The 72,089-nt window shown below is 45.2% G+C and overlaps 3 protein-coding genes across 3 annotated transcripts in view; 1 reads left to right on the top strand and 2 right to left on the bottom strand.

Annotated features, from left to right (window-relative positions):
- Nucleotides 1–30,976: 30,976 nt before the first annotated feature.
- LOC122924849 (acyl-coenzyme A amino acid N-acyltransferase 1-like) lies at nucleotides 30,977–52,157 on the bottom strand. The gene is made up of 4 exons (XM_044276335.1): nucleotides 52,003–52,157; nucleotides 50,244–50,724; nucleotides 32,398–32,600; nucleotides 30,977–31,870 (listed from the first exon to the last, which is right to left on the bottom strand). Exons 2-4 carry the CDS (start codon nucleotides 50,704–50,706, stop codon nucleotides 31,274–31,276), a joined length of 1,263 nt encoding a protein of 420 aa, XP_044132270.1. The 5' UTR covers nucleotides 50,707–50,724; nucleotides 52,003–52,157; the 3' UTR covers nucleotides 30,977–31,273.
- A 9,993-nt stretch (nucleotides 52,158–62,150) lies between these two features.
- Nucleotides 62,151–72,089, top strand: part of CFAP53 (cilia and flagella associated protein 53) — a 147,867-nt gene continuing 137,928 nt past the window's right edge. The window contains exons 1-2 of the mRNA XM_044276331.1: nucleotides 62,151–62,180; nucleotides 63,080–63,182. The gene's annotated coding sequence lies outside the window, so the exon portion shown is untranslated. The remainder of the gene's footprint in view (nucleotides 62,181–63,079; nucleotides 63,183–72,089) is intronic.
- Nucleotides 67,985–72,089, bottom strand: part of LOC122924848 (acyl-coenzyme A amino acid N-acyltransferase 1-like) — a 14,482-nt gene continuing 10,377 nt past the window's right edge. The window contains exons 3-4 of the mRNA XM_044276334.1: nucleotides 69,958–70,162; nucleotides 67,985–69,180 (exon numbers count right to left, since the gene is read on the bottom strand). Coding sequence (XP_044132269.1) covers nucleotides 68,584–69,180; nucleotides 69,958–70,162 — 802 coding nt within the window. The 3' untranslated portion in view covers nucleotides 67,985–68,583. The remainder of the gene's footprint in view (nucleotides 69,181–69,957; nucleotides 70,163–72,089) is intronic.

Below are 72,089 nucleotides of genomic sequence, written 5' to 3'. Positions count from 1 at the left end.
GGGAATGGTGGGGTTAAGAGGCAGATGAGAACCGGAGTATCAACCAATACATTAATCATGTCTTCTATAGCCATGACAGATCCGTCTTGAACACCATTGAAAGTCAATGGGGGACGGATCCGTTTTCTATTGTCTGACACAATCTGGCACAATAAAAAACGGATCCGTCCTCCATTGACTTTCAATGGTGTTCAAGATGGATCTGTCATGGCTATAGAAGACATAATACAACTGGATCCGTTCATGACGGATGAATGCGGTTGTATTATTGTAACGGAAGCGTTTTTGTAGATCCATGACGAATCCTCAAAGAACGCTAGTGTGAAAGTAGCCTTAGTCCCAGCACACATTCCCAGTGATTTATGCCTAGTGCGCTACATTTAGATCAAATATCTACACACATAGACCACGTAGGGCTATTCCATATAATGTATTCCACACATGTGCAGTGTGCTAATCCAATACATTCCAACTCCCCCCGGAATAGCTCTCTGAAAAAGGGCTCGTGCACACGAACATGTGCCGGCTGGTGCGTAACAGAGGTACGGAAGCACTATGGAGTGCTTCTGTGGGGTTTCTCTCCGTGCCTCCGAACATGTTTTATTTTTTTAAATGCGGACGGATCATGGATCCATTCACATTGAATGGGTCTGGATCCGTCTGCGGAATCCGCATGGATGTTGCCCGTACATTTGCGGTCCCCAATGAATGGAACGGCTGACCAACGGCCGTGTGCATGAGACCAAAGGAAGAGCTGGCAAATCTCACTGGTGCTGCATGGAGGGCTGCTTTCTTCCAAAAAACAATTCTCCATATATTCTAACTGTATGTGGCACTGGGATGCTGTGTCAGACTCAGCCCCGAATCTACAAAAGGGGGTGTGGCCTGCTAAATGGGGCGTGTCAATGAGGTAAAAAAAATGTCAGCGCATGACACTGCCCGCCAGAGCAGATGCAAGCACATCATGGCTGCAGGCACGCACCGTGTTAATAGTTTTGCTGTTCAGATACAGTACAGACCAAAAGTTTGGACACACCTTCTCATTCTGTAAAGGGGGGATAATTAATCACCAATATTATGCGAATATCGATAATTAATATTCCTAAATAGGTGGAGCCACCTGGTGATGACTCCACCTATTTATGCCTTTATATAATAAATAACACAATATCTTCGCTATGCCTTACACTAATCACTATACTAGCTGCATGCGCCTTACTCACTACCGCTAACAAGTACACACTACACAAAGGGTACAAATATAACGGTATTTAATACACCAAGCACGCAATACAGTAATTATACACAGCACTACACATATACAATAACTACACTACACGTTCCCAAATTCCACCCACAAACTAACTATACAATACACACATACAAGTATTACAACCCACCCGCCTAGCTCTATACTGTCCCTACGGGGTTACAAGACAATACACACATCAATGGCTCTACAGGGGTTAATACCTGCAGGCCATGAAATATTGTTTGCAGAGCAGCTGCATGCTCAACAGTTTTAGGTTTGTTTGCAGAGCAGAGGCATGCTCTACAGCACAGCAATGCAGGGGTTAACCAGGGGATACAGGGGAATCAGGGCCACCAGGGTGTACAGTAGGTTATACACAGGGTGGCGATAGGGGGACCACAAGGGTTTACCAGGGGATCAGGGGTGTAGGAGAAGGGTTAGGTGAGGGGGTGCAGCTGGGACCAGGGAACTGGCAGTGAGGGGGTTATCTGCCAGGGCCTCAGCAGGGGTTAATTCTGTGCTGCAGGGCAGCAGGACATAGGGGGGTATAGCGTTGGTGGGAGCAGGGGGTCAGGGGGAGCAGGGGTGTAGGAGAAAGGTTATGTGGTGGGGGGCCAGGGGTTATCAGAGGGTTAATCAGGGGATTGGGGGTATGGCAGGGGTTAACCAGATACTTATGGTTTGTTGAGGTGGTACAGATGGGGGACGGCACGGCTCTTCTCCTGAGCGCAGGGGGGGGGGGTCCGGTCCTCCTTCCAGAGCGCAGGACGCGCTCTCCTATCAGTTTGGGGTCCGGTCGGGCACTCTGACCTGAGCGCAGCACGCGTTCGGCTTCCAGGTATGGGGGGGTCCGGCCGGGCTCTTCAACCGGAGGGTGCGGGAGCCGCGCTGTACTGAGCGCCGATTGCGCTCTCAAGGCGGGGGCCCGATCTTCCTGAGCGCAGGACGCGCTCTCCTCTCCATGGGGGCCCTGACCCTAACTTCTGGAGTGCCGGGCCGCCCATTTAAACCCGGCCGCCCGCACTCCCGCGCAGCGCCGCCCACCAGGGGGCGCGCGCGCGCGCCCCCATCATCCACGTGGGCCGGCGCAGTGATATGACGTCACTGCGCCGGCCCGCACATCGGGGACGCGCTGCAGACAGGCGGGAGATGCCTTTCATCTCCCGCCTGCTGCACCTAGCATTCCGGACAGTGCGATAGTAATCGCACTGTCGGAATGCGCATAATAGGAGGAGGGGAGGCTTCTCCCCTTCTTCTATCATGCGTAATTATCTCCAGCGGCGCTGGAGATAATTACAACAAAGGGCTCAGATTCTGTTGAATCTGAGCTCTTTGTATCCATCAGGATGACCGGACCCTTGTCCAGTCATTCTGATGCAATTAGCCAGATTGCATCGGTTTGAATGCTTGGGGCACATTCAAACCGATGCACCTGGTTTCAGGTGTAGGAGGGGGGATTATATTATATACTATACATGCATATGGATGCTTGGGGCACATCCATACACATGTATACATAAATATCACATGTATCTAACGGGGGCACATAATTATATAAGGGGGCACAAGCCCTTACATTATAAGGGGACACAAGCACATATATCCCACAGGGGCCACCATGAGCCCCTGGGGATCCCCATGAGCAGACGTGCGCAGATGTTGGGCACATCTGCGCACATCATCCCATGATGCGGTGGATAATGCATGCACATATACCATACATGCCCGCACATGTTTGCAGGCATGCATGGATATATATGCATACGGCTCAACCGTTCCTCAACACATTCAAAGAGTTTTCTTTATTTTCATGACTATGAAAATTGTAGATTCACACTGAAGGCATCAAAACTATGAATTAACACATGTGGAATTATATACATAACAAAAAAGTGTGAAACAACTGAAAATATGTCATATTCTAGGTTCTTCAAAGTAGCCACCTTTTGCTTTGATTACTGCTTTGCACACTCTTGGCATTCTCTTGATGAGCTTCAAGAGGTAGTCACCTGAAATGGTTTTCACTTCACAGGTGTGCCCTGTCAGGTTTAATAAGTGGGATTTCTTGCCTTATAAATGGGGTTGGGACCATCAGTTGCGTTGTCGAGAAGTCAGGTGGATACACAGCTGATAGTCCTACTGAATAGACTGTTAGAATTTGTATTATGGCAAGAAAAAAGCAGCTAAGTAAAGAAAAACGAGTGGCCATCATTACTTTAAGAAATGAAGGTCAGTCAGTCCGAAAAATTGGGAAAACTTTGAAAGTGTCCCCAAGTGCAGTCACAAAAACCATCAAGCGCTACAAAGAAACTGGCTCACATGCGGACCGCCCCAGGAAAGGAAGACCAAGAGTCACCTCTGCTGCGGAGGATAAGTTCATCCGAGTCACCAGCCTCAGAAATCGCAGGTTAACAGCAGCTCAGATTAGAGACCAGGTCAATGCCACACAGAGTTCTAGCAGCAGACACCTCTCTAGAACAACTGTTAAGAGGAGACTGTGTGAATCAGGCCTTCATGGTAGAATATCTGCTAGGAAACCACTGCTAAGGACAGGCAACAAGCAGAAGAGACTTGTTTGGGCGAAAGAACACAAGGAATGGACATTAGACCAGTGGAAATCTGTGCTTTGGTCTGATGAGTCCAAATTTGAGATCTTTGGTTCCAACCACCGTGTCTTTGTGCGACGCAGAAAAGGTGAACGGATGGACTCTACATGCCTGGTTCCCACCGTGAAGCATGGAGGAGGAGGTGTGATGGTGTGGGGGTGCTTTGCTGGTGACACTGTTGGGGATTTATTCAAAATTGAAGGCATACTGAACCAGCATGGCTACCACAGCATCTTGCAGCGGCATGCTATTCCATCCGGTTTGCGTTTAGTTGGACCATCATTTATTTTTCAACAGGACAATGACCCCAAACACACCTCCAGGCTGTGTAAGGGCTATTTGACCATGAAGGAGAGTGATGGGGTGCTGCGCCAGATGACCTGGCCTCCACAGTCACCGGACCTGAACCCAACCGAGATGGTTTGGGGTGAGCTAGACCGTAGAGTGAAGGCAAAAGGGCCAACAAGTGCTAAGCATCTCTGGGAACTCCTTCAAGACTGTTGGAAGACCATTTCAGGTGACTACCTCTTGAAGCTCATCAAGAGAATGCCAAGAGTGTGCAAAGCAGTAATCAAAGCAAAAGGTGGCTACTTTGAAGAACCTAGAATATGACATATTTTCAGTTGTTTCACACTTTTTTGTTATGTATATAATTCCACATGCGTTAATTCATAGTTTTGATGCTTTCAGTGTGAATCTACAATTGTCATAGTTATGAAAATAAAGAAAACTCTTTGAATGAGAAGGTGTGTCCAAACTTTTGGTCTGTACTGTAGATCACACACCATATTCAATATGTCCAGGGCTGCCATCAGAAATTTTGGGGCCCTTACACAGCTCAAGGCCTGGGCCCCCCCTCTCTCCGTGGCCCGCTCCTACTCCACCCCTTTAAAATCCATCCTGACTCCGCCTCCCAGCCCCCCCTCCACCCCCAAGGACCCACCCCAGTCTGCGCTCCAGTCTGTGGACTCTGGTCTTTGATCTAAGGCTTCCACTTCCCGCCGCCGCGCCTGAAAACCAGAATTGACTGGCAGGCGGTGCGCGAACAGGACTGGTGCAAGGGTTTTTGCTACCCTAGGCGAAAGCTAATTTTGCCGCCCCCCTTGACTCAGCCCATTGACCACGTCCTTTGACCCGCCCCTTTTTTGTCGGCCACCTATTTAATGATTGTTTTATGAAATATTTTACTTGACCAGCTAATTTTAGATATTCTAGATATTCTTGTTGGTCATCTGTGCCATTTTGGCTTCAAAACATTACATGACCGCCTACACTACATTACATTATTGACAACTGTAAGTTTTTACCTTGACTGGTGGTGGCCTAGGTGTGTTTATCAGCAGGTCTGCTCCAGTCACTGTTATGGGGGGATCTGTGGATGACACTGTTATGGGGGTATCTATGGATGACACTGTTATGGTGGGGGATCTGTGGATGACACTGTTATGGGGGCATCTATGGATGACACTGTTATGGAGGGGGATCTGTGGATGACACTATTATGTGGGATCTGTGGATGGCACTGTTATGGGGGGGATCTGTGGATGACACTTATGGGGGGGATCTGTGGATGACACTGTTATAGAGGGGGATCTGTGGATGACACTTATGGGGGGGATCTGTGGATGACACATACCGTATATAGCATCTATTGCTATATGTGTCATCCACAGATCCCCCCCCATAAGTGTCATCCACAGACCCCCCTCATAACAGTGCTATCCACAGATCCCCCCCCCCATAACAGTGTCATCCACAGATCCCCCTCCCTATAACAGTGCCACCATCCATAGATCCCCCTCCCCGCCGCTTACAGGAGTATACATTTATAAACTGTAATCTGTATCCTGCAGTAACTTTAAATCAGCGCTCAACTCTTTACTACCTTACAATCATCTCCCTCCAGTAACAGGCAGTGCGGGCGGCAGAGCTCACTCACTGACGTCACGCGCCTGCGCCGCCTAGTGGGAGGAGCAGGCGTGTGACGTCAGTGAGTGAGCGCCACCCGCACTGCCTGTTACCGGAGCTGAGTGTAAGATAGTAAAGAGATGAGTGCTGATTTAAAGTTACTGCAGGATACTGATTACCTGCAGCGAGGCGGCCTATCACTCACTGACTGACACAAAAAAAAAATGCTCGGCACCAGCTATACCCACCTGATGGCGGCCCTACATATGTCCTAGACATCGTCATGTTTCGGATCCTGTAGCCCTACACAAGTACACATTTGATTTTCATACAGTCATCTTCCAAGAGCTATAACTTGTTTTTATTTTTCTGTCGATGCAGCTGTATGAGGGCTTGTTTTTTGTGGGACAAGTATTTTTTAACAGCACCATTTTGGGGTAAACATAACTTACTAATTAACTTTTAGGAATTCTTTCTTGGGGGGGGGGGGGGGGGGGGGGGGAGAACAGCAATACTACCAGTTTATTTATTTGTCATTTTGCTGTGTTCATTTTTTTAGGAAAAATAAGGCTACTTTCACACGTGCACTTTCCCTTTCCGCTAATGAGATCCGTCATAGGATCTCAATAGCGGAGGAAAACGCTTCCATTTTGTCCCTATTTATTGTCAATAGGGACAAAACTGAACCTGTTCTGTTTGGTTGCGTCCCCATCGTGGACAGAATAGCGCTGCAAGCAGCGTTTTCTGTCCGCGATGTGGTGCAGAGCAAGACGGATCCGTCCTGACACACAATGTAAGTGAATGACGGACACAATAGAAAACTGATTCGTCTCCCTATTGACTTTCAATGGTGTTCATGACGGATCCTGTCTTGGCTAATGTTAAAGATAATACAACCGGATCCGTTCATAACGGATGCAGACGGTTGTGTTATTATGACAGAAGCGTTTTTTTGCTGATCCATAACGGATCGAGCAAAAACGCTGGTGTGAAAGTAACAATTACAGCAATACCAAATACATATAGTTTTTTATATTTTACTACTTTTGCCCTGTCTGAGAGCTCGACTTTTGCGTGGTGACTTGTAGTTTTTTATTGGTTTGATTTCGGAGTACTCAACATTTTTTCTGTTCACTTTTTTTTTCTTGCAAATAAACTTTTTATTTAATAAACTTTTAAACTTTTTTTTTTAAAGTCATTTTCTAGTCCCAAACATGGACTGTAACAGGTGATCTTTTGATGTGATGCTTATGCTGTACAATGCATTATACTGACCCATCACTGGGGTGGGCCAGGATGGCACAGCCTGATGGGAAACACTGCAGGCAGGACTGGGGCCTTCAATTATTCCCAAGCTTCCATGTACAGTCATAGGCACCCAGCAATTATTTGTGGGTTGACGATGGGGGACAGAGGGAGTTTACTCCCTCTATAACTGGTTAGATGCTACAGACACTATTGGTTGCTGCATCTAAGGTGTTAAACAGCCGCATCAGTGCTTCTGACGATTGGAGCTATTAGAGCAGGAGTTCGACTCTTGTGTGAGAGCTGAGCCCCTGATCTCCACTGCACGGGAGGCCAGTGCACCCTGTAGACTGGGCCTCCGTAAACAGGCAGCAGCCAGCCTAAAAAGACGTATTGGTGGTCACTAGGGGGTGAATCTACATACAGTATACCATGAATGGAAATGACTTCTAATGCCCCTAAAGTTTGGTTAGATGATCGTTGCTGTAATACTTTAAGTTCATGTCTTTTTATAATCACTAGACTAAAACATAGTAAAATAGTAGTACAGTTGTGTTCAAAATAATAGCAGTGTGTTTAAAAAAGTGAATAAAAAGTTGAATAAAGCTCAAAATCCTTCTAATAGCTTCTATTTTGATACACACAAATGCATTGGGAACACTACACATTCTATTCCAAATCAAAACATGAAGAAAAATATTCAAATTGGTGTTGTTCCTCTAAATAAATTGAAGAAAAGTGAATATTAGACTGTTCAAAAAAATAGCAGTGTTTGTATTCTTCTTTACAAACTCAAACATTCACTATATAAACAAAAAAATGTCTGAAGATTTTGCTTTCCTTTGAATCACTTAACTAATATTTAGCTGTATAACCGCTGTTTCTGAGAACGGCTGTGCATCTGTGTTGCATGGAGTCAGCCAACTTCTGGCCCCTGTGAACAGGTATTCCAGCCCAGGATGATGGGACTACATTCCACAGTTCTTCTCTATTTCTTGGTTTTGCCTCAGAAACTGCATTTTTGATGTCACCCCACAAGTTTTCTATTGGATTAAGATCCGGGGATTGGGCTGGCCGCTCCATAACGTCAATCTTGTTGGTCTGGATCCAAGATGTTGCACGTTTACTGGTGTGTTTGGGGTCGTTGTCTTGTTGGAACACCCATTTCAAGGGCATTTCCTCTTCAGCATAAGGCAGCATGACCTCTTCAAGTATTCTGATGTATTCAAACGGATCCTGATCCCTGGTATGCGATAAATAGGCCCAACGCCGTAGTAAGAGAAACATGCCCATATCATGATGCTTGGCCACCATGCTTCACTGTCTTCACAGTGTACTGTGTCTTGAATTCAGTGTTTGGGGGTCGTCTGACAAACTGTCTCCGGCCACTAGACCCAAAAAGAACAATCTTACTTTCATTCAGTCCACAAAATGTCTCTTTAGGCCGTCAATGTGCTCTTTGGCAAATTGTAACCTCTTCAGCACATGTCTTTTCTTCACCAGTGGGACTTTGCGGGGGCTTCTTGCAGATAGCTTGGCTTCACATAGGCGTCTTCGCATTGTAACAGGACTCACAGGTAACTTTAGACCTTCTTTGATCTTCCTGGAGCTGAATGTTGGCTGAGTCCTTGCCATTTTGGCTATTCTTCTATCCATTCGAATGGTAGTTTTTCCGCTTTCTTCCACGTCTTTCAGGTTTTGGTTGCCATTTTAAAGCATTTGTGATCATTTTAGCTGAGCAGCCTATCATTTTATGCACTTCTTTATATGTTTTCCCCTCTCCAATCAACTTTTTAATCAAGGTACGCTGTTCTGAAAAATGTCTGGAACAACTTACTTTCCTCAGACTTTCAGAGAGAAATGCACTGTAACCAGCATGTACAACATTTGCTGCCTTCCTTAAATAAGGGCAATAATTGCCACCTGTTTTTCAAAGACTGAATGAGCTCACTCATTGAACTCCACACTGCTATTATTTTGAACATGCCCCTTTCAATTAGTGATTCAATTACACAAAATCAGCAGCATGGATGTCATGACTGTTGGGTCTGTTGGATTTCTATTACTCTACTACACCTGATATAAATATTGGGACATCGACACAATTCTACCATTGTTGGCTCTATACACCACCACAATGGATTGGAAATGAAATTAACAAGATGTGCTTTAACTGCAGACTGTCAGCTTTAGGCCGAATGCACACGGCCGTGTTCCGCGGCCGAGAGCGGTCCGTGGTATGCCGGGCTGGATCCCTGTTCAGACCAGGAGCGCACAGCGTCAGTGGTTGCTATGTCGCCGTGCGCTTCATGCCGCCGCTGCACTACAGTAATACACTCATATAGATCATACGAGTTTATTACTGTAGTGCAGCGGCGGCATGAAGCGCTCGGCGTCATAGCAACCAATGACGCTGTGCGCTCCTGCTCTGAACAGGAATCCAGCCCGGCATACCACGGACCGCTCTCGGCCGCGGAACACGGCCGTGTGCATTCAGTCGTAATTTGAGGGTATTTACATCCAAATCAGGTGAACGGTGTAGGAATTACAACAGTTTGCATATGTGCCTCCCACTTGTTAAGGGACCAAAAGTAATGGGACAATTGTCTTCTCAGCTGTTCCATGGCCAGGTGTGTGTTATTCCCTCATTATCCCAATTACAATGAGCAGATAAAAGGTCCAGAGTTTATTTCCTGTGTGCTATTTGTATTTGGAATCTGTTTCTGTCAACTCTCAAGATGAGATCCAAAGAGCTGTCACTATCAGTGAAGCAAGCCATCATTAGGCTGAAAAAACAAAACAAACCGATCAGGGAGATAGCAAAAACATTAGGCGTGGCCAAAATAACTGTTTGGAACATCCTTAAAAAGAAGGAACGCACCGGTGAGCTCAGCAACACCAAAAGACCAGGAAGACCACGGAAAACAACTGTGGTGGATGACCGAAGAATTATTTCCCTGGTGAAGAAAACACCCTTCACAACAGTTGGCCAGATCAAGAACACTCTCCAGGAGGTCGGTGTATGTGTGTCAAAGTCAACAATCAAGAGAAGACCTCACCAGAGTGAATACAGAGGGTTCACCACAAGATGTAAACCATTGGTGAGCCTCAAAAACAGGAAGGCCAGATTAGAGTTTGCCAAACGACATCTAAAAAAGCCTTCACAGTTCTGGAACAACATCCTATGGACAGATGAGACCAAGATCAACTTGTACCAGAGTGATGGGAAGAGAAGAGTATGGAGAAGAAAAGGAACTGCTCATGATCCTAAGCATACCACCTCATCAGTGAAGCATGGTGGTGGTAGTGTCATGGTGTGGGCATGTATGGCTGCCAATGGAACTGGTTCTCTTGTATTTATTGATGATGTGACTGCTGACAAAAGCAGCAGGATGAATGCTGAAGTGTTTCGGGCAATATTATCTGCTCATATTCAGCCAAATGCTTCAGAACTCATTGGATGGCCCTTCACAGTGCAGATGGACAATGACCCAAAGCATACTGCAAAAGCAACCAAAAAGTTTTTAAGGGAAAGAAGTGGAATGTTATGCAATGGCCAAGTCAATCACCTGACCTGAATCCGATTGAGCATGTATTTCACTTGCTGAAGACAAAGCTGAAGGGAAAATGCCCCAAGAATAGAGTTGAGCGAACACCTGGATGTTCGGGTTCGATAAGTTCGGCCGAACTTCCCGGAAATGTTCAGGTTCAGGGATCCGGACCCGACCCGAACTTCGTCCCGAACCCGAACCCCATTGAAGTCAATGGGGACCCGAACTTTTCGGCACTAAAAAGGCTGTAAAACAGCCCAGGAAAGGGCTAGAGGGCTGCAAAAGGCAGCAAAATATAGTTAAATCCCCTGCAAACAAATGTGGATAGGGAAATGAATAAAAATTAAAATAAAATAAATAAAAATTAACCAATATCAATTGGAGAGAGGTCCCATAGCAGAGAATCATGCTTCATGTCATAGCAGAGAATCATGCTTCATGTCACCCAACACTGGAACAGGCCACTGTCAGATATTTTTAGGCCCCGGCACCCAGACAGAGGAGAGAGGTCCCATAGCAGAGATTCAGGCTTCATGTCATAGAAGAGAATCAGGCTTCACGTCACCCAAAACTGGAACAGTCCATTGTCAGATATTTAGGCCCTGGCACCCAGACAGAGGAGAGAGGTCCCATAGCAGAGATTCAGGCTTGGGTGTGTCTGGTGTCTGCAGCTGAGGTGGAAGGGTGTGTCTGCTGCAGCTCCTGAACCTCCACCTCGTTAAGGCCCCAGGGAGATTTTTCAATACCTTAATCCCCTGGGAGGGACCAGGCTTGTGGGGAGGTTTTCCACCTTTCTCCCCAGCCCAGGCCCTGCCTCTCCCTAGGGAGCTGGTAGGGACCTGGGCCATGCGCTCAGGCAAGGCCCAGGATCCTGCTTCCCGGGGTAGGCCGGCGGGGAGTAGGGGAGGTGAGTTACCGGCCTCTGCTACATCTCCAGCCCCGGGGGTCAGAAGATCCAGCAGGGGTCATGTGGAAGTGTCCCCTGTGGCCCCCAGGGGTGAAGCTGTGAAGACCACCAGCCAGTCCGGGAGGGTGGACAGTAACCCTCCAAGAGGCGAGTGGAAAGGCGAGTGGAGTGCTCCTGGAGGTGGGCTAGGAGCGGTGGAAGCTGACTGGGGCAACATGAGGCCTCAGGAGGCAGTCACCACATACAGCTCCCGTATCACGGCCTACCTCCGGGAGTATGAAGAAACTGGTAAGCTGCTAAAAAGACTCAGAAATGAGTTAAAGCAAGAAAGAGTCAAGGCAAATAAAGCCTCCAAGATTAAGAGGCCAGAAATTTCGGCCAGGATTAAAAACCTAAAAGAAGAGGTACAACTACAAGAGGCAAGAAGGATGGTTATCCTGAACGGTAGTGGCCCCTTTCAAGAGAAGCTAAAAAATGAGGAAAGGTTCTCTGAGATGACCCATGCAAAGCAGTCCTGGGAGGAAGAGCCAGAGGAAGACCTGGGGGAGCAGACTTTAGTAGCAAGCCTGCCAGCGGGGCAGAGATGCCAGCAAACGAGTCTGCCCCCCGCGAGTTCGGAGGAGGACTACAGCGAGAGCAACCCAGGCGGTCAGCTGATGGAGGAGATCCGTCACCTGGAATCCCCAAGAATCCGCGAGGAAGGGCTCGTTTTTGGCGACGATTTATTGGAGGAGGATCCAATAGGCAAAAATCACAACAAAGCAAAGAAGACTTCACTAGATGTGAGATATGTGTATGTGCCTCACCAGCTGTGTTCCGGGTCGACTGCAGGGTCAACTCGGGACGCAGCACCCACTAACCCCCCTTGCCCGGTCTCTGTAGTGGTACCGGAGCGCGGGAGTGGGGAGAGGAAAGGAGCTAAGATGGCGTCGAACGCCGTCCTCGCTTGCGGTAGCGAGGGCGGCGAAGAGAGGGAGGAGCTAGACAGGAAGGTTTCAGCAGAGAAGGGGGGGCGTGGCCGAGCGTCAGGTGTCCCCGCCTGCCGCCGCGTCCACGATAGCGCTGGGTAAGTGCACAGTGGAAGTGCGGCGGTATGGGGGGGATGCCATCGCCCCCCCTGTTGCAGTTGTTATCGGGTCCCCTGCTTTGCCTGCCCTTAGTTGCTCCGCTGCGCCTGTTTTGGGGGCAGCGGGGGCACCTGTGGACACGCCCATAGGAATGTCTGTGGGCGAGGGTGGGCGGAGCGGGATCCCGGTGGCTGGAGTGTGTGTGGCTTGGTGCAGTGGTGCCACAAGCCGGCTGCAGGCAGCAGGAGGGAAAAGTCCAGCAAGACACAACAGACAGGACAATAAAGGAAAAGGGAAAACAATGAAACCTACCAAAAAGTCTGGGAAAAAACTGGCCACAGCATATAAGGTTTTTAGGGCGGTGGACTCTGCTGCATCCCCATGAGGAGGATTGTAACAGAGGCGCAAATACACCTACCAGCCAATGAGGCCGAGGATACAGCCGCAAAAGCTGTGGAGGCTGAGGCTGTGCTGCCAATCGCACCAGAGGTTCCTATTATCCCCACTGGTCCAGCATGTATGTGTGGGGGGGACAATAAAATAGTGATGGCCACCGCAGAGGTGGGTCCCCTGGGTGAAAGTGATAAAAGTATTGAGATGTTTAATGTTGGGGCTATTGTCCCAGATCCCGTGGGGGGGGGGGGGGGAGGTCGTCCGCTGTAAAAGTGGCGGGGTCCCCCCGTGTGCCCCCCTCAGGGGGTCCGGCGTGACAGTTGTAACAGGTGGGGGGGAGCCGGTTCTGCTGCCCCTCCTGCGTCCGTGGCGCAAGTTATGCCAGTGTGGCTGCGGCCGTGGGGGGGGGGGGAGGGGCTGGCCTCTTTGGCTTCCTCACTCTCAGGGTCTGATAATGGTGACTTGCAGAGGCGACTGCTGGAGGCCCTCAAAAAGGGGGAGAGCTCCTTTTCCGTAGAGGGGAAGAAGGTGGAATGTTCATTCTGGTTCAACAGACATGGCGTTCGGGCCTTCCAAGAACAGAACGGGGGCGAGACCACCTGGTCTTCACCCACAACCGGCCCTGGAGCCAGACGGAATGTGGTCTGTCTCAAGTGGAGTAGCGCTGAAGCTTGCCCTACTAGGAAGAGGGTAGTGGAGCTCCTGCTTGGGATGGGTTTCAAGGCAACCGACATCTTTGCCTTGATCCATCCTTTTGGCTCCAAGGAGTTTGACATCAGCTTTGTCCGGGCGGAGGGGCTTGAGCTCTTCTGGTCCGGATATGAGCTGGTGAAGAACATGCCGGACTGGCGTGGTTTCGTTGCAAAAGCGATAACCCGCCAGAGTGAGGTCAAGAGAGTGACCGTACTGACCCGTAACGAGTCGCTCTCTTGTATTGACATCATGACCTGGCTGGGTAGGTACGGAGAGGTCCAGGGAATACCAGCTAAAAACCTGGATGAGTTTGGCATTTGGTCGGGTGCCTGGACGTTTAATATCAAGCTTAAGCGTCTGGGCAGTACAGTTTCCCACATTCCATCATCTGCCTTTATTGGCCGAGACTGGATCTTGGTTTTCTACAGGGGGCAGCCTAAGCTCTTTCACAAGTGCGGCAGCCCCACACACTTCAGCGCCAGCTGCCAAGTGCAGAAGTGCGCGTTGTGTTGGGGGACAGGTCATCTAGCTGCATCTTGTGAGGAGATTAAATGCAACCTGTGTGGGGAGCTCGGGCACCCCTTCAGTCGCTGTCCTCTCTCTGAGGCCAATGCGGCCCGAGCTCATGCAGGAGCGGGCCGGGAGGTCCCTTCGGCTGAGGCGGGTGCTGGCAAAGGCAGTGGAGTTAAGGGGTCAGTGAGGAACCAGAACAACCCGTCCCGGCAGAGGCGGAGAGAGAGGCGTCAGGCGGAGAGGGAGGGGGAAGAACCCCGTCCTGGGGTGATGCCTGCTCTTTCCCAAACGACTGCCCCTCTTGAATCCGAGACCCTACGGGGCAGCGAGCTGGAGGAGGAGATTGAGAGACTGGATCGGGCCAAAGAGACTCTGTCCTCGCACTACGAAAGTTCTGCAGAGGGTAGTGGGGCAGAGTCCCAAAATAGACAGAAACGGCGTACTAAAAAAAGATCTAGCCCGACCAAAATTGCCAGGGAAGGTGTAACCGGCTCCCCTCTGGAGCTCTCCAACCGGTACCTCATCTTGGATGAGACCTCTGCCTCCTCTGCTGAGGAGGGGGTTGAAGGTGAGGGGCCGGGGGCGAAGGAGGGAGAGCCTTCAGGGGGCCCCGCGCCCCCCTCTGGTGGGGATGCAAGGTCCTCTGGAGGGGTGGCAAAACCGGGCCCTGAGTCTGAGAAAGCCAAGAGTGGTGCGCAGAGGGAGGTGGTGGTGGCAGAGATGGATACCACTATCTCCCTCAAGAGGGACAGGAACTGCACCTTATCAATATCTACGGGCCCCAGTCCAGGTGGGACAGGAAATGTCTCTTTATGAGGATTAAGCCTTTCCTTTTTACAAGCCGGCAGGTGGTTTTTGGTGGGGACTTTAATACTGTCACAAGGCCCCAAGACAGGGGAGGCACCAGAAACCAGCTGACTTATGATAGTATTTTTCTGAATAGAGTAGCTAGTGAGGCTTGTCGGGAGGATGTCCACATTAGGCATACCCCAGGCAATGGGGGTTTCACTTTCTATAGAGGTAGTCAGATCAGGTCTAGAATAGATAGGTTTTATTTGAAGGAGGAGGCTACCTTTTCGCCCTTAAGGGTTGTGGAGGCGGAATTCTCCGATCACTGTTTGATTATGTTTTCTCAGAATATTTCAGAATCCCCCTAAATGGGAAGAGGTTATTGGAAGCTGAATTCTGGTGTCTTGGAGGAAGCAGAGGTGAGACAATCCTTTGAGGACTTCCTTCAGAGTCAGGTACCTTTACTGGATCTCTGATACTAAGTCAGAGTGGTGGGAGATATTCAAAGATCGAGCTGCAAAGTTCTTCTGCCGGCTCTCGAGCCTCAGGTCCCTGGACAGGTACCGCCTGTATCAGGGTCTGAGGAGGAAACTCGAGCATCTGGTCTCGACTGGAAGTAGCCGCGAGGATATCTCCAGGGTGAAATCTTTGCTCAAGAGGTGCCAGTATGATAGGCACACATCTTTAGTTTTTGAGAGGGACTTCGGGAGGTACCGCTCGCCCGACCCCTACAGAAATTGTAAGATGTCAGTGAAGAGTAAGTTAATAACAGGACTAGTCGATAGTACGGGATCTCTGAGCAGGTCCAGATCAGGGATCCTGGAAGTCGTTAGATCCTTTTACTCGTGCCTCTTGGGGAGGAGGGATTTGGATCGGGACAGGATGTCGGCTTTCCTGGCTGGGGTCACCCCTGAGTCAGGAGCTCACCTCTTTTGACGGTTTGGTAGAAGAGATCAGGAAGGAGGACGTTATCCTGGCGGTGGAAGGGTTAGCTCTGAAGAAGTCGCCAGGCCCGGATGGCTTAACATACGAGTTTTATAAGACCTTTAAGGACTCTTTATGTCCCCTCTTGACTGAGGTATTCAATGAGTGTATATCCTCGGGCACTCTGCCTCGGTCAATGAGGAGGTCAGCTCTGATCCTTCTATCAAAGGGTAGAGATCCGAGCCGTATTGAGAACTGGCGTCCCATAGCACTTCTTAATACGGACAGAAAGATTCTGGCCAAGATACTTTTTAATAGGCTGGTAAAATTTGCACCCCAACTCCTTTCTGTGGCTCAGCATTGCTCGGTTCCAGGCCGCAGCACTTTTAGTGCTGTACTCGGTGTCCGAGAGGCAGTGGAACAGAGTAGAGCAGGCTACTTGAAGGGGTACATGCTGTCCTTAGATCAAGCAAAGGCGTTTGATTGGGTGAACCATGAGTACCTCTGGTCGGTCCTTCTGAAGTATGGCCTACCGGGGGGGTTTGTCGATTGGTTAAAGATCTTGTATGCAGGGGCAGAGAGTTTCCCGCTTGTGAACGGTTGGTCTGGCTGCTCTTTCGAGGTTGGGTCTGGCGTTCGCCAGGGTTGTCCTTTGAGCCCGCTTTTATACATGTTCGCGATTGATCCCTTTCTTAAGCGGATCGATCGTGGACCGTTGGCGGGAGTCGGGATGGATCGGGCGGCGCCAGAAGCCACTCTGAGGGTAGTGGCGTACGCTGACGATGTCACCATTTTCCTATCCTCGAGAGGGGAGGCGGAGTACGTGATGTCTGAAGTGGATCGCTACTCGGAGGCATCCGGGTCCATGATCAATCGGGATAAGTGTGAGAGTCTCTGGCTGGGAGGGGGTGATCCAGTTTTTGATCTCCCGGACACCCTCCCAGGGCCCAAGTCGTCAGCCAAAGTCCTAGGCATCCATTTTGGCCATGGGGATTATCCCACTCAAAATTGGGACGACAGGCTTAAGATCGCCGCTCAGAAGGTCGACCAGTGGAAGGGTTGGTCTTTGACCCTCAGGGAAAGGGTAAACCTGATCAAGGCCTACTTACTCCCTTTGCTTATCTATTTGGGTAGCGTGTGTATCTTGCCAGAGCCTCTCTGGACTCGGGTTTATAGTCTGTTCTTCCAGCTCTTATGGGGGAATAGACTGAACCTGATCAAGAGAGAAGTGACTTACCGCACGAGGAGACTAGGGGGGTTATCTATGGTCAACCCCGTGGTGTTTCTTGTAAACACCTTTGTTAAAGCGAATCTGGCGAACCTCTGGATGGAGAGGGCTTCTCTGTGGGTAGTCTCCTGCCAGGGGTGGTTTCGGCCTTTCTTCCAGGAATGGGAGACAGGAGGGCAAGTGAAGGACTTACGTACGCCTCACGGATATCTTCCGACTTACGTCACCCCGATTCTGAAGGTGATCCGCCGGTGGGGTTTGGAGGTGAGGGAGATCAGGACTCTGTCAAGGAGGTCCCTTGACGAGAGGGTCTTGTTGTCCCACTTCCAGAAGCCCCTGGCCCTCAGGGATTGCCCAAGCCGGGATCTAGACAAGGGGTTACAGTTGCTAAATTCTGCAAGGATCCCCTTAAAGTTTTGGGACTTGGCTTGGCGCTGCTTTCACGGGAGGCTGTATGTGAGGGACAACTTGAAGTACAGGAACTCTGATGAAAGGGGTTTTCCCCGGGAGGAGTGTGGCTCCATACTGGAAAGTATGGATCACTTCCTGCTTCAGTGTCCCTTTAATACAGAGGTATACCAACGGGTGGGAGCTTCCATTGGCTGGCCTAGGCTAGCCAGCCTCTCCTACGCGGAGTGGGCTTATGGAGTGCTCAGAGACATTGGTAGAAGGGACCTGTGCACATGTTTTTTAGTCAGTATAGTGGTTAGGTTCTACACGTGGAATGCACGGTCCTTAGTTTCAACGCAGCAGAAAGTCCTCCCAGTGGACGAGGTATGTAGGAACATTCTGGTTGACCTGGTGAAGGTGAGTTCTTTGGAGTATGAGAGACTGGGTACCAGTAGGGCCTCTCTCCTCTGGAGAGGCTTTGCTTTTAGCTAGTCTAGATTTTTGTTTTGTGGGATGTTGAGCTTTGAAGAAAGGCTTACAGAGACCGAGCTTGGGCCTTCGGGTAGTTCTGTATATTAGAATATTTTGTAGTGTGTGTTAAATAGTTATGTTGTTTATGTTGTTTATTAGGATAGAATGAGTTGGGGCTAGTTAGGTTGGGTGGGTGAGGGAAGGGGTCTTTTATTTGTGCTTTTAAGTGTTCTATGTGTGTATTGAAGTGGGAGGCCTGCATCTAGCCCTGGACTATGCGGACATGGGTGGACATGGGGCGAGGGGCTAGATGTGGGTGGTGGAGGTAGGGCTGGCCTCGGACTATGCGGAGGTCAGCCTTGGGTGATGGGTGATGGAGTAGGTAGTGGGGGTTAGGGCTAGATTAGGGAGGTGAGTTTGTTTTGCTTTGTGTGTTATATTAATAAGAAGGTAATATAAATAAATCATTATAAAAAGTAAAATAAAAAATTTTTGGTGATGGGGAAAAAAAAAAAAATAATAATTTGGTTTGTTTTGTATTATTATTATTATTATTATTATTTTTATTGTTTTATTAGTCTTATTTGCGCTTTTGTTTTATTGACGAGTAGTCAAGTTTTTCTTTTTGGGTTTTACAGCTGAACCGGCTAAGTAAGTTTAATTTCTTTTTTAGCATTTGTATATAGTTTGTATATAGTTTTTATAGGGTATTGGTATGAATGTGAGTATGAGTGAGGCTGGGCCAGCTGAGAGGCTGTTCTGTTTTGTTTTTTCTTGTCTGTTAAGTTTTGTATTTTTCTAATAAAAAAGAGTTCCCATAGCAGAGATTCAGGCTTCATGTCAGCAGAGAATCAGGCTTCATGTCATAGCAGAGAATCAGACTTCACGTCACCCAAAACTGGAACAGTTCATTGTCAGATATTTAGGCCCCGGCACCCAGACAGAGGAGAGAGGTCCCATAGCAGAGATTCAGGCTTCATGTCATAGCAGAGAATCATGCTTCATGTCACCCAACACTGGAACAGGCCACTGTCAGATATTTTTAGGCCCCGGCACCCAGACAGAGGAGAGAGGTCCCATAGCAGAGATTCAGGCTTCATGTCAGCAGAGAATCAGGCTTCATGTCATAGCAGAGAATCAGGCTTCACGTCACCCAAAACTGGAACAGTCCATTGTCAGATATTTAGGCCCCGGCACCCAGACAGAGGAGAGAGGTCCCATAGCAGAGATTCAGGCTTCATGTCATAGCAGAGAATCAGTCTGCATGTCATAGCAGAGAATCAGGCTTCACATCACCCAAAACTGGAACAGTCCATTGCCAGATATTTAGGCCCCGGCACCCAGACAGAGGAGAGGTTCATTCAACTTTGGGTTGCCCCGCAATATAATGGTAAAATGAAAATAAAAATAGGATTGAATGAGGAAGTGCCCTGGAGTACAATAATATATGGTTAAGGGGAGGTAGTTATAAATGTCTAATCTGCACAAGGGATGGACAGGTCCTGTGGGATCCATGCCTGGTTCATTATTATGAACGTCAGCTTGTCCACATTGGCTGTAGACAGGCGGCTGCGTTTGTCTGTAATGACGCCCCCTGCCGTGCTGAATACACGTTCAGACAAAACGCTGGCCGCCCGGCAGGCCAGCACCTCCAAGGCATAAAAGGCTAGCTCTGGCCACGTGGACAATTTAGAGACCCAGAAGTTGAATGGGGCCGAACCATCAGTCAGTACATGGAGGGGTGTGCACACGTACTGTTCCACCATGTTAGTGAAATGTTGCCTCCTGCTAACACGTTTCATATCAGGTGGTGGTGCAGTTAGCTGTGGCGTGTTGACAAAACTTTTCCAAATCTCTGCCATGCTAACCCTGCCCTCAGAGGAGCTGGCCGTGACACAGCTGCGTTGGCGACCTCTTGCTCCTCCTCTGCCTTCGCCTTGGGCTTCCACTTGTTCCCCTGTGACATTTGGGAATGCTCTCAGTAGCGCGTCTACCAATGTGCGCTTGTACTCGCGCATCTTCCTATCACGCTCCAGTGCAGGAAGTAAGGTGGGCACATTGTCTTTGTACCGTGGATCCAGCAGGGTGGCAACCCAGTAGTCCGCACACGTTAAAATGTGGGCAACTCTGCTGTCGTTGCGCAGGCACTGCAGCATGTAGTCGCTCATGTGTGCCAGGCTGCCCAGAGGTAAGGACAAGCTGTCCTCTGTGGGAGGCGTATCGTCATCGTCCTGCGTTTCCCCCCAGCCACGCACCAGTGATGGGCCCGAGCTGCGTTGGGTGCCACCCCGCTGTGAACATGCTTCATCCTCATCCTCCTCCACCTCCTCCTCATCCTCGTCCTCCAGTAGTGGGCCCTGGCTGGCCACATTTGTACCTGGCCTCTGCTGTTGCAAAAAACCTCCCTCTGAGTCACTTCGAAGAGACTGGCCTGAAAGTGCTAAAAATGACCCCTCTTCCTCCTCCTCCTCCTCCTGGGCCACCTCCTCTTCCATCATCGCCCTAAGTGTTTTCTCAAGGAGACATAGAAGTGGTATTGTAACGCTGATAACGGCGTCATCGCCACTGGCCATGTTGGTGGAGTACTCGAAACAGCGCAACAGGGCACACAGGTCTCGCATGGAGGCCCAGTCATTGGTGGTGAAGTGGTGCTGTTCCGCAGTGCGACTGACCCGTGCGTGCTGCAGCTGAAACTCCACTATGGCCTGCTGCTGCTCGCACAGTCTGTCCAGCATGTGCAAGGTGGAGTTCCACCTGGTGGGCACGTCGCATATGAGGCGGTGAGCGGGAAGGCCGAAGTTACGCTGTAGCGCAGACAGGCGAGCAGCGGCAGGATGTGAACGCCGGAAGCGCGAACAGACGGCCCGCACTTTATGCAGCAGCTCTGACATGTCGGGGTAGTTGTGAATGAACTTCTGCACCACCAAATTCAGCACATGCGCCAGGCAAGGGATGTGCGTCAAACCGGCTAGTCCCAGAGCTGCAACGAGATTTCGCCCATTATCGCACACCACCAGGCCGGGCTTGAGGCTCACCGGCAGCAACCACTCGTCGGTCTGTTGTTCTATACCCCGCCACAACTCCTGTGCGGTGTGGGGCCTGTCCCCCAAACATATGAGTTTCAGAATGGCCTGCTGACGTTTACCCCGGGCTGTGCTGAAGTTGGTGGTGAAGGTGTGTGGCTGACTGGATGAGCAGGTGGAAGAAGAGGAGGAGGAAGCCGAGTAGGAGGAGGAGGCAACAGGAGGCAAAGAATGTTGCCCTGCGATCCTTGGCGGCGGAAGGACGTGCGCCAAACAGCTCTCCGCCTGGGGCCCAGCCGCCACTACATTTACCCAGTGTGCAGTTAGGGAGATATAGCGTCCCTGGCCGTGCTTACTGGTCCACGTATCTGTGGTTAGGTGGACCTTGCCACAGATGGCAGTTGCGCAGTGCACACTTGATTTTATCGGATACTTGGTTGTGCAGGGAAGGCACGGCTCTCTTGGAGAAGTAGTGGCGGCTGGGAACAACATACTGTGGGACAGCAAGCGACATGAGCTGTTTGAAGCTGTCTGTGTCCACCAGCCTAAATGACAGCATTTCATAGGCCAGTAGTTTAGAAATGCTGGCATTCAGGGCCAGGGATCGAGGGTGGCTAGGTGGGAATTTACGCTTTCTCTCAAATGTTTGTGAGATGGAGAGCTGAACGCTGCCGTGTGACATGGTTGAGATGCTTGGTGACGGAGGTGGTGGTGTTGGTGGTACATCCTCTGTTTGCTGGGCGGCAGGTGCCAACGTTCCTCCAGAGGCGGAGGAAGAGGCCGAGGCGGCAGCAGCAGAAGAGGTAGCAGGGGGAGCCTGAGTGAGTTCCTTGTTTTTAAGGTGTTTACTCCACTGCAGTTCATGCTTTGCATGCAGGTGCCTGGTCATGCAGGTTGTGCTAAGGTTCAGAACGTTAATGCCTCGCTTCAGGCTCTGATGGCACAGCGTGCAAACCACTCGGGTCTTGTCAGTCAGCACATTGTTTGAAGTAGTGCCATGCCAGGGAACTCCTTGCAGCTGCCTTTGGGGTGCTCGGTCCCAGATGGCGATCAGTAGCAGGCGGAGTCTCTTGGCGGCGGGTGTTCTGCTTTTGCCCACTGCTCCCTCTTTTGCTACGCTGTTGGCTCGGTCTCACCACTGCCTCTTCCTCCGAACTGTGAAAGTCAGTGGCACGACCTTCATTCCATGTGGGGTCTAGGACCTCATCGTCCCCTGCATCGTCTTCCACCCAGTCTTCCTCCCTGACCTCCTGTTCAGTCTGCACACAGAAAGACGCAGCAGTTGGCACCTGTGTTTCGTCATCATCAGAGACATGCTGAGGTGGTATTCCCATGTCCTCATAATCAGGAAACATAAGTGGTTGTGCGTCAGTGCATTCTATGTCTTCCACCGCTGGGGAAGGGCTAGGTGGATGCCCTTGGGAAACCCTGCCAGCGGAGTCTTCAAACAGCATAAGAGACTGCTGCATAACTTGAGGCTCAGACAGTTTCCCTGATATGCATGGGGGTGATGTGACAGACTGATGGGCTTGGTTTTCAGGCGCCATCTGTGCGCTTTCTGCAGAAGACTGGGTGGGAGATAATGTGAATGTGCTGGATCCACTGTCGGCCACCCAATTGACTAATGCCTGTACCTGCTCAGGCCTTACCATCCTTAGAACGGCATTGGGCCCCACCAAATATCGCTGTAAATTCTGGCGGCTACTGGGACCTGAGGTAGTTGGTTCACTAGGACGTGTGGCTGTAGCAGAACGGCCACGTCCTCTCCCAGCACCAGAGGGTCCACTAACACCACCACGACCATGTCCGCGTCCCTTACTAGATGTTTTCCTCATTGTTATCGTTCACCACAACAACAAAAATATTATTTGGCCCAATGTATTGAATTCAAATTCAGGCCTTTTTTTTACAGACACCTAACACTATCTGGCTATCTATTTAGGTACCGTATTACACTAATACAGGCACAGCAGTAACCACAGATTTAGCTGAATATAAATTGTAGGCCTATTATTTAGGCGCTGGGTGACAGGTATACGTTTACGGACAGAATTAAACTTGGAAATTAACGGTAGCGTGTGAAGTTATTGGGGATGACCCTATCAGCACCTTCAATCTAATATACCCTTTTATGGATAGATTTAAAGTAGGCCTGATACAGCAGAAACCACTAATTTAGGGAATTGCTAAGTTGGGAATTGTATTTCAACCCAGAACAAAAACTGTGCTTTGGCGGACACTAAATGAATTGACCAGCCACAGCAATAACCACAGATTTAGCTGAATATAAATTTTAGGCCTATTATTTAGGCGCTGGGTGACAGGTATACGTTTACGGACAGAATTAAACTTGGAAATGCACGGTAGCGTGTGAAGTTATTGTGGATGACCCTATCAGCACCTTCAGTCTAATATACCCTTTTATGGATAGATTTAAAGTAGGCCTGATACAGCAGAAACCACTAATTTAGGGAATTGCTAAGTTGGGAATTGTATTTCAACCCAGAACAAAAACTGTGCTTTGACGGACACCAAATAACTTGACCAGCCACAGCAATAACCACAGATTTAGCTGAATATAAATTGTAGGCCTAGTATTTAGGCGCTGGGTGACAGGTATACGTTTACGGACAGAATTAGACTTGGAAATGCACGGTAGCGTGTGAAGTTATTGTGGATGACCCTATCAGCAGCTTCAATCTAATATACCCTTTTATGGATCGATTTAAAGTAGGCCTGATACAGCAGAAACCACTGATTTAGGGAATTGCTAAGTTGGGAATTGTATTTCAACCCAGAACAAAAACTGTGCTTTGGCGGACACTAAATGAATTAACCAGCCACAGCAATAACCACAGATTTAGCTGAATATAAATTTTAGGCCTATTATTAAGGCGCTGGGTGACAGGTATACGTTTACGGACAGAATTAAACTTGGAAATGCACGGTAGCGTGTGAAGTTATTGAGGATGACACTATCCGCACCTTCAATCTAATATACCCTTTTTTGGATAGATTTAAAGTAGGCCTGATACAGCAGAAACCACTGATTTAGGGAATTGCTAAGTTGGGAATTGTATTTCAACCCAGAACAAAAACTGTGCTTTGGCGGACACTAAATGAATTGACCAGCCACAGCAATAACCACAGATTTAGCTGAATATCAATTTTAGGCCTATTATTTAGGCGCTGGCTGACAGGTATACGTTTACGGACAGAATTAAACTTGGAAATGCACGGTAGCGTGTGAAGTTCTTGAGGATGACACTATCCGCACCTTCAATCTAATATACCCTTTTATGGATAGATTTAAAGTAGGCCTGATACAGCAGAAACCACTGATTTAGGGAATTGCTAAGGTGGGAATTGTATTTCAACCCAGAACAAAAATATATCCTTTGCCAGACAGCAGACAGTATTACTAGTGGCTAGCCACAGCTGAAACACCAGATTTAGGGTACTGCTATTTTGGCAATTGTATTTCACCCCTCAATAAAATAGCAAGCACAGCCAAGCCCTTGATGTAGGATATAGCAAAAAAAAAAACACACTATTGATGGTTAAATGGACTTGGTGGCAGCTTGTGCTGGCGCACCACAAGACACAAAATGGCCGCCGATCACCCCAGAAAAAAGTGACTGAAAAACGCTCTGGGCAGCCTAAAAACAGTGAGCAATTGAATAGCAGAAGATGAATGATTCACAGCTGTAGATCGATCACTTCATTAAGTGTTTTTGCTGAGTAAATCCCAGTCTAGTGCCTAATCTCGCCCTAACAGCAGCAGCTGCATCCTCTCCCTACACTGATCAGAGCAGAGTGACGTGCGGCGCTACGTGACTCAAGCTTAAATAGAGGCTGGGTCACATGCTGCACTGGCCAATCACAGCCATGCCAATAGTAGGCATGGCTGTGATGGCCTCTTGGGGCAAGTAGTATGACGCTTGTTGATTGGCTGCTTTGCAGCCTTTCAAAAAGCGCCAAGAAAGCGCCGAACACCGAACCCGGACTTTTACGAAAATGTTCGGGTTCGGGTCCGTGCCACGGACACCCCAAAATTCGGTACGAACCCAAACTATACAGTTCGGGTTCGCTCATCCCTACCCAAGCAGGAACTGAAGACAGTTGCAGTAGAGGCCTGGCAGAGCATCACCAGGGATGAAACCCAGCGTCTGGTGATGTCTATGCGTTCCAGACTTCAGGCTGTAATTGACTGCAAAGGATTTGCAACCAAGTATTAAAAAGTGAAAGTTTGATTTATGATTATTATTCTGTCCCATTACTTTAACAAGTGGGGGGCACATATGCAAACTGCTGTAATTCCTGCACCGTTCACCTGATTTGGATGTAAATACCCTCAAATTAAAGCTGGCAGTCTGCAGTTAAAGCTCATCTTGATCGTTTCATTTCAAATCAATTGTGGTGGTGTATAGAGCCAAAAATGTTAGAATTGTGTCGATGTCCCAAAATTTATGGACCTGAATGTAAGGCTGAAAAAAGACATCTGTCCATCCAGTTCGGCCTGTTATCCTGCAAGTAGATCCAGAGGAAGGAAAAAAAACTGTGAGGTAGAAGCCAATATTCCCCATGTAAGGGGAAGAAAATTCCTTCCCGACTCCAATCAGGCAATCAGAATAACTCCCTGGATCAGCGACCCCTCTCTAGTAGCTATAGCCTGTAATATTATTACACTCCAGAAATACATCCAGGCCCCTCTTGAATTCCTTTATTGTACTCACCATCACCACCTCCTCATGCAGAGAGCTCCATAGTCTCACTGCTCTTACCGTAAAGAATCCTCTTCTATGTTTGTGTACAAACCTTTTTTCCTCCAGATGCAGAGGATGTCCCCTCGTCACAGTCCTGGGGATAAATAGATGATGGGAGAGATCTCTGTACTGACCCCTGATATATTTATACATAGTAATTAGATCTCCCCTCAGTCGTCTTTTTTCTAAAGTGAATAACCCTAATGCTGATAATCTTTCAGGGTACTGTAGTCCCCCCCATTCCAGTTATTACTTTAGTTGCCCTCCTCTGAACCCTCTCCAGCTCTGCTATGTCTGCCTTGTTCACAGGAGCCCAGAACTGTACACAGTCCTCCATGTGTGGTCTGACCAGTGATTTGTAAAGTGGTAGGACTATGTTCTCATCACGGGCATTTATGCCCCTTTTGATGCAACCCATTATCTTATTGGCCTTGGCAGCAGCTGCCTGACACTGGTTTTTACAGCTTAGTTTGCTGTTCACAAAAATTCCTAGGTTCTTTTCCATGTCAGTGTTACCCAGTGTTTTACCATTTAGTATGTACGGGTTGTGACCACATGGTCATCAGTTTGAGTTAAATGTGTATTGGTGTTGGATTATGTGTAATTATGTTATACTGTGTAAACTTGTTTAGCAAAAGACTGTCAGCACCCCCCCCCCCCCTTTGTTATCTCCCATTGTAATTTGAAAGAGCTCAGGACAATGACATTTTGGCCAGGCTCCTGCTAGGGCTGTCTGGAGCTATTGTAGCAGGTGGACCACTGTGGTGTGGTGCAGACAGAATGTCTGGGGAGGGGAAGGGGGATGTGATGGGATTACAGTTTCATCTGATCACGTTCTGTATATAAGTTTGTACAGTTGCTCAATAAAGCAGACTTTATTTCACCTACACTGAGTCTCTTCCAGTGACTGGGGAAACTGGGAGCTACAGATCAGCGGTTTGCAATTTCTCCTGAGTAAGGAAGAATACAGAGGCAGACATACTCTTCCTGAGTACTGGGGCTCAGTCACACAGTTGACTTGCATTATTCCTTCCAACGTGCATAACCTTACATTTGTCAGTGTTAAACCTCATCTGCCACTTATCTGCCCAAGCCTCCAATCTATCCAGATCCCTCTGTAGTAGTATACTGTCCTCTGTAGTATATATATAGTATACTGTCCTCTTCCGTGTCAATTACTTTACACAGTTTAGTCATCTGAAAAAATGTATCTTTTACTGTGCAAGCCTTCTACAAGATCATTAATAAATATATTGAAGAGAATAGGGCCCAATACTGACCCCTGAGGTACTCCGCTAGTGACAGTGACCCAATCTGAGTGTGTACCGTTAATAACCACCCTCTGTTTTCTGTCACTCAGCCAGTTACTTACCCTCATACGGACATTTTCTCCCAGTCCGAGCATTCTCATTTTAAATACTAACCTTTTATGAGGTACAGTGTCAAATGCTTTGGAGAAGTCCAGATATACGACATTCATTGATTCGCCGCTGTCAAGTCTAGAACTTACCTCCTCATCGAAACTGATTAAATTAGTTTGACATGACCGATCCCTCATGAAGCTATGCTGATATGGCTTTATTTGCTTATTTTCATTGAGGTACTCCAAGATAGCATCTCTTAGAAAACCTTCAAACAGTTTACCCATGACAGATGTTAAACTTACCGGCCTATAGTATCCGGGCTCTATTTTTGGACCCTTTTTGAATACTGGCACTACATTTGCTATGCGTTAATCCTGTGGAACACTCCCTTATTTGAAATAAGGGTCTGGCTATGACATTACTTAATTCTCTTAGGATACGGAGGTATATGCCATCTGGTCCTGGCGATTTGTCTATTTTAATCTTTTTAAGATGCCGCTGTACTTCTTCCTGGGTCAGACAGGCCACTTTTAATGGGGAATTAACTTTTACATTCTGCCTTTCATCTAACAGTTTATTTTCTTCAGTGAATACAGTGGAGAAAAAAATATTTAATAGCTTTGCTTTCTCCTCATCACTCTGCAACTCCTCCCTCATTACTCTGTAGAGGGCCGACACCTTCAGATTTATACCATTTGCCATTTATATAATTGAAAAACATTTTAGGGTTAGTTTTGCTTTCTTTGGCATGTCATTTCTCGGTCTCTAGTTTGGCTGCTTTTATTTGTTTTTCACATATTCAATTTTTTTCCTTTATAGTTTTTCAGTGCTTCCTCGCTACCCTCCTGTTTTAGTGATTTAAATGCTTTCTTTTTGTCATTTATTGCTTTCTTTACAGTGCTATTTATCCACATTGGTTTCTTCTTATTCCTTAACCTTTTTTGTAATATATATATACAGTACAGACCAAAAGTTTGGACACACCTTCTCATTCAAAGAGTTTTCTTTATTTTTATGATTATGAAAATTGTAGATTCACACTGAAGGCATCAAAACTATGAATTAACACATGTGGAATTATATACATAACAAAAAAGTGTGAAACAACTGAAAATATGTCATATTCTAGGTTCTTCAAAGTAGCCACCTTTTGCTTTGATTACTGCTTTGCACACTCTTGGCATTCTCTTGATGAGCTTCAAGAGGTAGTCACCTGAAATGGTTTTCACTACACAGGTGTGCCCTGTCAGGTTTAATAAGTGGGATTTGTTGTCTTATAATTGGGGTTGGGACCATCAGTTGCGTTGTGGAGAAGTCAGGTGGATACACAGCTGATAGTCCTACTAAATAGACTGTTAGAATTTGTATTATGGCAAGAAAAAAGCAGCTAAGTAAAGAAAAACGAGTGGCCATCATTACTTTAAGAAATTAAGGTCAGTCAGTCCGAAAAATTGGGAAAACTTTGGAAGTGTCCCCAAGTGCAGTCACAAAAACCATCAAACGCTACAAAGAAACTGGCTCACATGCGGACCGCCCCAGGAAAGGAAGACCAAGAGTCACCTCTGCTGCGGAGGATAAGTTCTTCCGAGTCACCAGCCTCAGAAATCGCAGGTTAACAGCAGCTCAGATTAGAGACCAGGTCAATGCCACACAGAGTTCTAGCAGCAGACACATCTCTAGAACAACTGTTAAGAGGAGACTGTGTGAATCAGGTCTTCATGGTAGAATATCTGCTAGGAAACCACTGCTAAGGACAGGCAACAAGCAGAAGAGACTTGTTTGGGCTAAAGAACACAAGGAATGGACATTAGACCAGTGGAAATCTGTGCTTTGGTCTGATGAGTCCAAATTTGAGATCTTTGGTTCCAACCACCGTGTCTTTGTGCGACGCAGAAAAGGTGAACGGATGGACTCTACATGCCTGGTTCCCACCGTGAAGCATGGAGGAGGAGGTGTGATGGTGTGGGGGTGCTTTGCTGGTGACACTGTTGGGGATTTATTCAAAATTTAAGGCATACTGAACCAGCATGGCTACCACAGCATCTTGCAGCGGCATGCTATTCCATCCGGTTTGCGTTTAGTTGGACCATCATTTATTTTTCAACAGGACAATGACCCCAAACACACCTCCAGGCTGTGTAAGGGCTATCTGACCATGAAGGAGAGTGATGGGGTGCTGCGCCAGATGACCTGGCCTCCACAGTCACCGGACCTGAACCCAATCGAGATGGTTTGGGGTGAGCTGGACCGCAGAGTGAAGGCAAAAGGGCCAACAAGTGCTAAGCATCTCTGGGAACTCCTTCAAGACTGTTGGAAGACCATTTCAGGTGACTACCTCTTGAAGCTCATCAAGAGAATGCCAAGAGTGTGCAAAGCAGTAATCAAAGCAAAAGGTGGCTACTTTGAAGAACCTAGAATAAGACATATTTTCAGTTGTTTCACACTTTTTTGTTATGTATAGAATTCCACATGTGTTAATTCATAGTTTTGATGCCTTCAGTGTGAATCTACAATTTTCATAGTCATGAAAATAAAGAAAACTCTTTGAATGAGAAGGTGTGTCCAAACTTTTGGTCTGTACTGTATATATACCCTTCACTCTGCGGTCCAGCTCACCCCAAACCATCTCGATTGGGTTCAGGTCCGGTGACTGTGAAGGCCAGGTCATCTGGCGCAGCACCCCATCACTCTCCTTCATGGTCAAATAGCCCTTACACAGCCTGGAGGTGTGTTTGGGGTCATTGTCCTGTTGAAAAATAAATGATGGTCCAACTAAACGCAAACCGGATGGAATAGCATGCCGCTGCAAGATGCTGTGGTAGCCATGCTGGTTCAGTATGCCTTCAATTTTGAATAAATCCCCAACAGTGTCACCAGCAAAGCACCCCCAAACATCACACCTCCTCCTCCATGCTTCACAGTGGGAACCAGGCATGTAGAGTCCATCCGTTCACCTTTTCTGCGTCGCACAAAGACACGGTGGTTGGAACCAAAGATCTCAAATTTGGACTCATCAGACCAAAGCACAGATTTCCACTGGTCTAATGTCCATTCCTTGTGTTCTTTAGCCCAAACAAGTCTCTTCTGCTTGTTGCCTGTCCTTAGCAGTGGTTTCCTAGCAGATATTCTACCATGAAGGCCTGATTCACACAGTCTCCTCTTAACAGTTGTTCTAGAGATGTGTCTGCTGCTAGAACTCTGTGTGGCATTGACCTGGTCTCTAATCTGAGCTGCTGTTAACCTGCGATTTCTGAGGCTGGTGACTCGGATGAACTTGTCCTCCGCAGCAGAGGTGACTCTTGGTCTTCCTTTCCTGGGGCGGTCCGCATGTGAGCCAGTTTCTTTGTAGCGCTTGATGGTTTTTGTGACTGCACTTGGGGACACTTTCAAAGTTTTCCCAATTTTTCGGACTGACTGACCTTCATTTCTTAAAGTAATGATGGCCACTCGTTTTTCTTTACTTAGCTGCTTTTTTCTTGCCATAATACAAATTCTAACAGTCTATTCAGTAGGACTATCAGCTGTGTATCCACCTGACTTCTCGACAATGCATCTGATGGCCCCAACCCCATTTATAAGGCAAGAAATCCCACTTATTAAACCTGACAGGGCACACCTGTGAAGTGAAAACCATTTCAGGTGACTACCTCTTGAAGCTCATCAAGAGAATGCCAAGAGTGTGCAAAGCAGTAATCAAAGCAAAAGGTGGCTACTTTGAAGAACCTAGAATATGACATATTTTCAGTTGTTTCACACTTTTTTGTTATGTATATAATTCCACATGTGTTAATTCATAGTTTTGATGCCTTCAGTGGGAATCTACAATTTTCATAGTCATGAAAATAAATAAAACTCTTTGAATGAGAAGGTGTGTCCAAACTTTTGGTCTGTACTGTATATACACATTTAATATAAAAGCTTCCATAGCAATCATTGTAGTATTTAATAATAAATAGGTAAACATCTATCTATGTAATAGCTGGATGGTCCAAGTCCACCAGAGTGAGAGCTACGGCTTGTTCGTATGTCCCCACTCAAGCACAAAGATTGGAGGGTCTCTACCACATCCTATTAATAACATATAATTATAAAATTACCATATGTCAGATATACATATTGAGTCAACCAATCTAGGTAATGGAAATTACGATAGTCATGTAGACCCTCCAATAGATTCAACTGATCATAATTTATTGCGTCGGGCGCATTTAATTTTTCTACGGAGAAATTCCTGAAGTTCTTTCCAACTAGTTTCCTGTGCCGAGCAGTGTGGCAGGAGCTCTCCACCCCAAGTCAAAGGAAGTGGTAAGAATGGGGACTGTGATACTGGACAAAAAGGGGACCCTGGAGGCTCTAGAAGATGTCCCGCTCCAGGATAGCACTGCACGTACACGTCCTTCTTACCGTACATCTCTGCCCTGGCCTTTGCTTCCTGAGCAAAGAACAAACTGTTGTAAATCTGGTCTTTGTCTCCTACGAGAAAGAGGATGGGACCTCTGGCTTTCTCCAGGGGGAGTATAGAGTCCTGGTGTTCTGGTTTTCTTGGGTTGTTCATAGCTTTGCTAAAGCTGAGAGACCCGAAATCTGTGATTAGAATTCTTTCTACATTGTAGGGTATGCCTTTCAGAAGGAGATCGCCATAAATGATGCTGTTGCCATTTACAGCATTGGTTCCATTGATGCATACCGTAGCAGCGACCTGAGGCAGGTAAGATGCCATGGCCAAAGCAATCTCAGCTCCTTTGCATATAGCGACCACTCCAATTCCATCGCCTGACACCTAAAAAGTAGAATATGTTGTGTGACATTGGTTCATGGATCTAGACACGTATGATTATATGAGGAGTATAAGTGGTGAAGCTAATTCGACCTATAGCAGTTTAATGGCAATTACCTAGCTAAGCCCATCTACAAAACTAGCTTTGTCTGGCCATACGTTTCCCTCACAGTGGCTGCCACAGGAGAAATGTGGTAACTTGATGACCAACCATGTAATACATGGGTGGGTTGAATCCTTGAGAGCAGAAGCTATCCACAGGAAAGGTGATAAAATGTATGTTATAATGTTCGAGTGGTGGTTCAATAATTTTGCCCCCCAGCAATTGTAAGTACGGAGGTCCCAAATCCCATTTGTTTTTGGAGCGGTAGTGTACACGTGTGACCACCACTCCATTTCCCGTTTTTTCCTGTATCCAAATTATGATGTATTTTCTTTTCATTGTCTTATTGACATACAGTAGAAAAAACAAGGTCTATGGCCTTTGAGATTTGTTGACATGATACTGTGTAAGAAGAAGTCAAACTTACTTTTGGATGACTCCATAGCAACTGAGCGGCTTCCTCAAAATATTTTAAATCCACTCGATCAAGTGAACGAGGTAAATCATCATAAGCAAAATAAGCCAGAGCAAGCGAGGCAAAACCGCGGCTGGCCAGGAGGCCACTACGAAACTCTATCAGACCACCGATGCCTCCAAACATGTCAATAACTCCTGGAAAAGGCCCTTCACCTAAGGAGGAAATAAGAAGGAAAAAATTGATTTTAACCATCCTAAAATCTATCATTGGTGATGGTCTTAAAGGGGAGTTCCACTTTCATTGAAAAAATATTTTTACCTTCACAAGAAGCTACTTTGGAAAATGAAGTATCACCAGCTACATGAAATACTTATTGTGCTTATAGCACAGTTCATGTAAAAGACATCATTCTGATTCCAATGCAGTGTATTGAGTAATAAATTAGCATTCCCAGGGGTCGTGGCTTGCAGAGCATGTGAGAGGCCCCTGGTCCGCTGATCTCCCTAGGTCATTTATCCTGATAATCGACATCTACAATTGCTACCAAAAGCTTACCTTTTTTTGCTACTGGTCCTGGGTGGACTCTGCAGGACAGATAGTGGCTATGATAAAAAAAACAAAAAAAACACAACGACATGAAAATGAAATCTAAGATGGCACCAGAGCAGCCATGCCGGGACGTCCAGGCCATTCAGCCTCCATACAGCAAGCTGTGGCAGTGAGGCTGGAGAAATATGCCTGATCTAGCCACGCTGAGCAAGGGGTTACATCGACGCCAACTGATGATCCCTTAAGAAGTGGGACAGGATTCTGATACGGATAGTGCAGGTGCACAGGGAGCAGGGCATGGAGGCCTAAGCAGATATGAAGTCCTGCGGGAGAAGAATACATGCTCTGATACAATGATGCAGGACTGATTCAGAGGAACCCACTTTGAAAGATTTTATGTATGCTATTGCTAAGCGTGGCAGATCACTAAACACTTTGAATATGCAGGTTGGTGGCATACAGAAGGACATTGTGCACTACGGCTTTAAAAAGCTGGCGGAGTGCACCTCTGCCCTGGAGGATTGGATGGGAGATATGGAGGATGCCTTAGCCCCACTGCAAAAATGATGTTTTGGATCATGGAAGGATATTGGAGGTGCTTGCAGCTAAACAGGGCGACTTAGAGAATCAGCTACTCCGCAACAATGTAAAGATGGTAGGGGTAGCAGAGAAAATAGAGAGGGAGAACCCCACTGAATATTTCAAAACATGGCTGAAGAGCACTTTTGGTGTAGATTCTTTGATTCCCCTGTTTTTAGTGGAACAAGCTCATAGGGTTCCCACCCAACCATTGCCTCCAGGTAGCTTACAACGCCCTGTTCTAATAAAGATCTTGCACTGTATGGATCGAGATATTATTCTCTGCAAAGCCAGAGATATTCTGGAGTTATCTATTGATAACCACAAGGTGTCGCTGTTCCCTGATTATTCAATGGAAGTTTAAAAGAGGAGAGCAAGATTTCTAATGTCAAGCGAGTCGCGACGGCTGAGAAACCTGAAGATTAGGGACGAGCGAACCCGACATTTTTAGGTTTGGTGTTTGGGCGGTGGAGGTATTCTGTTATGGATTCCGTTAGCACGGAATATAACGGAATTCTATGATGGAATGCAAAACGGAAGCCTTTAAGAGGCATTCAATTTTGCATTGCGTTATAATAGAAGTCTATGGGTAGCATAACGGATCCGTCTAGTTTCCTTTATGCAGGACAGGACTTTCTTTTCCTTCCTGCATAACGGAGACCAGACGGATCCGTTATGCTGCCCATAGACTTCTATTATGACCAGATGCCTCTTAAAAGCTTCTGTTTTGCATTCCAGCATAGAATTCCATTATATTCTGTGCTAACGGAATCCATAATGCAATTCCTCCACCGCCCAAACCTGAAAACGTCGGGTTCGCTCATTCCTACTGAAGATCCCTCCTTATTCCATGATGTATCCAGCTAAGCTCAAGGTGGCAGCTCTGGGCTCTACACATTTCTTTGAGGATTCCAAAGACGCCATGCGTTGGTTGGATTGTAACGAGCGCCGACTTGGGGAAGAAGCCGAATAGGACTTCTGAAATTGTGGAGGGACTGCTGTCTGCAAGTAGACACACTCATGTAATTTGCAACTCTGCTCTAATATGGGGCACTAGTGTTTAATGTATAGGAGTGCGTTAAAGCTATTACATAATAAATGTTGAGTGATGGTAATATGGCTGGTCTTTACACCTAACGAACCAGGGGAAGACAGAATGTTAGTGAGAGTTACGGCGAGCATACATACTCATAGTGATTTATTATGGCTACTCAAGTATGCTTTGTTAGTCGGAATGTGCGAGGGATCAAATAGGCTAACAAGAGACGGGCTATTCTAGACAGTACTTAACCCCTTCTCTGATATGTGATGTAATAGTTTGTCACGCCGGGTCTTTAAAGATGGCACCCACTCCAGAACTGAGCAGGTGCCTACTGTTTCATATAGCAGGCACCGACGGCTAATGTCCGCGACCAGCAGTAATACCAATCATGGACACTTAAAGGGGTTCTCCAGGCTTTTAAGGATTGATCATCCATATCAGATTGGCGGTTGTGTAGCTGGTCATTTAGGACCTGTCCAAGGTTGCTAATATAGCTTGTATGTTAATACAGTTCCTATGTTTATGTGTTAGAGACAAAAGCAGAGTTTTTTACAGTGACTTGATGTTTTGGGTGTCATATAACTGTTATATATTGTGTTCACAGAAGCAGAAAAGATAGTATGTCTTTAAGATTCATTATATAATTTAAGGTAAGCTCAATGACACAGCAGAAACAACAGAAAGCATAGAGTTAATCTGTTGTTGCTGGGCAGGAGTCTAAACCAATCACAGCCAGCCTCACACACAGCCTGTGTGGGGAATTCCCCCTAGGAGAGCTGAACAGACATTCACTACACTAAGAGCTGTGTTTTATGGAAGCAGAGAGGCCAAAATAGGTATTTAAAACAGTTATATAATGTTCCTACTGTTAATATAGTGATTAGAACTGTATACTGAACCAGTTATATGTGTGTTTACTTACAGTTCCACCAAATTGCAAGCATACAATTGCAAATTGCATCCAATTGCAAACTACAAATACCAATTGCAACCATTCAAATTCCATACTGCAATCGAAATTGTATACAACCATACTAGATCCTACTCAACCAATCTGCAAATAGTTACTGCTAACTGCATACTGCAAATTGTGACTAAATTCAGCAAGTAAACTATTAGTTAGACCTCAGATATACCTGTCAGAGAGATCATAAAGTGTATAAATAACTTAAAGTGAGAGTACAGATACTCAAGAGAAAAATATATCCACCATTTTATGTTGAATGACAAGATTGAACAGTTATGCATACCGCCATTTTGTGATATCTTTTCCACACGTGTTATGTACATGGACTATCTGCTGCGAAGGCGGCAGTGTTATATATGAAGAAAAGTTGAAGTTAATAAAGAAGTTATTTCAAGAATTTGGTGTGCTCTTACTGGAATTACAGAGTAATAGACAGTCTGGTTAGACAAAAAAGTCAGAGATACCAAAATTTTTCTAATGCCACAGCGCAAAAGACACTTCATAGTGCTGCGCCTGCCACAGTGGAACGATTACCCTCAGAGGGCGAGGTGATAGCGCTCCTCAGCTTGCACAGTAAAGAGCGCATTAGAGCAGCGGAGCGCCAGCATATATTGCAGCGAAGCAACTGTTCCCTGAGTGAGCAAGCAAAGACATCTCAGCGGAGCTACCATAGAGGCCATAGAACGTGTGCATTAGTCAAACTGCAGCCGACTCTTAAAGTGGCAGAACGGCAAAGGCAAAATAGTCAGAGAAAGAGCGCCAACCCTCCTGCAATCCCTAGAGAAAGAAAGAGACGTATGGTGGGAGGCCAAAGTCCAGAGCTAGAGTGCCCACACCGCTATCCATGGAGTGTCCACGTACTGCAGCCAGCTAGTTTCCCACCACTAGGCCCAAGGTCTGCAGCAGCGTATCCAAGCCAGCGCATCGCAAGTCAGCACAAAGAATCGCAAGTCAGCACAGAACATCGCAAGCAGCGTATCCAAGCCAGCGCATCGCAAGTCTGCACAGAGCATCGCAAGTCAGCGCAGAGCATCGCACCATATCAAGAAAAGACACGTCTCCTTTAAGACTGACATTTGTTCCTGCTCTTCAGAATAAGGTCAGATCTTTCCTTTTATTACTTATCATTGCACATAGGTTTTGGCATAAAGAGACATTTTTTTGTGTTCAGAAATAAGAGACTTTAAAGTAAAAACAAAGGACAGTTTGTAGTATATGGACTCTAAAGTATTTAAAGTGAAAGTAATTTATTTCTGCATTTTGTCAGTATTGCATTTAAACTGAACGGCATCTTTTTATTTGTATCGATTGTGATAGCATTGAAAGTAAAATGTCTGAGCCTAGTATTACCATGCCACTGTTAGAGGATACAAAGCTAGATAGAGTAGAAGTTGAAGAGCAAGGGAACCTGTCTGAGGTAGAAGAGTCTGATGCAGCATTAGTCTTGCCTCAAACAAATATAGCCCAAACAGATGATCTAATTAGAGGCATTCGTGGAAAGCTAAAGCAAGAAAGTATAAAAGGGAACTTGAGTGATATGGTAGAGACAGCATATGTCAACCTGCAGTCATCTACGACACCTTCCCAGGATACTGTAAGAAACATGGACACATGTACTGCGGTCACTAAAGATTTGGTAGAGCTCATGAGAGAACTATCATCTGCAGAAAACTATGATGAAGTTAAAGCAAGAAGTAGAATGAATGAGCTTTTTATGAGAGACTATGCTAGGTCCTTAGGTGGTACCACAATCTCAAGTGTGACTTCCTTCGCTAGCAGAAGTGCCACCCATATATCAGAGTCCTAAAGTACTTCAGCCAAAAGAAAGGAATTAGCTGAACAACTTGCTGTCAAGAGAGCAGAAATTCAAAAGGAAGCTGTCATTGAGGCGCAGCGCCAACTGATGGCTGAAAAGGATGCACAACGCCATAAAATGTAAGCTGAAATGAATGCACAACGCCATCATATGGAAGCTGAATTGAAAAGTCTGGAAAGGCGGAAAGAAGTTAAGATCATATAAGCCAGACTCAGAGTACATGAGTGGGTTATGAGTCAAAGTAGTCATAGGTTCAAATCTGTACTAAGTGAAGAAACAGACTCCTACTTTCCTTCATATGCCCAGGAGAATGGAAGGAAATCTCCAGCATGTAGTGAAGAAATAAGATATTATCCTTCCATCCCTGCTCATAAAAACAAAGAGAGGCCTAGTCCAGTGTTAGGAAAAAGGTGCGTGAATTTACCCACTATCTCTACCAGAAAAGATTAAAAAAAGGGACTCGCCTAATTCAGAACTAAGTGAGAAAATAGAACCGGATGATTCTATTCCTAGATGTCACAGCAATGCTTGGGAGAGTGTTACAAGCATTGTCCCAGCAAGACCACAGAGAACAGTCCTAGCTAGACTTCCCGTTCAGGAACCTTCTGTATTTTCAGGAGATGTACTGAAGTTCATAGAGTGGAAGACAAGTTTTGAAATGATCATTGAGCATCATTGCTTCAGTCCAGTCGACAAGTTATTCTACCTTCAGAGATATGTTGGTGGAGAAGCCAAGGAAGTTCTTGAAGGTAACTTCTATAGAAAAGACGAAGAAGCCTACAAGCAAGCTTGGGAAAAATTGAATGCAAGATATGGTCATCCTTTCTTAGTACAAAGAGCCTTTAGAGAGAAACTGAATAACTGGCCTAAAGTAGGTCCTAAAGAACACTTCAAACTCCAAAAGTATGGTGACTTCCTGCAAGCATGCAGCAATGCCATCCCACATGTACGAGGACTATAAGTACTGCACGATTATCTAGAAAACCACAGGATGCTAACTAAGCTACCATGAAGAAGTGGCTTCTAGATGGAATCGCTATGTGACTGAACAGTTAGATCTAGGCAAGGACTTCCCAAGTTTTAAAACGTTCTCTGAGTTCATCAATGTGGAAGCACTGATAGCATGTAATCCAGTAACAGCATCTTATGTCTTAAAATCCTTAGAAGAAAGGCCTGTGAGAGATATAAGACGCGCAAGAGCAACTAGCTTTGCAACCAACACAGCAGCTAAAGGTCCAGATACCTACGAGAGCAAGTCCAAAGTCACTACTGGGATCAGTAGAGAGACAGAACCGACAAATCTTCAGACTAACTTCAAATGTATATTCTGTGGAGAGAACCACTCCATACACAAGTGCCAACAATTGAAGGAGAAATCCCCAGATGAAAAGAAAAGGTGTGTACTAGATAACCAACTGTGTTTCAGATGCTTAAGAAAAGGCCATGTTACTAAGGAGTGTAAAAAAAAGGCCACATGCAGCGTTTGCAAAGGACGCCATCCTACACCTGTCACGACCGCTATCCCAGCAGCAGTCGTGTCGCACCAGACGGAGGGGAAGGGGGACCTTTATCTACGGATGGGAAATAGGACGGTCACCCCTGACTAACCCTAAGCTGGCACCTGTCTGCCCTGATACCCTAGACGGGGTGTGAACCCGTGCGGCGAGCAGGATGCCTAAACCCTCAGTCACCCTAACAAGACTAGACTGGGGAAAGGCAGATGGGAGCACTAGTCACCATCACTCATGTCTAGGAGAACAACAGGGGAAGACAGCAACAAACAAACAAACAATCTATAACATAGATAGACTTATCCAGTCACGAGCAGAGAAGGTGATCCCATTAACGACAGTCCACGCCAGACAAGAGCTCCACAGCAATACCGTCAAACGATCTCCTTCAAAGGTCAGAATAGCACTGGAAGTAAGGACTATATCTGGCAATGACTGCAAGTGAAACTGAAACTAATATAGTAGCTGGGAGTGGCAGACAGGACTCACCTGAGAAGGATGCCTACAAACTCCCAGTCAGGACAAAAAGGTTCACAAGGCAAAACCCGGATGACATACCCTGAACCACGGAGCAAACTCACAAGCTATCGCGAGTAGCAAGTCGCTGCGACCTTCTCCTTCCAGACCTGTCTGGATCAGTCACAGTCGTGACAGTACCCCCCTTTCTACGAGGGGCCACAAGACCCTCAAGACCAGGCCTCTCCGGATGGGACCTATAAAAAGCCCGAATGAGTCTGTCCGCCTTTATCTCTGATGCTGGCACCCACATTCTCTCTTCGGGACCATAACCTCTCCAGTGCACCAGGTACTGAAGAGAGCGGCGAACATATCGTGAATCAACAATCTTTTCTACCTGAAACTCAAAACTGCCATCAACAACCACCGGTGGAGGCGGTAGTGGCAATGGTTCAGGAGGTTCTACATATCTCTTAAGCAGAGATCTGTGGAAGACATTATGGATCCTTAGAGTCTAAAGGTAGCTCCAGACGAAAAGCCACCGGGTTAATGATCTTAATTACCCTATAAGGACCAATAAATCTCGGACCTAATTTCCACGAGGGAACCTTCAACTTGATATTTCTGGTAGACAACCACACCAAGTCATTCACCCCAAGGTCTGGACCTTCAGAGCGCTTCTTATAAGCCACACGTTTGTATCTACCACCAATTCTCTTCAAACTTTCTTGCACACTCTGCCACACTGATGAAAGTGAAGACGCAAATCGTTCCTCCTCGGGAATCCCAGACGGCCTCCCCTCACTAAACGTACAAAACTGAGGATGGAAACCATACGCACCAAAAAATGGTGACTTATCGGTGGATTCTTGACGACGATTATTAATGGCAAACTCGGCTAACGGTAAATAAGATGACCATTCCTCCTGATTTTCTGAAACAAAGCATCTCAAATATGTCTCTAGGTTTTGATTGGTACGTTCAGTCTGACCGTTGGACTGTGGATGGAAAGATGAAGAAAATGACAGATGAACCCCTAAACGAGAACAAAAAGCTTTCCAAAATTTAGAAACAAATTGGGTACCACGATCTGAAACAATATCGGAAGGGGCCCCGTGAAGCTTCACGATGTGGTCAATAAAAACCTGAGCCAGTGTGTTAGCATTAGGCAATGCGGTAAGAGCAATAAAGTGCACCATTTTACTGAATCTGTCAACAACTACAAGAATAACAGTCTTCCCAGCTGATACTGGTAGATCCGTAATGAAATCCATTGATAGGTGTGTCCAAGGCCTGTTGGGGATGGCCAGAGGTAAAAGACGCCCTGCTGGACGAGTATGATCTACCTTAGAACGAGCACAGGTAGCACATGCAGACACAAAATTAAACACCTCCTGGCGCCACTTAGGCCACCAGAACCGACGAGACACTAATTCAGAGGTTGCCTTACTACCTGGGTGTCCTGCCAGTGTGGAGTTATGGTGTTCTTTTAGTATCTCCAGGCGTACATTTTCTGGCACAAACAGTTTACCTGAGGGGCAGGAGGCCGGGGCGTCCCCCTGAGCTTCCAACACCCTCCCCTCTAAACCTGAGTGTAATGCAGAGACCACCACCCCCTTTTGCAAAATAGGCTCTGGTACCTCAACATCACCCCTTCCAGGAAAACGTTGAGACAATGCATCCGCCTTAGTATTTTTTGCCCCCGGGCGATAGGTTATTACAAAATTAAACCTAGTAAAAAATAACGACCACCGAGCCTGTCTAGGGGTGAGACGTTTAGCAGACTCCAGATATAATAAGTTTTTGCGATCAGTAATCACTGTGACGGGATGAACCGCCCCCTCCAAAAAATGACGCCACTCCTCAAAGGCCAACTTAATAGCCAAAAGTTCCCTGTTGCCAATATCATAGTTCCTTTCTGCAGTAGACAGTTTCTTCGAAAATTAAGCACACGGACGCCATTCACCAGGGGACGGGCCCTGAGAAAGTACCGCTCCCACCCCCACCTCTGATGCGTCAACCTCTACAATAAAAGGAAGCGAGACATCTGGCTGTATGAGAATAGGGGCAGAGGTGAATCTCTCCTTCAGAGATGTAAAGGCAGTTTTGGCTGCATGTGACCATTTGGAAAAATTGGATCCCTTTCGGGTCATGTCCGTCAGTGGTTTGACCACCAAGGAATAGTTCTTTATAAACTTTCTATAAAAATTGGCAAACCCCAGGAAGCGTTGCAATGCCTTCAGGTTCTCAGGCAGATCCCAGTCCATAATCGCCCGGACTTTCTCTGGATCCATGCGGAAACCTGAATCTGACAACACATACCCCAGAAATGGCAGTTCTTTTACGGCGAACACACATTTTTCTAATTCAGCAAACAATTTGTTGGCCCTTAATATCTGCAGCACTTGTCTCACATGGATCTTATGTGTCTCCAGATCCGGAGAATAGACCAGGATGTCATCAAGATATATCACAACAAATCTCCCGATAAGGTGACTAAAAATATCGTTGACAAAATGTTGGAACACCGCAGGCGCATTAGTAAGACCAAATGGCATGACCAGATTTTCATAATGCCCTTCCGGAGTATTAAAAGCCGTCTTCCACTCATCCCCCTCTTTGATGCGAACCAGGTTATAGGCTCCTCTGAGATCCATTTTGGAGAACCATTTAGCACCAGCAACCTGATTAAAGAGGTCGGGAATGAGAGGAAGAGGATAGGGATCTCGGATAGTTATCCGGTTTATTTCCCGGAAATCCAGGCAAGGACGCAGGCCCCCATCTTTCTTTTTAACAAAAAAGAACCCTGCAGCCACGGGTGAAGAAGAGGGTCTGATGTGTCCCTTAGCCAAACTCTCCGAAATATAATCTTTCATAGCCTTCCTCTCCGGGCCGGAAAGATTGTATAACCGGGTTTTAGGTAGTTTTGCCCCAGGTAAAAGATTAATCGGGCAATCATATGGACGATGAGGTGGTAACCCCTGACAACCCTTCTCAGAAAACACATCCATAAAATCTGACAGAAAGGCAGGTAGAGATGTTAAAGAGAGTGTAGAGCACCTACTACTCAAGCAGTTGTCCTTACAATGTTCACTCCACTCCACAATCTCCCCGGCCTGCCAATCCACCACTGGATTGTGAGTCACCAGCCAGGGAAGCCCCAATACCATAGGAGCCGGAAGACCGTCCAGGACATAACAAGAGATATGCTCTTTATGGAGGTCCCCTACCTGCAGATGGATATTATGGATGATCTGAGTTAAATCTCTCTGAGTAAGAGGGGAGGAGTCGATGGCAAAAACAGGAATAGTTCTGCGTACCGATTCCGGAGTAAAACCCAGAGCCTGAGCAAACCGTGAATCCACCAAGTTGACCCCTGCCCCACTGTCCAAAAAGACGGAACAGATCTCAGTCTTATTGCCTGCCTCAACGGTAGCGGACAACAAAAACTGAGACATGCGTATGGAGGAAACGAATACGCCCAGACTGTTATCCTCCGCACAATCTGGGGACTCTAGTTTTCAGCGGCTCCTTTGTTTGTGGTCTCTTGGGTTCTGAGGGACATACCTTTACAAAATCACCCCTCCCCCACAACGAAAACAAACCTCTGACCTACGGCGGACCTTAGGAGGATTCACCCGTCTAGTGGTGCCCCCTATTTGCATTGGTTCGACTGGATCATAACAAACCGATCCCTGCCCTATAGAGGCCTCTATAGAATTTAATAGTCTCTCCCTGAGTCGTCTGTCGATTCTTATGGACAGAGACATAGCAGCCTCAAGAGACCCAGGGACCTCGTATACCGCCAGCGCGTCTTTTAATTTTTCAGACAACCCCTGGCAGAACTGACTCCTAAGGGCCGAGTCGTTTCATAATGTATCAGTAGCCCACCTACGGAATTCGGAACAATATAGTTCAGCAGACCGGTTCTCTTGCCGAAGTCTACGTAGCTTAGACTCAGCCAGTGAGACCCTGTCCGGGTCATCATATACGAGACCCAGGGCTTCAAAAAACTCCTCCACTGATCGTAAGGCCGGAGAGTCTGATGGTAGGAAGAAAGCCCAAGCCTGCGGATCTCCTTGCAGGAGCGAAATTACAATGCCCACCCGTTGTTCCTCACCGCCGGAGGATCTAGGGCGTAACCTGAAGAACAATTTACAAGCTTCTCTGAAGGTTACAAATTGGTCTCTCCCTCCTGAGAACCTATCAGGTAAAGCCACTTTTGGCTCAGGAGTACCCTGGTTTCCCGTAGCAACGGTGGAACCCAAGGATCGCTGCTGCTGCTGCAGCACTGTTGCTTTTAATCCTGCCACTTCAAGGGATAACCCCTGTAATTGTTTCACCAAAACCGTAACCGGATCCATAGTGGAACAGAAAAATACAAAGCAAAACAGCAAGCAAAAAAAAAAAAAAAGAAATGTAACTTTTTTTTTTTTTTAAAGGGCCAGATATACTGTCACGACCGCTATCCCAGCAGCAGTCGTGTCGCACCAGACGGAGGGGAAGGGGGACCCTTATCTACGGATGGGAAATAGGACGGTCACCCCTGACTAACCCTAAGCTGGCACCTGTCTGCCCTGATACCCTAGACGGGGTGTGAACCCGTGCGGCGAGCAGGATGCCTAAACCCTCAGTCACCCTAACAAGACTAGACTGGGGAAAGGCAGATGGGAGCACTAGTCACCATCACTCATGTCTAGGAGAACAACAGGGGAAGACAGCAACAAACAAACAAACAATCTATAACATAGATAGACTTATCCAGTCACGAGCAGAGAAGGTGATCCCATTAACGACAGTCCACGCCAGACAAGAGCTCCACAGCAACACCGTCAAACGATCTCCTTCAAAGGTCAGAATAGCACTGGAAGTAAGGACTATATCTGGCAATGACTGCAAGTGAAACTGAAACTAATATAGTAGCTGGGAGTGGCAGACAGGACTCACCTGAGAAGGATGCCTACAAACTCCCAGTCAGGACAAAAAGGTTCACAAGGCAAAACCCGGATGACATACCCTGAACCACGGAGCAAACTCACAAGCTATCGCGAGTAGCAAGTCGCTGCGACCTTCTCCTCCCAGACCTGTCTGGATCAGTCACAGTCGTGACAACACCACTACATGAAGAACGTCCAAAGAAAGATAAATCCTCAATACCTAAAGATACCGACGAAGGAAAGAAAGTATCAGTATTCTCTTGCAGAGTGAGGGAAGGAGAAAGCAACAGCACATCAATGGTTGTATAAGTTTGCATTTCAAATCCTAAAAGGAGGAATAAGAAGGTATACGCCTATGCGCTACTGGATGCCCAGAGTGGCGTCACCTTCATTGATCAAGAAATCTGCAAGAAAATTACAAGTGGCTACAGAACCAGTGACGCTCAAACTCACCACAATGACGGGGAGAGACATATTAGTGAACAGTCAAAGGGTCAAAGGACTGAGAGTTAGAGGACTTCATTCAAATTTCACATTACATCTACCTCCATCTTATACAAAAGACGTTATACCTCTAGATCGAGATCACATACCTACCTGTGAAACAGCCAATGAATGGGAGCACCTATCTGTCATATCTCATGAAATGTCCCCCCCTGAAGGAGTTTGGTGTTGGACTGTTGATAGGTTACTATTGTCCTAAAGCCTTGGTACCACGAAAGGTAATCACAGGAGGAAAGGGTAAACCCTACTGTCACGGAAGGTGTACAGAAAACAAGAAGACACAAAATGAAGATCCGACTGACTGGATCCAAAACTAAGGAACAAAAGAGAGAGCCCTGCAACAGACCTGGCTCTCTCCCTAACTGCTCAGCCTATGCGAAAATCTCAATGGTAGATGATCGCATATCCTCGTACCTCAACTGTATAACACCTAAACACCCTATAATAGTGAGGGGACATGACCACCGGCTCCCTACACTAGATACGGAGGGAGTCAGGGTCACCTGGGATCCAGCAAACAGGAAAACACAAATGAATGAACAAAACTTATCTGTAGAAGACAAGATCAGCATGCACACACTCCAGGAAGGAATATAAACCGCAAAGTGAAGCAGTCTGGGAAGGGATTTAAAGGGATGCAATCAGTGCAACTACATGACAGCTGAGAGAGGCTAACGAGATGAGAAAATGAAAGCAAAGCAAAAGGAAGCTCAAGGAGGAGGTTCTGAAAGGCATCTGTCAGAGCTTCTCAGATGTCTGGTGGTGACACCTACGCTTTTCAAACTGCTATAGGATGGGGTGTTGTTGGAGGAAAACAGCAGATCGCAAACTCAAGACAGGTGACAGGATTGTGTCATCGAATATCTGTCCAAGAGTTACCAACTGTAAGTCCAGCAAAAGTAATCAAGATCCTTGAATCCAACTTTGCAGATATAAGTTCTAAAGAAAAGAGTGTATCCCAAGAAGACATAAAGTTCATACACACTCTAGAAGAAAGTATTCAGCAGAATCAACAAGGTCATCTTGAAATGCTCTTACCCTTTAGACAGCGACCCCATCTGCCAGATAACAGAAATCTTGCCCTAGCAAGATTGAAATGTTTGAAGAAAAGGATGGGAAGAGATCCCAACTCAAGAATGATTATTTGAAATTCATGGAAGGCATCCTTGAAGAAGGACATGCAGAGAAAGTTAATAACCAACCTAAAGAAGGAGAAGTATGGTACATACCATATCAAGGTGTTTACCACTCAAAGAAACCAGATAAGATTAGAGTAGTATTTAATTGCTCAGCAAAGTACAATGGTGTTGCATTGAATGATCATCTACTAAAAGGACCAGCTCTTACACTCTGCCTGGAGTACTCTGTAGATTCAGAAAGTATCCCATAGCAATCATGTGTGACATTGAAAAGATGTTCACCAGTTTCATGTGAAAAATGAAGATAGAGACTTCCTGAGGTTTCTATGGTGGGAGAACAGAGATACAGATATAGAGCCAGCAGAATACAGAATGAACGTACACTTGTTTGGAGCAGCATCATCTCCAGGTTGCGCGTTTTATGGTATGAAGTACCTGGCCAATCAGAATGAAAAGGATTGCCCATCAGCAGAAAATTTTCTGAAGAAAAACTTTAATGTAGATGATGGTCTCATAATTCTAGAGTCCACAGAATCTACAATCAAACTAGTGAAAGAAAGCTCAGAGTTATGCGCAAGAGGAAACCTGCGCCTTCATAAATTCATCTCAAACAGAGAGGTACTGGAATCCATCAGTGACTCTAAACGTGCAGCAACAATGAAGAATGTAGATCTCAATTATGATCTTCTTCCAGTCCAGAACGTACTTGGATTGGGATGGAATGTAGAGAATGACAAGTTCTTCTTTGAAGTATCTATTGAAGAGAAAGTTGTAACTAGATGTACCATTCTTTCCGCAGTGGCTTCTATATATGATCCATAGGGATTATTGGCCCCAGTAATCCTCAGAGCAAAATAAATACTACCAGAATTGCAGACGGAGGTTGGGATGGGACGAGCCCATGCCTGAAAATTTGAGGCCAAGTGAGGAGAGTTGGATAAGAGACTTGCAAAACTTGAGAGAAGTTCGGATACCCAGATGTTTTGTACCTCATGATTTTGGAAAGTACAAGAAAATAGAACTTCAGCATTTTTCAGATGCCAGTAGTTATGGTTATGGTCAGTGCTCCTACATCAGAGTAATAGGAGAAGAAAAGATACACTGTGCCCTGGTTATGGGGAAGGCTAGAGTTGCACCTACCAGTATTCAGACAATACCAAGACTTGAACTGACAGCAGCCATAGTTTCAGCATCAGTAAGCAAGTTTCTGAAAGAAGAATTGGAATTGAAAATAGATGAAGAATATATTTGGACAGACTCACAAGTTGTCCTAGGATACATAAACAACGAATCTCGAAGATACCATGTCTTTGTCGCCAACAGAGTTGAGAAAAGTCGGGAAATAAAAAATCCAGAACATTGGCATCACATTGAAACAAAGCATAACCCAGTAGATCATGCTTCAAGAGGCCTGAATGTAACAGAATTGAAAAATGTAAATTGGTTCACAGGCCCAGAGTTCCTTTGGGAAAAGGAAATTACGCCCAGTAAAGCTTACACAGAATTGTCTATGGGTAATCCAGAAGTAAAAGTTGTACAAACATTGAGCACTGCTGCCAAGTGTCATGATGACATACTTGAAAGACTAGCCAGATGTTCAAGATGGAATACGGTCATAAACGTAGTAGCTCGAATTCAACGTTTGGCAAAGGGAATCAGAAAGAAGGAATCATTGAATGTAGAAGAAAAAATGAAAGCTGAAGAAACAGTCATAAGACTCATTTAACAGAGATTCTACAGTGAAGAGTTGAAGAAATTTAGTCAAGAACCTAAAAGGCTTCCAAACAATCACCCATTGTACAAGCTTAATCTTGTTCTGCAGGATGGTATACTGAAGGTGGGAGGGAGACTGGAAAATGCATTGTTACCTAGCAGAGTGAGGAATACAGCAATTCTACCTAAAAACTCTACCTTCACAAGATTGATTTTTGATCACTACCACAACAAATCCTTCCATCAAGGAAGAAGCTTTACCCAAAGCTGTGTGAGAGAAGGTGGTTACTGGATTGTGAAAGGAAGCAAAGTTATAGCAAAGTATATAAGTAAATGTGTAGTCTGCAGAAAGGCACGTAGACCTACAGAAAAACAAAGAATGGCAGATTTACTGGCAGATCGTGTAAACCGATCACCACCATTTCTTTATAGCGGAATGGATTGTTTTGGCCCATTCATCACCAAACATAACCGCAAGGAGTACAAGAGATATGGACTAATATTTACATGTCTGAGCTCCAGAGCAATTCACCTGGAAATGTTAAAGAATATGTCAACTGACGCATTCATCAACTCCTTGAGATGTTTCATAGCCATTAGAGGTACTGTCAGAGAGCTTAGATCTGACCAAGGATCTAATTTTGTCGGAGCAAAGAAAGAATTAAAGAAATAAATAAAAGAGATTGATAAAGAAAAAGCAACTGAGTATTTGTTAGATTTTCATATGAATGCTCCACGTGCAAGCCATACAGGAGGAGTTTGGGAAAGATAAATCAGAACTGTGAGAAATGTGTTAAGTTCAGTGTTGAAAAAGAACGACGGAAGAATAGATGATGCTTCACTTAGGACCCTGTTCTATGAAGTAATGTCTATTGTTAACAGTCGTCCACTTACAGTTGATAATATCAACGATCCAACAAGTTTGGACCCTTTAACTCCCAACGATCTACTTCACCTTAAGTCTGATTACATACAGCCACCACCTGGCAAGTTCACCAAAGAGGATTTATATGCTAAAAGGAGATGGCGAAGAGTTCAATATCTATCATTATCTAAAGAGTACTTAGCCAATCTTATGCTAAGAAGTAAATTGCAAACACCCAGAAGAAATGTCCAAGTTGGTGACATAGTGTTAGTGAAAGAAGAAGATTTACCTAGAAGTCAATGGAAATTAGCCAAAGTTCTAGAAGTTCAAAAGGATGAAGACAAACTAGTAAGAAGAGTGTTGTTACAAATAGTAGACTCAACACGTGAAAAAAAAGGAAAACGTCTCACTACTCCACTCAAGTTGGAACATCCTATACAGAAGTTAGTTGTTCTACTTGAGAGTGATAAAAGACACTTGGAAGTTTAGAACTTGATGGAAAATTCCTCAAATTCATGTTCAAATCCTACCACTAAGAAGATAGAATTTTAGGTAATTTTGGTGGGAGTGTAGCTGGCCAGCTAGGACCTGTCCTAGGTTGCTAATGTAGCTTGTATGTTTATGCAGCTGGACCTGCCAATAACCTTTTATACAGTTCCTATGTTTATGTGTTAGAGACAAAAGCAGAGTTATTTACAGTGACTTCATGTTTTGGGTGTCATATAACTGTTTTATATATTGTGTTCACAGAAGCAGAAAAGATAATATGCTTTTAAGATTCATTATATAATTTAAGGTAAGCTCAATGACACAGCAGAAACAACAGAAAGCATAGAGTTAATCTGTTGTTGCTGGGCAGGAGTCTAGACCAATCACAGCCAGCCTGTCACGCAGCAAGAGTTTTCACCAATCACAGCCAACCTCACACAGCCTGTGTGGGGAATTCCCCCTAGCAGGAGCTGCTAGAATCATTCTATATCAGAGGAGAGGAGCTGAACAGACATTCACTCCACTAAGAGCTGTGTTTTATGGAAACATAGAGGCCAAAATAGGATATTTAAAACAGTTATATGATCTTCCTACTGTTAATATAGTGATTAGAACTGTATACTGAACCAGTTATGTGTGTTTACTTACAGTTCCACCAAATTGCAAGGTGCATACAATTGCAAAGTGCATACAATTGCAAACTACAAATACCAATTGCAACCATTCAAATTCCAGACTGCAATCCAAATTGCATACAACCATACCAGATCATACTCAACCAATCTGCAAATAGTTACTGCTAACTGCATACTGCAAATTGTGACCAAATTCAACTATTAGTTAGACCTCATATATACCTCTCAGAGAGATCATAAAGTGCTTTAATAACTTAAAGTGAGAGTACAGATACTCAAGAGAGAAGCGGAGGCGGCAGTGTTCTATATGAAGAAAAGTTGAAGCTAATAAAGAAGTTATGTCAAGCATTTGGTGTGCTCTTTAACTGGTGAGTAGGAATGAGGAGGAGGAAGAGTAATCTGAGCTAGCTTTAACATATAAATGCAATGCATAACTTATTCACCAAAAACACTGATATTACAAATTTCCTACATCTTTCCCCAACTTAGGTGATGTCAGAACATGTTGCCTGTATTGCAGTATATCAGCAGGTACTGCCCAAGACATCATACAACGTAAATTCAGCCCTGGCCTAATTTCATATATTAAAAAATTCAGGTAAGCTACATATAGTCTTTCTAAACTTGTGACAGACAATGGAGAAGTTACCTACCTGGTGGGAGAAAAAGTGCTCCTCGTATGCGTCCTTCTCTTATTAGTATTCTCTGGACTCCTGGAGACACATACCATCTTTCAATGACTTTGGTGGCAGCAGGGGAATCTTCAGTAACTGGATTTAGCACAAATGAGGAATATAAATCCACATGAATAGAGAAAGGACTTCTCATGACATCACGTTTTATCAACCTTAAGAATGGATTAGCTGGCTTGAGAGCCCAGAATAGGCCCATAGGACAGACTCCATGGAAGTCTCCGCCAGTGGCTGGAGATTTCTCCAGATCCACCTTCCCTTCCATATCTGTTTGGTAGAAAGCTCTGGAGTGAAATATCTCCCCTTTCTCATCCTTCAGCCATACTCTTATTGTGATGACTTGCTGAGGAGGTAGACCCCATGCTTGGATCTTCACTGGTTCATCCACCAAGGAGACCTCAGGAGTGACTATGAGACCAACCATGTCAGAAGATCAAGGAGCCTTAAATGGGAGACAAGAGTCAAGAAAACGCAATGAATGTCAACCAAATAAATACACGCTTCGAGGCAAGAATTTATTGACATACTGTTCTCTCATTCAGTATCTCCCATAGTCAAACAGAACCCTACTCTTTACTGATGAGGATTGAGCATATTGTAAGTTGTGTGCTTCGCACGTCTCTTAAAGGGGTTATCCTGCAAAAATCACCTTTTTTTATGGGATTAAGGAGGAGTAGTGTCTCCGTCAACCCTGTAGAAGTATATAGAGCCTACTGCATCATTCAGACATGGGACTTGGGGACCACTCATTCTCAGAATTGGGTGGGCATTCCAGCAGTTAGATCCCCTTCAGTCTGTGGACCCTAATCCGTTCAGCCTAACGTGTCCAATGCAACTGTGAATGTTCAGTCCAAAGAAGCTATTGTTTCTGCATGTTGGCTGGAGAACCTGAAGAAATTCTCCAGTAAGGTGTCCTAGCAAGGACACCTTACTGGAGAATTTCTTCAGGTTCTCCAGCCAACATGCAGAAACAATAGCTTCTTTGGACTGAACATTCACAGTTGCATTGGACACATTAGGCTGAACGGATTAGGGTCCACAGACTGAAGGGGATCTAACTGCTAGAGACTCGTGGAGTGACCCATCATGCATTTTGACTTTGAGCTACTGTCAAAGCAAAGTAAATACTTTAAATTATTGTAATTTGCACATCATGAAATAGTCAGGCTAAATGTGCTGCTCATGAAATGTTGGGAAACAAGGTGGGGCGGGGGGGAGTTCACAAATGTGTCTCCAAGATATTTGAGCCACATGATGCGCGTTTGGCCGTCTGGGGCAACTGGCTCCGTCTTAAAGAAGAACACCTCCTTCACTTATTTTGTGTCACAAGTTAAACCAAAAGTGAACACTAAAGATTCTATCAGCGATTTGTCATTGTAACATCAACTAGCAGAAAAGATACATTAGAAAACGGCCATCAGAAATCCCTACTGAGCTCCTGCAGACGACTGTGTGGACTTTTTTTGTTTGAATTTAGCTTTCTGCCTGACCGGAGAATAAAACATTATGTAATCATAAAGTAGAACAAGATGAGACAAGCAAAGTATTTCCAAAGATATTCCGTTAAATGCTGTTAGATCGTATAAATCGTTTGTTCAGAAGTAGAGTTTCCCTGTAAGGAACTCAGCAGACATGATAGAACTGTGGTGCGGTCCCTGTAGGATAAAATGGAGATCCGTGTCTGACCTGTCTGAGTATTCTGGGTCTGGATACCATTTACCTGCAGCAGAGTATATAGGGAGCCGCTTAGGAACTGCAATGCATATCACGTATCCACGAGATGTAACCGTGAAAGGGACGGATTGTCAGATCTCAGAGTCAGGAAGACAGAGCTGGAAAGGAAGTGGAGAAATCAGATCCAGCCCACAGCTCTGAGAGTGAAGTCCACGGTGGTAATGCTGTTAAAGGGACAGCACCACAAAATAAGTGTCAGCCGGAAATGGTGAAACTACGCATCTCACTTATAAATAATGGGGATCCATAGAGGATATGGGGGAGAGATAAGTAGATATGAGTGAGAGAGATTAAATAGTGTGACGATTAGCATCAGGAGAAGTAGGCAAAGCCGGTTTACAACAGATAGAGATAGTGACACTGCAAACAAAATAGTCCAACGTGTGGCTTTTTCAGTATTTTGCGGTCCGCAAAAAACGGATCCGCAAAAAATACGGATGATGTCCGTGTGCATTCAGTTTTTTTCGGAACAGAACAGCTGGCCCCTGATAGAACATTACTATCCTTGTCGGTTATGTGGACAATAATAGGACATGTTCTATCTTTGAACTGAACGGAAATACGGAAACGGAAGGCATATGGAGTACCTTTGTATTTTTTTTTGCGGATCCATTGAAATGAATGATTTCATATACGGAACGCAAAAAACGGCCTGTGAACGGAAAAAAAAAGTCATGTGAAAGAGGCTTAAGGCTACATTCACACGACCGTATGTGTTTTGCGGTTCGCAAAAAAAAACAACGGATGACATCCGTTTGCCATCCATTATTTTTTTTTGAGGATCCATTGTAACAATGCGTAAATGGACAAGAATAGGACATGTTCTATTTTTTTTGCGGGGCTACGGAACGGACATGCTGATGCGGACAGCACACGGTGGGCTGTCTGCATTTTTTGCGGACCCATTGAAATGAATGGGTCTGCATCCTATCCGCCAAACAAATTTAACGGGACGCGGAAACAAACAACATTCGTGTGCATGTAGCCTTATTTAGAGACAGCGGGGCAGTTGGGGTAATCCAGCCTCGGCAAATTTACTAACATTTATGCCTGGAAACAGGTGCAAATGTTAGAAGAGCAAAAAAATGACCCAGGGTGTCCCAGGGGAGGGCGAAAGGACAGTGTCCACCCAATACAACCCCAAAGGAAACACCAAAAGTAAAGCTCCCGAGTTAAATAGCAGAAACAGACGAAAAGGAGCTCATAATACCAAAAGAGTAATAGGTGCAAATGTTAGCAAAAAACTACACCAGCCAGGCACAAGGACTGCCACAGATGTGCCTAATTTATGACGAGGTGGTGGTAAAGTAGAGGATCTGTACAGTCTGCCGGATCTCCTGACTGAGATGTGAATGAGGCCGTAATCAGCAGACTTGTCCTTATGGCAGAGATGGACTGGAGATTAGGAGCCCGCCCTACTCTTCCCCTAGTCCAGGACCATTTTCTCTGGTTTTCTCAACAAGCCAGTTCTTGGAAGGTCTGAGCATTTCATTAACATCTACACATTCCCTGGAGCCTAAGTCCAGACACACATGAAAGAGTTGAATGCGAGGAACTTGCAGCGTGTGTCAGTGCAAGGTCCCGGTCTGAACTCCCCTCCTCTGACAGGATCGCACAGCATTATGTCAGTGTAATTTAGCAGATTTCAGGACTCTGGCCATACAACATTATAAATCCGTATAATGCTGTATGATCCTGTCAGAGGAGCAGAGGTCAGAATTGGAGTGAAGTGAGTGAGCCTGTCCTGATATACATATGACAGGATTCTAGGGCAAATGTAGCTCCTTTCGATGATTTTACCTGTCACTGTGGCCTGGTAGTAGTAGTATTAGCTGGAATAATAAATATGGGAGTAAACGTAGCTATAATAACAATAATAGCAGAATTGTAGTGCCCTGGAGCAGAGATACTCAATGAATTGTGGACATTGGTCCCCGTTTCCCCTTTGCAGAGTCATCAATTCCTCACTTTATTTCACTTTAAAGGGTTAACGTCCATTGACTTATACTGTTTAATCTGCGTAACTGTCTTTCGTGTGTTTGTTGTGATTGATATATCCTGTTCATTTGCACTGTGTCTGCATGGTACTGTGGAAAGGTTTAGTTAACACAGAGACTTTGGGGACTTTCCAGCTAATAATGAGAAGTTGGTACTTTTCCATAGCTACCATAAGGTTAAATGAAGAGCATGTTTTGGAGGGAAAAAGCCAGACTTACCAACCAAACCAGACAGACTGACCTTTTGAATGTCTGGTTTAGCTCTGTCTGTTTTGTCTGGAAAAACTGCAGTGTAATTGCCATTGAGTATTACGGAAGCTTTAATGCAAGACTTTGAGAGATGGGAGTTGAAAAATTGTGTTTCTTTGTGCTGAGCTTCTCCACCACCCCTGCCACTAGAAGGTTCTAGTTGAGCCAGAAACTGTGTATAAGGATAGCAGTCAGAGACCCTAGTGGTCGGCAGTTAGGGAACAGTGCTTAGAAGAGGAGACCACTTGAGTGACCAGAAGAAGACGCTGATATAGGGATACTCTGCCACAGACCCTGGATCACCAGCCTTTGGTCAGGGTACCAGCCTTCTGAGAGAGAGAGAGAAGAACAGCTAACTCAGGCCTTTCCTCAGCATCAAACCCTTCTTCTGCCAGAGAGGATAGTGGAGAAGCCAGCCCTATGCCTCTCTTGTATTGGTTTGCACCTGAATTCCTCAAGTAAGGAAGCACCCTGGTTTACTGCAGACCCTGACTCTGGATTTATTTCCCATTGGGGTGCACAACGCCTTACCATCCCCTCCAGAGAGCAGCAACATGTGGTGACACCTCAACAGTGTCCAGGGGACCCAGTGCAGCGTTGGGGCCACCCAAAACTCAGCAACTGCCATTTGGCATTGTGAACAGAATACGGTCCAGCGCCAGCAGAGCAAGTCATCTTGGATCTAGCCCCAGTGAATCAAGACAGCCAGTGGCGACTACCGGAACGCCCCAGAAAGTATCTGAGGTAAACCAACCCAAAGAAAGCATCTGCAACTGTAAGTGTTTGCCTTGTGGGGTCTGCTACAAGCAGGTGACTGTGCTAGTGAGACTGTATCATGCATTACTACTGTATCCTGCATTACTAGCTAGAGAATTGCTAGTGAGGGACTGTGCTAATATACTTTGCTGCCATGTCAGTAGACAGAGACCGCGATATGCCTGCTAGTCCTGGGGTCTCTAGCCTTTCTAAAAAAACAAACATTGTCTGTACCATACTTTTTTGTTTGTTTTAAAAACTGTTTTTATTTATTTTGTTGTTCAACAAATAATGATGCTTCGAGGTACAATTCCTGACTGTAACAAACTATACACAGTTGGCAGGAAGTACAAAGATTATTGTAAACATTAAATTGTTCCAACATATAAACAGTGTATGGTATTTACTTTGCAAAAAAGAGCGGAACGCTGCGAAGACATCATGCGATGCTGGAAACAAACACAGTGTAATAATAAGGGGGGGAATAAGACAAATACGGGGGGGGGGGGGTGAAAGGAAAAGAGGAAGAAAAAAAAAGGGGGTTTAGATGGGGGAAGGGGGGTGCTGTCACTTACTAGTCCTGTTTTAGAGGAAGGATTGGAGTTTATGAATTGGATTCTTTCTTCGGCAAAGAAGTTGCTCAGAGTATTTCCCTGACTAACAGTGATACTCAGGGTTCCTTGTTTTAATAGAGTGACAACCTAATCTGTCGTTAGGCGTGAAAATTCCCAAAAAATTTCCAAGGATTCCAGATAGCTTCGAATCATTGAGGTGTACGGGAGTCCCAGTGTGCTATTTGCTCCATACGGTACAATTGATCGCCTCTTTGAAGCCATTGCTGAATCGGGGGTGTTTCTGCTTTCTTCCAGTAAACGGCTATAAGCAGTCTAGAAGAAGCCAATAGGATTCTGCAAAGGTTTTGTGTGACCACAGGGCATTTGAGATCCCCGAACACCCCAAAAAGACACAACTTCGGCGAAACCGGCACTTTCAACGTCACTATACTGGACAATGTTCCACAGATTTCTCGCCAGTAGAGTGTTATCTTGGGGCAGGTCCACCATATGTGACTTTGAGTGCCTATTTCAGCATTACATCTCCAGCACATTGGGCTACAATCAGGGAACATGAGGTGAAGGCGTTTTGGAGTATAGTACCATTGAGTCAGAACTTTATAACTACTCTCCTGTAGTTTGACACACCTGGACACTCTAAAGGGAGCTGTCAGGACGCTTCTCATTTCTTTTTGTCACGGGGCGCCAAAAGCGCACTCGGTCTCCCATCAGCCGCAGACCTGCTGCTTAGCTTCGGGAGCGAGGATCTGTGTTTGGCCTCGTTCCCAGGGCGGCTTTGCTAGCTGGGAGGCTCCCTGCTTCTAGGTCTGCCTTGAGCGCCGAGCTGATCACTCGGTGCTCGACTTGTCTGTCTGTTGGTCATGTGACGCTGGCCACGTCACATGACCCTCAGACCTCACTATAAATACAGGCAGCCTGCTGGCCACAGGTTGCCTGTTAATTCTAGGTTCCTGGCTATTTGTTGGACTACTGAATACTCACCTGATCCTGTTCCCTGACTATCTTTGCCTGCTCCTCCTGTACTGCGCATCCGTCCTGGTATTGTGACCTTGGCTCCCACCTGACTACTCTTTGCGGACTCCTCTGGTACTTCTCTACTCTCCTGGTATTTGACCCCGGCTTCTCCTGACCATTCTTTCCTTAACTCTTTGTACTGCGTAGCTCTCTTGGTTCTGACCCGGTCCGTTCACGTTCCGTATTTTGTCTTGTCTGTCTTCACTGCACATATCCTAAGTAAGGGACTGTCGTCCAGTTGTCCCCTGTCATCAGGACTCGTGAGGCAAGTAGGCAGGGCCAGGGGTGAGGGTGGAGCGTGACCGTTACACTTTTGCTGTAAACTGGATATTGAGATCTGATTCCCCCCACCTCAGCTCCCCTAGCTTAAACCCCCTTAATGACCAGACCACTTTTTACAATTCTGCACTACACTACTTTCACGGTTTATTGCTCGGTCATACAACTTACCACCCAAATGAATTTTACCTCCTTTTCTTCTTACTAATAGAGCTTTCATTTGGTGGTATTTCATTGCTGCTGACATTTTTACTTTTTTTTGTTATTAATCGAAATTAACCGAAATTTTTTCGCGAAAAAATGACATTTTTCACTTTCAGTTGTAAAATTTTTCAAATAAAACTACATTTCTATATAAAATTTTCTCTAAATTTATTGTTCTACATGTCTTTGATAAAAAAATGCAATAAGTGTATATTTATTGGTTTGCGCAAAAGTTATAGCGTTTACAAACTATGGTACAAAAATGTGAATTTCCGCATTTTGAAGCAGCTCTGACTTTTTGAGCACCTGTCATGTTTCCTGAGGTTCTACAATGCCCAGACAGTAGAAACACCCCACAAATGACCCCATTTCGGAAAGTAGACACCCTAAGGTATTCGCTGATGGGCATAGTGATTTCATGGAAGTTTTTATTTTTTGTCACAAGTTAGCGGAATATGATTTATTTATTTTTATGTTTTTTCTTACAAAGTCTCATATTCCACTAACTTGTGACAAAAAATAAAATTTTACATGAACTCACCATACCCCTCACAAAATACCTTGGGGTGTCTTCTTTCGAAAATAGGGTCACATGTGGGGTATTTATACTGCCCTGGCATTTTAGGGGCCCTAAAGCGTGAGAAGAAGTCTGGAATCCAAATGTCTAAAAATGCCCTCCTAAAAGGAATTTGGGCCCCTTTGTGCACCTAGGTTGCAAAAAAGTGTCACACATGTGGTATCGCCGTACTCAGGAGAAGTAGGGCAATGTGTTTTGGTGTATATTTTTACATATACCAATGCTGGGTGAGAGAAATATCTCAGTAAAAGACAACTTTTCCCATTTTTTATACAAAGTTGTCATTTTACAGAGATATTTCTCTCACCCAGCATGGGTATATGTAAAAAGACACCCCAAAACACATTGCCCTACTTCTCCTGAGTACGGCGATACCACATGTGTGACACTTTTTTGCAGCCTTTGTGCGTAAAGGGGCCCAAATTCCAATGAGTACCTTTTAGAAGGGCATTTTTAGGCATTTGGATTCCAGACTTCTTCTCACGCTTTAGGGCCCCTAAAATGCCAGGACAGTATAAATACCCCACATGTGACCCCATTTTGTAAAGAAGACACCCCAAGGTATTCCGTGAGGGGCATGGCGAATTCATAGAAGTTTTTTTTTTTTTTGGCACAAGTTAGCGGAAATTTTTTATTTTATTTTTTTTCTCACAAAGTCTCCCTTTCCGCTAACTTGTGACAAAAAGTTCAATCTTTCATGGACTCAATATGCCCCTCAGCGAATACCTTGGGGTGTCTACTTTCCGAAATGGGGTCATTTGTGGGGTGTGTTTACTGTTCTGGCATTTTGGGCGGGGCTAAATTGTGAGCAACCCTGTAAAGCCTAAAGGTATTTGTTGGACTTTCGGCCCCTTTACGCACATAGGCTGCAAAAAAGTGTCACACATGTGGTATCGCCGTACTCAGGAGAAGTAGGGCAATGTGTTTTGGGGTGTATTTTTACATATACCCATGCTGAGTGAGAGAAATATCTCTGTAAAATGACAACTTTGTATAAAAAAATGGGAAAAGTTGTCTTTTACAGAGATATTTATCTCACCCAGCATGGGTATATGTAAAAAGATACCCCAAAACACATTGCCCTACTTCTCCTGAGTACGGTGATACCACATGTGTGACACTTTTTTGCAGCCTAGGTGCGCAAAGGGGCCCAAATTCCTTTTAGGAGGGCATTTTTAGACACTTGGATTCCAGACTTCTTCTCACGCTTTAGGGCCCCTAAAATGCCAGGGCAGTATAAATACCCCACAAGTGACCCCATTTTGGAAAGAAGACACCCCAAGGTACTCCATGAGGGGCATGTCGAGTTCCTAGAATATATTTTTTTTTGGCATACCTTAGCGGAAAATTATTATTATTTTTTTTTTCTTTTACAAAGTCTCATATTCCACTAACTTGTGACCAAAAATAAAATTTTACATGAACTCGCCATGCCCCTCACGAAATACCTTGGGGTGTCTTCTTTCCAAAATGGGGTCGCTTGTGGGGTATTTATAGTGCCCTGGCATTTTAGGGGCCCTAAAGCGTGAGAAGAAGTCTGGAATATAAATGTCAAAAAAAATTACGCATTTGGATTCCGTGAGGGGTATGGTGAGTTCATGTGAGATTTTATTTTTTGTCACAAGTTAGTGGAATATGAGACTTTGTAAGAAAAAACATTAAAAAAATAAATAAATAATTTCTGCTAACTTGTGCCAAAAAAAAATATCTTCTATGAACTCGCCATGCCCCTCAAAAGTGATCTTTATAGCGCAGCAGCGATTTTACGGTGTTTTTGCAGTGATCAGAAAAAATAAATTCTGTCACTGCGGTGGGGCGGACTGAACGCAAGTGTGCGCACAAGATCAGGCCCGATCGGGCGAACACTGCGTTTTTTGTAGAGCCTATAGAACATGTCTTGCGGACAAGAAAAGGCATTTTCTATATAGTTCTGGCAATGTGCAGATCCGCACAATGCGGAAAGCACATTGCCGGTGTCCGTGTTTTGCAGATCCGGGGTGTCTGTGTTTGGCAGATCCGTGGATCCGCAAAACACATACGTACGTCTGAATGGAGCCTTACAGGGGGCGATCAATGACAGGGGGGTGATCAGGGGTTAATAAGGGGTTAATAAGTGACGGGGGGGGTGTAGTGTAGTGTGGTGCTTGGTGCTACTTATTACAGAGCTGCCTGTGTCCTCTGGTGGTCGATCCAAGCAAAAGGGACCACCAGAGGACCAGGTAGCAGGTATATCAGACGCTGTTAACAAAACAGCATCTGATATACCTTTCAAGGGTTAAAAAAATCGCCGCTGGCAGGCTGTAGATCCACTCGTTTACCTTTCGATCCTGTGAACGCGCGCTCCTGTGTGCGCACGTTCAAAGGAAATCTCGCCTCTTGCGAGATGACGCGCCGGCGCATCCAGGAGGAACAGACCGACCGCCCGCAGGACACATACCTGCGTTAGGCGGTCGGGAGGAGGTTAAGATAAACGTATATTTATCTGGGCGTGAAAGGGACTTTAAGATGGTGTAGAGTTTTGATATCTTTCCCTTTGGGTCTTTGACTTGTAGAGCCAATTTTTCAAAAGCTGAATGCTCATTTATATCAGGAAGGTTTTTCAGGTGTTCCTTTGTGAAATGTACAGTATAATATGCAACATGTGGAATGTGGAGAGGCCTACCAGCATGGGGTGTAATTTTAATTCATCGAGGGTAGGGATGTCTTTACTAGGGCATATGGCTAAGATAGGAGTAGAAAGAGTTTTAGATTTTAGGTCTAATCGCTGTGAATTTGGGCGTAACCACTCCAGACATCTGAGACACATAATCGCTTTATGATAGACATATAGTTCAGCGATACCGAGTCCTCCATCTCTAGGGTGTTGTGTTGTAATTTTGAGAGGTAATCTAGATCTCCTACCACTCCACAGGAATTTCGTGAGGATACCTTGCAGTTTTTTAAAGTATATTTTGGGGATTGGGATGGGTAAGGCTTGGAGATAGTAAAGGATCGTAAGGAGGAGTATTGTTTTAATAAGTGTCCTACGACCAAACCATGACACAAATGGGATATCCCATGAGCTTATCAAATCCTCCATTTGTTTTGGCAGTGCTTGGAAGTTCTCACGAAACAGGTGGGAGAATTCGGGTGTAATTACTATGCCCAGAAATACTATCGACTGACTAGTCCACTGAAAGGGAGTTGTTTTCTGCAGATTGGTTACGTTAGTGGGGCTTAGGGACACATTTAGAACTATGGATTTTGATAGGTTTACTGAAAAATTTGACATAAGGTGGAAGGTCTGGAGTGTTGACATAATTTCTGGGAAGGCCAATTTTGGGTTCGTAATGAACAATAAAACATCATCTGCAAAGGCAGCTGCTTGATGAGTTGTGCACCCTATCTTCAATCCCTTGATGTCCTTGTTTTGTCTGAAGGACTGCAGGAGTGTTTCTATAACTAGTATAAAGCGTAACAGGGAGAGGGGACAGCCCTGACGATATTGATATTTTGAACGCCGGAGAGAGGGTGTCCTTCACCAGGATGCGTGCCGCTGGCGCATGATACATTGCCATAACACCTTTTATAAAAGTCTTCAGGATCCCGAATTTGGACAAAGTTTGAGCCATATAATGCCAATCCACTCTGTCAAAGGCTTTTTCTGCATCCATACTTAGGATGGCTAGCGGTATTTTTGTCTTTTTAGCTAATTGTATTAGATTTATAACTCTGACCTATATTGTTTTTCTCTTCTCTACCAGGTATGAAGCCTACTTGTTCTGCTGATATCAGTTCTGGTAAGTAATGTTTCAGTCTGTTAGCAAGCATTTTTGCGTGGAGTTTAAGGTCGTTGTTGAGAAGCGAAATTGGCCTATAATTTGAACAGAGTGAATTGTCTTTCCCAGGCTTGGGGATAATACAAATCTGAGCCATTAACATGTCCCTAGTGAATGGCTTACCCTCCCGGGCTTCATTACAAACACTCAGTAGTTGGGGCAGTAATATCTCTTTAAACAAGGAGTAATAAAAGATGGGAAGTCCATCTGGACCTGGCCTTTTGTTAGAAGGAGAATCTTTCAAAGCTGCTTGTGGTTCAGTTAGAGTAAATGGGGAGCTTAACTTGTCTGCTTGTGTCTTGGTTAGTGAGGGGAGGTTCAAGGTATCCAGCCAGTTCTGTGTCAATTCTTTTTTTAAACTAACTTGTGGTGAGGTTGATGCCTGTTGAAGATTATATAATTGGCTGCAGTATTTGCAAAATTGTTCTGTTAATTCTGTTTTGCGGACAACTTGTGAATCCTGGGAATTTATATGGGAGATATAGGACGCAACTTTCCTCTTATTAACTTGGGACAAAAGCACTTTCGTAGCTTCATTTCCGTGCGCATAATATTTATATTGGGTGGACAGGAATAATTTCGCTGTATTGGCGTTTAATATATTTTTTAATTCTGACCTCAGGGTATCCAGGTGTGCCAAAGTGTCTGCCTTCAATGTTCTCCTGTGTTGATTCTCTAATTTGGAGATGTTTAGGGTAGGTTCTTCTACTTTCTTTTGTTTTTGCTTTTTGACATAGGTGCCTAGGGCGACTAGGTGGCCTCTTATGACAGATTTGTGAGCTTCCCAAATTAATGCTTGAGGCAGATCTTCTGTCTCATTTATTTTGAAGTACTCTTCTATTATATTCGCCACTTTTGGGATAGTGGAGGTTGACAGTAGTGTTTCGTTAAGCCTCCATCTGTATTCAGATTTAGGCATGTTAGGGACTAGCAGAGTTAGAAAAAACGGGGAGTGGTCTGAGAAAAGTATATTCCCTATTTGAGATGAAACACAATGCTGAAGGGAACCTATAGCTACAAAAATATAGTCCAATCTCTGATATGAGTGGTGGGCAGAAGAGAAGTAAGTATAATCTTTATCATTGGAGTGCATTGCCCTCCATACGTCTATAAGTCCTCGGCTGGAAAGTGCTATTTTAATTATTTTCAACACTTTTTTTTTACATTGTCTAATTTCCAGTGGAGGAGTCGAGACTGGGGATTAAAGTCACATTTAAATCGCCTCCTAGAACAATAATGACTTCAGCAAAGTTTTCCATCTTATCAATAGTTTCTAGTAGCCAGGAGGCCTGGGGTGTGTTGAATAATTGGGGACCTAGCAAACCCTTTACAAAAATAAATCTTCCTTCTACAGTATATCCCTTAATGTATCCTGGTGTATAAAGGGGGCATTTTTATGTATGAGTATGCTGACCCCTTTCGAGGCAGATAGTGGGGTTTTTCCGGAAGTGCGTTTCTTGTAACATCGCTATTTGCACTTTCCTCTTATGTAAATGTTGGCATATTTGGCTCCGTTTTGACAGGGCGTTTAGGCCCCTAACATTGTATGTGCATATTTCTAATTCAGCCATTTAAATAGATACTTTTTTGGCAGATTGACATCCTTACCTGATTCGTGGCGTGAACAGCAGAGTGGGGAGGAGGAAATAAGAGGAGCAAGGTGGAAGGACGAAAAAGAGAAGAAGGGTGTAAAAACGGTAAGAACAAATGCAAATAACGGAACATTTAACAAAAAAATCCATAACATGGACATAGGAATTGGGGGGGTTGTCTACCAAACGTGACCGCAGAACCCCATGAGCATGCTATTTAGGGACACCTTACATTCCTTATTCCAGGGAGACATATACCATAGAATTATATAAGCTGAGAGATGAAAAACAGATAAGAAGAGAAAGGGAATGGAGACCTGTGGGATGAGATCTAATAAAAAGTAGACCTGTTCTAAAGACAATTGTACAGCCCACTAGGTGGCGCTAGCCCACCAAAAAACAAGATATTCCAGGCTAGTTCAGCGACACCTAGTGCAACAATTCAAGTACAGTTATGTCTTCTTTTGCTGGGGGAAGGAGCGAGGAGTGAAAGAACTAGATGCTTTTGCAATTATGAAAGAGAGGAAAGTGTTAGAGAGTATAGCTTATATGACAGGTATAAAAAGAGGTTGGTATTAGGTTAGAAAGAACATTGGGTGGATTAATAAGTAACCGTAGTTATTCACCACTAGTAGGACAGAGGATAGAGATATTGTTAGCTATATGCATATCACATCTTCGTGTTCTGTTCATCTTGTGGGAGTTCGGCTGGGAATCTTCTTAGATTCTTTCTTTTCTGGGGGACTTCTGCTGCCAGTCGCTTCATGCAGGTAGAGAAGGCAGAGATGCCAAGTTCTCAGCAGGGCACCAGTCCGATATATATCGAGATCCTGAATGTCCAGAGACTCGCTCTCAAAAGGTCTGCATGCGAACGGATGACTAGTATCCCAAATTGGTTAATAACGAAAGGTAGTTATGGAAGTGGACATGGTAAATGTATATGCTGCGATCATACTGGTAGCTAAATCATCTGCTGCAAATGGTAAAGACTTCACTATAAGGTCATACCTTAATTGTAACACAACATACGCAATATATTTAATGACATGTAGGATCTGCAACTTACAGGTGAGAATACACAAGCACATGTCGGACGTGCCACACTATGGGAGCCACCAGCTTACACTTTGCGGTAGTGCAGCACGCCAGACCTGCAGGGTATTGCGAAGTGAGGTCACGGTTATGGGCAATCGAGGGTTACTCACTGTTTGTAGGAGAACCCTGGGCAGGCATGCAGCAGTGAAGGAGAGGCAGACACTAGTTCCTCTGGGGCACACTCTGTATGTAGGGACCAGACCTGATGGTGGACAAGGTGCCCTGGATGTTGCAGGTGTTTTGAGTCCCTGGGGCAAGGTCCCTTTAAGGATCATGACGCCAGTGCCTGTAACGGTGGCACACCGATTTCTAGTTGTAATAAGTGAGGTACACAGATGGTATGGTGAACCAAACTTCGCTTTACTGGAAAACAGTCCAACTTTGTACAGTAAGATGGCAATACAGTCCCTTGCATCAAGTGCTTCACAAGAAGGCTTGTTTCAATAATGGCAGCCATAATCTTGCAAGATACTCGGAGGGCAATAATAATGCACACACTCACAGATCAGGCTGTACCTTCTCCTCAGAAATAGTGTACACTGTTCCTAGAACTCCTGTCTGGTTTCTATCCCAAGGCCCGGACGCCCAAATGCTGGCTTTTATCCTTGGCAAATAATCTTCCTCCCGTATTGACCCTTGCGCTGTCTTTATAGGTCCTCTGCCCATCAGCTTACTTGCGTCTAGCTGGTACACTGGCTCTGCTTGGATTGAGGGTACTGCAGGTTTCTCCCAGGAGGCACATCTCTACTACTGGGGTTGATTCTTCTGAGCTAACTGGACTCAGGATACTTCAGGCAGGCTATGCTCCTTCACTAGCCTCCTGGTGGCAACTAGAAGCCTGGACTATCTAGCTGCATGTCAGGAGGAGGCCCTCAGCATGTCTCTGGCTGGTGCCTTCTCACTTCTGTCTCCACAGACTCCTGACTATGACCTAACCCCTCCCTGTCTGGGCCTGAACATTTATACTAGGGGCTCTCTATCTCCCTCTAGTGTCTAGGATGCTACACTACACCCCAATAGGCCTGCTATACATGTCACAGTGGGACAATACATATCAAAACACATAGAAAATACATTAAAATGCATAGATAAATATAATGCCACTGTCCCTTAGGAGTAGGAGTAACACGTGACCCAATTGACCCTTGTGTAGTGCCCACTTCTACCTAGTGGGACACTACAGTAGCCCGTGGTGGAGACACGTCCGGTATGCAAGTACAAGGGATTGAGAGGGTTAAAGCACCAATTAGAGGAGGTGACCACAGGAGGAAACTTCTCACTAGGGAGTCCTTCTGGATTTTTCAGTTGAGCAGCCGTCAGCCTGAGGGGCTCTATAAAAGATTGGATCTGATATTACAGCAATAATGTGATGGGATACAGTGATATCACTGACATCCTCACTTTGGATGTTCTTTTGTGTCGAACGTTGATATGTTTTTAGCAAATGGATTGTATAACTTTTTAATTGGATTTGATGCATGTGAAGGGCAGCATCTCTTTTGGGTCATGTGATAGCCCAATTAGGGGCACAGGTGTTGACCCACTATATATGCTGCATTTAGTTGTGTCTTTAGTATGTCATGAGTAAGGGCTTACACACCAGATAGCCTGAAACGCGTAGACAAAGACTGGTTGCACTGGATGTATATTTTTAACCGCGCAAATAAAGTACCGTTGAACCTTTGCGAAACTGAGCTAGATGTTCGCTTTCTGTTTGGATTTCAAGTTATCCGCATCAAAGTGCGGTTTATCTTCCGTGCCCCTAGCAGAGAAGGGGCAGGTGAGAGCCGTGCCAGGAGTTAGTAAACCTCCGGGGGGCAGGAGCAGCAATATGCGCTCCTGCCAGTACTCCGTACTCTGCCGAGAAGTCAGCGTTGTACAGAGAAGTAGATTTAAGCGCACAGGGACAAGTGCGCTTGGGGGGTCTATTAAAAATACAAAATACGTTAATAAACTATATTACAAAAATTATTAGGACATTAGGGCCATGTTCACAAAAAAAAATCATACAAAAGTTTAGTAACTCTTTAATAATCCACCCTCCTATACCAGCGTGTTTACAGACAGCAGAGGGTATATGTAGGTATGTGACCACTGCAGCCAATCACTGTCCTCAGAGGTCTACCGTATAAACGCAGCGGAAGGAAAACTGGACCGGAAACAGAGGTAAGTATAGCAGCATCCATTTTATTTATTATTATTTTACAGCATTCGGTGGCATGTGCAAGATTTTTTTAATATACCGTGTTAATAGTTTTGCTGTTCAGATAGATCACACGCCATATTCAATATGCCCTAGACATCGTCATGTTTCGGTTCCTGTAGCCCGGTATGTGTAGATATTTAACCTTCATACAGTGCATTATGTATACATCACCCCTTAATAGCCAACCTGTTTTGGGCCTTAAAGGGGTTGGCCCATCTCTTTTATTGGGGGTATATCTCTAGGACAGGGATGCTCAACCTGCGGCCCCTCCAGCTGTTGCAAAACTACAACTCCCAGCATGCCCTAATAGCTGTAGGCTGTCCAGGCATACTGGGAGTTGTAGTTTTGCAACAGCTGGAGGGCCGCAGGTTGAGCATCACTGCTCTAGGATATGCCCCCAATGTCTGATAGATATAGAACAGAGACCGCAAAGTGAAGGAGAGTGCACCGCGCATGCGCTGCTGCCTTCCATTCATTTCTATGAAAGTGACGAAAATCAAGCAGCACGTTCGGCTATTTTTGGAAGTCCCATAAAAAGGAATGCGAAGTGCACTGTGCCGACCCACACCTATCTCTAGAATAGAGTCCGTAAAGTGAAGAAGAGCAGACTGCGCATGTGCGGCCACCGCTCCATTTACTTCCATGGGGCTGACGGAAACAGTCCTCGGCTATGTTTGGCAGTCCCATAGAAATTTACGAAGGACGGCCGCGCATGTGCAATCCGGTCTTTTTCAATTTACAGGCTCCATTCCAGAGATAGGTGCGGGTCAACAATTTTGCCAAAGTCCCATAAAAATTAATTGGAGGCGCACCGCACAAGCTTGGCCACCACTTTAATCACTTCTATGCAGTTGACGGAAAGAAACAAACTATTTTCAGCACTCTCGCAGTCGGCTCTTCTTCACTTTGCTGGCTCCCTTCTAGAGATAGGTGTGGGTCCCAGAGGTGAGACCTGCACCTATTAGACAAGGTTGGCCCATCTTATACACTGGAGGCATATCGCTAGGATATGCCCCCAATGTATGAGATGGGCCAACCCCTTTAATTACCAAGCGATTATTTATTTTTTTCATCATCATCATCTTCCAAGAGCTAAATAATTTTTTATATATTTTTCTGTCGATACAGCTGTATGAGGGCTTGTTTTTTGAGGGACAAGTTGTAGTTTTTAATGGCACTATTTTGAGGTGCACATAACTTACTAATTCACTTTTATGAATTCTTTCCAGGGGTGATGGAAAAAAACAGCAATACCACCAGTTTTTAAATTAGAAATTTTGCGGCATTCATTTTTCAGGATAAATAACATGATGACTTTATTCTCTGGGTCAGTACGATTACAGCAATACCAAATACATAACTTTTTTTTGTTTTACTACTTCTGCAGAGTCGTCTGTGGGCTTGACTTTTGTAGGGTGATGTAGTTTTTATTGGCTTGATTTTGGGGTACATAACACTTTTGGATCTCTTTTTATTTGTTTGTTTTTTACCAAATAAACTTTTTATTTATTAAAACTTTTTAACTTTTTTAGCCATTTACTAGTCCCAAAAGGAGAATGTGGATCTTGTGATTCCTTCTACAATGCATTGTACAGCTTATGCCAGAGAGGCACAGTCTGATGGAAACACTGCAGGCAGGCGTGGGGACTTCAATAATTCCCAAGCTGCCGTGCACAGACATCGGCACCACACAATCTCATTTGTGGGTTGACGATGGGGGACAGAGGAAATCTACTCCCTCTGTAACCGCTTAGATGCCACCGTCAGTAGTGGGTGCTGCATCTAAGGTGTTAAACAGCCGGATCAGTGCTTCTAACAATTAGAGCTATTAGAGCAGAAGCTCAACTCTAGTGCACCCTGTAAACTGGGACTCCATAAAAACCGCAGCAGCCAGCCTAAAAAGGCATAATGGTGGTCACTATGGGGTGAATCTACATACAGTATACTGTGAATGGAAATAACTTTTCATGGCCCTAAAGTTTGGATAGATGATCACTGCTGTAATACTTTAAGTTCATGTCTTTTTATAATCACTAGAATAAATGTTTGCATGTCTCCACTTATAGAGTGGGCCCACCTTCTACTATATCCTAATAAGAACATATATTTATAAAATTACCATATCTCAGATTTACATATTGGGTCAACCAATCTAGGTAATGAAAATTACAATAGTCTTGTAGACCCTCTAGTAGATTCAACTGATCATAATTTATTGCGTCGGGAGCATTTAATATTTCTACTGAGAAATTCTTGAAGTTCTTTCCAACTAGTTTTCTGTGCCGAGCAGTGTGGCAGGAGCTCTCCACCCCAAGTCAAAGGAAGTGGGAAGAATGGGGACTGTGATACTGTACAAAAAGGGGACCCTGGAGGTTCTAGAAGATGTCCCGCTCCAGGATAGCACTGCACGTACACGTCCTTCTTACCGTACTTCTCTGCCCTGGCCTTTGCTTCCTGAGCAAAGAACAAACTGTTGTAGTTCTGGTCTTTGTCTCCTACGAGAAAAAGGATGGGACCTCTGGCTTTCTCCAGGGGGAGTATAGAGTCCTGGTGTTCTGGTTTTCTTGGGTCATCCATAGAGTTGCTAAGGTTGAGAGACCCAAAGTCTGTGATCAGAACTCTTTCTATAATGTAGGGTATGCCGTTCAGAAGGAGATCGCCATAAATGAGGGTGTTGCCATTCACAGCATTGGTTCCATTGATGCATACCGTAGCAGCAACCTGAGGCAGGTAAGACGCCATGGCCAAAGCCATCTCAGCTCCTTTGCATATAGCGACCACTCCAACTCCATCGCCTGACACCTAAAAAGTAGAATATGTTGTGTGACATTGGTTCATGGATCTAGACATGTATGATTATATGAGGGGTATAACCTTTAGCAGTTTAATGGCAATTACCTAGCTAACCCCATCTACAAAACTAGCTTTGTCTGGCCATATGTTTCCCTCACAGTGACTTCCACAGGAGGAATGTAGTAAATGAATCCTTTAGAGCAAAAGCTATCCACAGGAAAGGAGATAAATGTATATTTATGATTGACTGGTAGTCAAACTGCTTTCAATCCCAGCGATTATAAGTACGGGGGTCCCAAGTCCCATTTGTAATTTGAGCGGTAGTGTACATATGTGACCTCCTCTCCATTTCTTGTCCTTGGGACTGTCGATTACAGCACGTGACTATCTCTGGCAGTCGCACAGAGAATGGAGTGGCAGGGAACATCCTAGACATGCTGCTTTATTAAGGCAAGAGAACAGGACCCTCATTCTCGAGATCGGTGGGTGTCCCAGCAGTCGTACCCCCACAATCAGATAGCCATGCCACAAAAATTGTAATAGTGGGATCTGACTGCTGGAACCCTACCAATTCCAGGGACCAGGGTGATAGGTCCTCGTTTCCAGCAGAGAAGAAGCCACACATACAAAGTCATGTGCCACACATATGTCAGGTGCCTTCAGCTTTTTCCTGTATCCCAATTATGATTTTTTTTTCACTGTCTTATTGACATACAGTAGAAAATAACCCTTCATGGCCTTTAAGACTTCTTGACATGATTCTATGTAAGGAGTTGTCAAACTTACTTTTGGATGACTCCATAGAAACTGAGCGGCTTCCTCAAAATATTTTAAATCCACTACACCAAGGAAACTAGGCAAATCATCATAAGCAAAATAAGCCAGAGCAAGCGAAGCAAAACCGCGGCTGGCCAGGAGGCCACTGCGAAACTCTATCAGACCACCGACGCCTCCAAACATGTCAATAACTCCTGGAAAGGGCCCTTCACCTAAGTAGAAAACAAGAAGGAAAAATGTATTTCAACCATACTAAAATCTATCATTGGTGATGGTCTTAAAGGGGAGTTCCACTTTTATTGAAAATATATTTTTAGCTTCACAAGAAGCTACTTTAGAACATGAAGTATCAACACCATATACATGAAATTCTTCTTGTGGTTATTTGTACAGTTCATGTAGAAGACATTATTCTGAGTATTAAGTAATACATTTCAAAATCTACTTGTACCTAGAGGTAAACAAAAATTACAAACAGGCTAAGCACTTATAACACCTAAGTCACAGGTGTACAGTACACTGTGCTTGAGCACTACCTGCATCTATTATGGTAGCCAAGGTACCAGCTCAGAAACCTACAAAGAAGAAACAGGACCAAAACAGTACCCAAAAAATATAATAAAGCTTTATTGTGTATACAAATAACACTAAAAAGAAAATGTATTACCGGTATATATCACATGATGCAAGGACAGGTGGCAAAAAAGCATTCTCCAGAGATCACATAATTTACAAATGGGGATGAATATGGAAAGGGGTCTATATTATAATGTATGGTCTGGACTACATCCGCTGGGATAGTACCCTGTAAACAACATAGCTACAAATAGTGCCAGGAATAAATAGTAATAACTGTGTCCAGACCAGAGTATAAAAAACGAATGCCAATATGAAGGTACACTGAAACGCTCGTTGGGGTCGTGTCCACCATTGACCACAATTGCAAATGGGTGAGTTTGAATATTGTGTGGTGACGTGTACGGTATGAGTGCTGGAAGGTGTGTATGTCCCACCCAGAATACATCAGGTGGGTGAGATAAATAAAATCCAGAAAGCTGCAGGGGTTTCAGCAAAGCATAGTTTGCTGAGGACAGTTTTGTTTACATTTTGTTCTGGGCTGGATTTGATTTGGACTGGTGGATAGGTTTGGTAGTGGGATCTGCCAATTCGCACCCTTCAAGTCCGGGTATTGTCTTTTACCTAAGGTCATCGCAGGGGAGGCCTGCTGTAATCAAGGAGGGATAAAACCAACGCTCTGTGTGTTAGTCTAGAGAGAGAGAGAAAACTTGGAAACAGAGGCCTACAGAGGCTCTGTGTGGTCTCAGCCACGAGGGCTGAGGGGTCACAAGGCTTTGTAAAGCCTGAACTTTGGGGGGCCCAGCGACACCTACTGTCAGAGGGTTGCAGATGGTCAGATTAGGGAGGACTTCTCGACCATTTCCCCCCAAGAGTGATGGTGAGGTCACAGCCTGGAGGCTGCTAGACCGTATGTGGCTGAGGGGCCACGAGGCTTTGTGAAGCTTGATCTCTTCCCGTATGGACTTGTGTCTGAAGCAGACCTGCTAAGGCTTGGAGCCTGAGACCCTGTGCTTGCAGGTGAGTCAGGGAAATCTACTGTATATTAGTTACAGCCCAGACGGGCAGGTGTTTGTTTTGCCGTTTTCTGTGTGCTGATGCCAAAATAAATGACAATTTTGGACTTTAAATCCGCTGTCTGACAAGATGTCTGTGACTGTGACCCCCTGAGAGAGAGCGATCCCTTACAATTGGCATTAGTTTTTTATACTCTGGTCTGGACACAGTTATTACTATTTATTCCTGGCACTATTTGTAGCTATGTTGTTTACAGGGTACTATCCCAGTGGATGTAGTCCAGGACCATACATTATAATATATACACCTTTCTATATTCACCCCCATTTGTAAATTATGTGATCTCTGGAGGATGCTTTTTTCTGCCACCTGTCCTTGCATCATGTGATTTTTAATAAAAAAAATATTTATTTACATACACAATAAAGCTTTATTATATTTTATGGGTACTGTTTTGGGCTCGTTTCTTCTTTGTAGGTTGTTTGTACCTAGAGGTAATGGCTGTTTTGCCTGTCTATTGTAATACTTGAAAGTGTTCTCTGGTTTCA

Source organism: Bufo gargarizans, chromosome 1 (assembly GCF_014858855.1).
Source record: "Bufo gargarizans isolate SCDJY-AF-19 chromosome 1, ASM1485885v1, whole genome shotgun sequence".
NCBI classification, from domain to species: Eukaryota; Metazoa; Chordata; class Amphibia; order Anura; family Bufonidae; genus Bufo; species Bufo gargarizans.
This window is presented reverse-complemented; position numbering and strand designations above follow the sequence as displayed.

Excerpts from the sequence above, each read along its gene's own strand:
- LOC122924849 (XM_044276335.1), bottom strand. The coding sequence starts at position 50,706 with ATGGTTGGTCTCATAGTCACTCCTGAGGTCTCCTTGGTGGATGAACCA. Across the intron at positions 32,601-50,243 it reads AGCACTTTTTCTCCCACCAG|GTGAAGGGCCTTTTCCAGGA; the intron begins GTAGGTAACTTC and ends TTTCCTCCTTAG. Across the intron at positions 31,871-32,397 it reads TGCTATGGAGTCATCCAAAA|GTGTCAGGCGATGGAATTGG; the intron begins GTAAGTTTGACT and ends TCTACTTTTTAG.